Genomic DNA, 72,089 nt, shown 5'->3' on the forward strand with positions numbered 1-72,089 from the left:
GATAAACTACTCGATTTAACCACACACAAAACACGCAACCCAAGAAAGTCAAACGAACAAACAACCCGCAAACCCAACCAAAGGGAATATCGACGACGACTGACGATGCTCACTTGAGCACGACTATGGTCAAACGAGGGTCTTACGACCACCTAATCCAACTCTAAGGATCAAAGAGGTAAACTCAAACCTGCAAATTCCAGGTGGAGATGAACCTCGCACCCATGCGGTACTATACCTAAAATCTCCTGCAACCAAGAGTCATACATGCATACATATATAAACTTAATGAAAGTGTTAGCCCGAGATAATAACACGAATAGGAGAATTAATAACTTGCATACAAATTGGTGTGAAAACCACATTAACAGGTATGCACTAAAATCAAAACATCTGACTATAATCATTATATTATAATAAACTAACCAAGGTCAAACCGAGATTAGAAATTGATTAGGGTAGGGGTACTACATACCAATATTTTTTAAAAATCTAACATACGCTGAGAGATCAAATTATGAAAATATTTAATATTCATTCATAATAATAAATATTTTTAAATAATAATAAATATTAGTCTCGCCTCAACTCGCCCCTTCCTAACCCCAACTTGGCAATAAGTAAGACCAAGGTAAGTCAAGTTGGGCGTTGGGCTGGGTCACGAGGATACCACTGGCGCAAGCTCGTCCCCGCCTCCCACCCTTTCTCACGACCCCTTAGAGATGAACTCTTCCGGCCCCGCTTACCGGCCAAGGCGCTTTATTGGTTCGCGAGTTTGTCCCCTTAGAATAGTAGGGGGGCAGATAGAGCGGGTTGCCCCACTATCACTTAACGCATTAACCTCGCCCTCCAAATCTCTCTATAGGGGTGGGCAACAACAACAACAAAGTTTTTACTAGTAGTAAGTTTGAAGTGATATAGTTGAATAGATCATTTAGACATTATAGAAGATAGAAGTTTTCAAACAAAATTTGAATTATGTATTAATAAATAGATACATAAAACTATAAATAGTATTCAATTGTATTGTGTTTAGATAATTTTGAATAAATAAATAAAAAATACAACATTGACTTTGATCAAATTATTTGTCACAATATAAGTCATTAATAAAAATAAAAATTAGGAAAACTAGAAGATATTGGAACAAAATTTCAATTGTTTTTTTAATATTAATAAAGAACAAAACAAGGTTGTTGTTACTATAAACAACAGCCCAAAGGATGTAAAGTTGACACCAAAAACAGTAGCAACAAAAAGATATATTACATCTATTGGTGTTTCCAAATCAGCATATCCACAGAATCCTAAAGAGTTAGCCAATTTCTTATGCTGAGATTTTGGGTTGCGTTTGGCCAATGAACGGGAGAGTGTATACACTTATCTCCCCTGCACTTCAAGCTCTGCCAGACCTAGGGGGGTATTCCGTTATCACAATAAAATTTGATAATTCTCTCAATCAACAATAGGCAGATATGTTCTTTTAGTATGTAATCAAGATGTGTAAGATTCTCTCAAATTGGCGACATTCTTGATTGTCTCACTTCTTGGATCAAATAATATGAAGATACTAAAGTAATAAAACATTAAAACATAACTGGAAAATAAAATTTGATCAACTGATTTTGCTTTGATTCACTGTCTGAATGGACCCTCAGAACAAACAACTTCTTAGACCAATGTATGTTTTGGGCAGCGGAGTCAAATATAAACTTATGTAATGATTCCCTCATAATACCATAAATCCATATTCAAGGGGCATACTTATGTCACTACCTTGCAAAGACATTCCCACTACTACCATTCTTGTAGCTCTACTTTGAAATCCATAAGCAAACATGTATTTCCCATTCTCCACTCAAAATATTTTTAATTAATTCTTTAAACAAAAGAAATAAATGAATTATGCATTCCTCAAATGATAGACAAAATAATCCTTGATCCTCTTGCCTAAATCTGATTTTGTGTTGACATTTGGCTCCTTCAGCTTTTTGAAAATCTGATTCACAAAATATTATTCTTTTGCAGTTGACAGTTGTCCCTTTTCTTCTACTTGATCTTATCTACAAAATATCTTATTTCAACATTTTTATTACCCTATTGATTACGATAGAGGAATATATGATTTTTCTCTATCCTGACATACTGTTTATGTTTGCAACAAATCACTTTGTCCTTTCTTCACTTTCTATGCCCTTTCTCGTGAAATATTTCACTCATGTAGTAAAATATAATTTATTGTTGCATCTACTCTTTTTGCGTACTAAAATTTTATTTATTTAATGTATATTTTTTCTTCTCATACTTTGATTTTGTAAATCAAATCCGTTCCATTTCATAAATATGCTCATCATGAGGAGAAATTTCTTCATTCCATTTGCAACTCTACTCTTTGCATAAAGCTCATACATCCCCATCATCATCATCGTACACAGTCCAAATCTGCTCTTCTTTAAAACAATTGGGTGCCCTATCATTGTCCATAATATTAAAACTTGTAAGGCCCATACCTTCTACTTTTGATACTTGACCTTGAGTGCTCTTCTCACATTTTAATTAGAGAAAAACATCAATTTGGAACTATGCCAAACTCATCCTCTATTTGCAGTTGCATCCATATTTCACAAATAATCAAAATAAAAGTTTTTCCTTTTGCATATACTACACTTGGTAGCTATAAACTGATAAAGCAAATAAAACCCAATCATCAATTTCCTATAACAACAGTGTATTATTATCTGGAAAATGTATGTTTCTATCCCTCAATGGTAGAGTAATGGCCTCCCTTTGCCTTTCACAAACCTGCACTTTAAATAGATCAAATCCATGTTTGGTGAGCCTCAACTCCTCCCCTTGCCTCTGTAAAATCATACTAAATCTGATCTTGGATGAATTTGGATTTTTCCTGCATAAGCTCAACATATGGCATGGATTTTCTTCTACCCAAATATTTTTTATTGTCGTGTGTGCTTGCACTGTTAGCTTTTAGGGCAGCTTTCCCTTAGTTGCACAGCTGTGCAAAACACTTTCCCATTCACATGAAATGAAACTTAATGAAGTCATTCCATTTCCATAGTAATTATAAAACTTTGTGATATTTAAAACATTAAAAAAAATTAAATAGATTATTTGAAACTTAGGAAAAATGGCAAAAATTTTAATTTCTCATGCCAGACAATTGGAGTAATTTCACTTGAACATACTAGACACCCTGAGACTTGAAAACTTGCAAGAAACTATGATTAATTATTTAAAACATGGGTTTATTGCCAGTTGTTTAGTAGCTCCCAAAATTGAGGTGCCTCCTTTGTAAATTGGCACTGTCGGCAACACTGCTCACACATGTCAAAAATCATCTGAACCTTTCTATCTTTCCATTTTGCAAAAATATCAAACACTACTTTGGGAGGCTACCATTGGGGGTATTGGTTCATCTAGATACAAAGATTATGTGTGCTAAGGGGTTTGTCTCGAATCCATCAAATATGCAAAACTTTAATGGTCAAAGTTGAGCTCTTTGAAATTTTTTGAAATGTTGATATCCAACCTCTATAAAGTCAGTTTTCTTTTGACCTTGAAAAAATATCAAACAAAGAGAAGGGGGGCTACAAATTGGCAAAGTTGTAGATAAATATATAGGGAATCGTGGGGAACATTCACTTTTTCATGCAGGTCATTAAGTGGTGAAATTAAAAATCAAATGTCAAAACACTTTTGCAGATTTTGCACAGTCCAGTTTGCAAATCTGAATAAATTGCAAATGGATTTGACTTGGAAAACATTTCAAATGGATTCATGGGGCTCAATAGAATAGCATGGAAGTTTATTAAGATGCAAACAATCATGGAAAAATATTGGTTTGACATGATATTTAGCTGGTGTTAAAATGCAACTCCTCAAAGATGGCTACTCAGGAAAGTTTAATAGTTGCAATCAGCAAACCTACCTCTGGACCCCAAAACAAAGAATTCAAAAAAATAATGAAAATTTATCCTAGGAGATTGTAAATGGACATATGCCATCTCTAATAAGAGGTTATTAGTATCCCAAAGTGGTTTTACATGGACATCAAGGGGTGTCAAAATATTGGCCCTCAAAGTGAGCTACTTGGACTGATTTTGTAGGGGTACTTTTGAGTGTCACAAGCAAAATTTCAACATGGGCCTTCAAAATTTAATTATCTTCTAACAACTTTAATCTGTTTCCTTTGGCCTTTCGCTTTGCAAGTTGTCTACCGATTTTTCATTTTTTTGTAACACTAGTATGTGAATGTTGGCATTATTTTGAGGCCTTCTAGAGATTTTACTTGAGACACTACCACAAATGTCAATCCTATTTTTTTTGTTGGTCCTATATCAATTGTGGCTTTTGATGGAGTCAACCCCTGAGATTTATGTATAGTCAATGCCCATGTCAATCTCAATGGTAACTAAAATGTCATGTCCCTTTGTATTGGTGTTATTTGAATTATATTTGGATGATGATCTTCAAATGGTATTCCTATACAATTGTCAAATTCAACCATGGCATATGATGGTGGTTTAGGTGAAGAACTTCTTAGTTCATAGATAATCTTTCAAACATATCCCAGAGCTCCATTTACAAGCCCTACTTGTATCCAAATATTTGAAGTCAACATCACCCTTGAATTCTTGATGATCAACATCTCTAGGTCAAATTCATCATTTGAAAAATCTTTTGCTTGATGTACACTTCTTACTTTTGTTGCGAGACTACGTGCAATATGATGTTTCAATGTATATAGCATTTTTTTGCTATGATTATGAGCATCATCATTTGTGGAGAACAAATGGATAGTATTGTCAAAATCAACATTAGTTGTAGCATTTATGTTAATAGGAGTTCTTGTCATAAGTAATCTTTAGTCATCAATTTGTGGGTTTGCATCTCTTAGATTTGTCAAAAGTTGACCAAACCTTTGTTGTTGATTGTTTTATCCATCTTGTTTGAATGTTTTATCTAATGTAACCATAGTTTAAAATTCTTGCCACAATAACTTTGTCTGTCTATTGTTGTCATATGTTGGTCTATCATTGATTGGGGGGCAATTGGCCCAAATCTCCAACCAAAATCATAGATATACCTAAAAGAGGACCGACAAAAATTACTTTAAAATTATGTAATAAAATTATAAAAACTTCATAGCTATGAATTATAATAAATATAATATAAAATAGTTGTCTTGATTAGTCATAATGAAATATCAATCTACAAAGCTTATGTGTGCATTTTGTGGGAGTGCTTGTCGGAGCCAAAAATCTATATTTTTCAACATGTTTTGATCAATGAAGCTCATTTCATCAATCAAAATGTATTTGATATGTGTTATATCTTCTTGAAAGCTTGAGAGTTTTGTTCCTTCTAGCTGAGAAAGTCTCGTATTGTGATTCTCAATTTTGAATGAACTATAGAGGCTCCTATATTGAATGTCACAACTCTTGTTGGTGCAAGTAATAGAAGGGGAGAATGACCTAGCATTGCCTCATTTTTTAGGGCTTGACTAATGGCACCAATCAGATACAACTTTCCTATTCCTATTGTTCCTTGTACTCTTCACCTTGATATTCATGAGACCAATCTATATGTCTATCAATATCTCTTATTCCCAACATATCCATTTCAAAAACTTGTATATTTTGATCTTGATGTAACATAGATAAAATTTATCATTCATACTCTATGGTATTTCTTTGAACGGGTTCATTGTCTTCAATTTCAGAATCATTGGTATTTTTGTCATTCGTTCCACTTGCCAATCATTATAGTTGAATGACTCTCACTTTGTTGTTATGGAGTCATGATCGTGACCAATATCTCTTTCTATGTCACGAAATGGTTTGAACAACAATAACTTTAAAAAACATAAGTCAATCTATTTATCTGAGTCGCGTGGAGGAATGGATACAAACCTAGGGATAACTCTGACAATAGATGCACTTTGCCTTGGCTCCCATTTGTTGTCTCTTTTTTGTTTAGGATTATAAATCTATGATCTAGCTACATCAGTCATTGAGACATGTTCCATAGGAGGCTTTGTTTTATATCCATCAATGAGAGATATTGTTTGTTCTTCATCGTTCTCTTCAATATGTACAGCTATAGGTTTAAACACCTCACGTGAAACATTTAGATTAACAAATCGTCTACCGCTTTCTACTAATGAAAGTTCTAACAACATGTGATGTTTCTTGAGCTCCAATGTATCTTTCTAAGATTGTCTCGGTTAGAAGCCTTTTATATGCTCGTGTAGTTAAATCGTCAGGATTTCCCATGTTTGAAAGACACATCAACACCTAGCTATATGTTTCCAAGCTTTTTTCTGCTTTTGTGGCATACTTTGCAATATATTTGATTACAACATGCTTAGAAAGAATAGGTTGCCAATTTATATTTTCTTTCCATAATTGCAATATATGGCGATTTTGTGAATTCACACTCATCATTTCTTGTTGGTTCAAATTTTTTGTCTCCTGTCTCTATGTCTTCATATAATTTGGATCCTTCTAGATTCAACGACCAAGGGGTTTTATACCTACAATGAATATGAACTCGTATATTTCATTAATTGGCATAATTTTTATATATTTAAATGTGTTTTTTTTTTTACTAATTAAATAGTTACTTGCAAAACATCATGCCTCTTTTTTTCCTTGGGCATGCACCCTCCCTACACACCATGTGTCATTCTACAGAGTTTGATATCTCCTCATAGTCACGCTTAATATATATCTCTGCAAGTTGTGATGTATTTTGTAAACATGGATTTTGATGATAACTTTGGAATGCCTACAATTGAAAAAACAACCGAATGTATTAGTCATATCATCAAGTATAGGTAGTTTATGTGATATATTAGATATATATGAAAATATTTATGTAAATGCCTGCATATTTTGTTGATTTGGATCTTGTTTAATTTAATTTAGTTTGAAGTATTTAATTTAAGTCAATTAAGTTGTTTTATTTGATTTTTTTAATTCTTATACAATTTTTAAATTTCAATTAGCTTAAATTTAACTATGCTTAAATTACTTAATTTAATTTAAGTTACATAATTTTAATTAATTTTAATTATTTAATTTAATTTCTTAATTTATGTGATGAATGTAAAGAAACTTAACTTTAGTTTCTTCTTTTTCTAAAGAAAGAAACTATTGAATTTTATTTTATTTTAGTTATTTAATTTTATTTTTATTTTTATTGGTCGATAATATATGTATTTTATTACTATTCATATAATATGATTACAAGTAGTAAATTGTATCCACCCTGTCCCTCCAAAAAATAAACCACCCACCATATCTATATATCTGAAACAGACACAAAAAAAAACCCCACATGACACATTCCAAAAAGCAAAAAACACCAGACCGAGCACGTATTCACTTGATAACCATCACAGTACATCCATACATTAAAATACTTTTTCCTAGCCTTAAGTCAATATGACTATCATAACAGAGAAACACAAAACAAGACTATGCATCAACTATTTTAAGCAGACAGACTCATCTCGAAACTTGGATAGAGCCATCACCGCATCCAGTGTTCGCTTCCTCGACCTCATCTCGCACCTCGCCTCTGCCCTAGCCACCTCATGTGCTGCTCTCAGCATCTCTTCCACTCTCATCAACTCTACAAAGGTCTTCAACGCCTCCCAACCACGTTTTGCCAAAGCCCTAAATCTTGCCTTCAACTCATCCTCTTGCCATCAAACAAACGGCATGTAATTCACCGACACATCCACTCCTTCAAAGACGTCAATGCCAACTCCAGGGATATCCCATTCAAAAATGAAATCCATTCCCATCAGATACTCTTCAGCAATTAAATCCCGTAGAACCCTCTTCACCTTGTCCACTGAGTCCTCAAACTCTAAACCCCACATTGCAATTAGGGACTAAACCTCCATATTTGTCATGTACCTATGGCCAACATGTGCAATCTCCTTGCCAACTGAGATAAATAAAATTGTCAACCCAACACCATCATGTCGGCAATTACCATTTTCATCAATGCATTGTCCTAGCTTTAACCTCAATCCTATCTGCTCGATATGCCATTAACTCCACCACCCTAGTATGCCAATTAACTTCGCCAACTCCCATCACTTCGTACTTGCATAAATCTAGGAGTTGCTATAAAAATCACTCTGTCACCAAGACATCTGTTAACAGACTACGAAAAATCTTCAAGTTGATAATCATGCGTCTCTCGAAAAGATGTGGCCCATTTTGACAGCACATCGACCACATTGTTCCCCGTTCTTCGCACATGAGAGACTTTGAAGTCTCTAAAAAACTCTAAATCATTTTTAATTTTCTGAACATATTTATTTAAAACCCATGCCTGTGTTTCTCCTTTGATAATTGCATTAATGATAATCAGTGAATCACCTTCTAGATGGAATTTTTTGAAGCCAAATTTTAAGCCCCGTTAAACCGCCAAAAGTACTACCTAAACCTCTGCTTCATTATTTGTGCCTTTCTCCACTCGCTTAGCTCCCCATGCTATAATGTTTCCATGCCAATCCCTAAACACCACCCCTACACCTAAGTCTCTTGGGTTACCTTTAAAAAACCGTCAAAATTAGCCTTGATCCACCCTTCCTCCGGTGTTCCCATTGATTTTTAAAATGTGGATTTGCTATCAGCAAAGACGGATCATCCCGTCTAGGCCCATGAACGGGCCAATTATTTTGTTTTTTTTATTTACTTTATTGAATTTAATTTAATTTAAGTTATGTTGTTTTATTTAATTTTAAAAAAAACATATAATTAGCTTAAATTTTACGTATATTTTATTATTAGTTTATTTATTTAACAAAATTCACTTTGTTTAATGAAAAATATATGCTTTTCTTTTGAAAAGGGATGGTTTGTTAAAAGATATTGTTTTTATATTTATTTTTTAGTATCTTAAAGTTAGTTTTTAGTTTTATTATTAAATATATAGAAATTTAACTTTTTCTTTTTTCTAAAAAAAAATAATGAAAACCATTTAATTTCATTTCATTTAAGATATTCGATTTAATTTTATTTCATTTTAATTATTTAATTTAAGTTAAGTTGTTTTATTTGATTTTTTAATTTTTATACAATTCTTAAATTTTAATTAGCTCAAATTTTACTATGATTAAATTATTTAATTTAAGTTAAGTTTTTTAATTTAAATTAGTTAATTTGATCTATTAATTTAAATGATGCGTATAAACAATATTAACATTAGTTTCTTCTTTTTCTAAAGAAAGAAAACTATTTAATTGAATCTCGCTTTAGTTATTTAATTTAATTTAAGTTGTTTTATTTAATTAATTTAAATTAAGTTGTTTTATTTTATTTTAAAATTCTTATAGAATTCTTTAATTTTAATTAGCTTAAATTTTACTATGTCTAAATTATTTAATTTGATTTGAGTTATTTTATTTGATTAAAATTTAATTTAATTTAATTTGTTTAATTTAATTTAATTTGTTTAATTTAATTTAATTTAGATTAAGTTGTTTTATTTGATTTTTTAATTCTTATACATTTTTTAAATTTTAATTTGCTTAAATTTTACTGTTTAAATTACTTAATTTAATTTAAGTTACTTAAATTCAATTAATTTAAATTATTTAATTTAATTTATTAATTTAAGTGATTCATGTAAAGAAAATTAACTTTAGTTTCTTCTTTTTCTAAAGAAAAAAAACTATTTAATTTCATTTCATTTTAGTTATTTTATTTAGTTTATTTAAATTATTTAATTTAAATAATTTAATTTAAATTATTTAATTTAATTTAAGTTATTTGATTTGATTTATTTAGTTTAAGTTAAGTTGTTTTATTTGATTTTTTTTAATTTTAATTGGCTTAAATTTTACATTGTTTAAATTATTTAATTTAATTTAAGTTATTTTATTTTATTTTATTTAAGTTAATTTGTTTTATTTTATTTATTGTATTTAATTTTTTAATTCTTACACGATTCTTAAATTTTATTATGTTATAGTTTTCATTTTAATTTTTAGTCATTTAATGCAATTTAATTTATGAATTTAATTGACTACATTAAGTTTAAGTTATTTAATTTAATTGTAGTTATTTAATTTAAGTACACAACACTCATATGCACATCAAATTAAATGGTTTTAGTTTTTATTAACATATATTTGTACATCCATTATGTGAGTGTAATACGCCTCTCAGCGTAATTATTTTGCAATAAAAATTGATTTAAAATTATATAAAAATAAAATAAAAAAATTAAAATCACAATATGTAGATTACCATATTTTATGAATTAAATTGAAATCCTCAATTAAATGTATATATGAAATAAGATATACCAAAAATTAAATAATATGTATTGTCTTTTAATTGTAGTAAGGGATAGGGTTAAGATTATCTCAAGGTTAAGATTAGGGGTTGGTTAGAATTAAGGTTTTCATTCTAATATAAAGCTTAGGTTAGGGTTAGGGTTAATATTAGGGCTCAATTAGGATAAGAGTTAGTGTTAGGATTCAAGTAAAGGAATACTATTATAAGATAAAGCTCAGGGTTAGGTTAGGGTTAGAATTGAATTAGGGTTGGGTTAGTGTTAGCATTAGGTTCAATAGGGATTTGAGTTTGTGTTTCTAAGATTTAAATTAGGGTTGGAAATAGTGTTAGGGTCAGAGTTAGTATTGTGGTTGGAGATAATTTGTGTTATATTAGGGTTAGGATGTATTTAAGTTTATAGTTTTAGCTACAAATCTAATTATGATCATAATCTCGATCATAACCTTAACCCCAACCCTTGACCCTAATTCTAACACTAAGCCTAATACTAACCTTGATTGAATTTTTAATCATAACCCTAAACTTAATCCTAACCAAACCCTAACTTTAACCTTAATCTTAACTTCAACCCTAATCCTAACCTTAACACTAACCCTAACCCTAATTCTATATCTAACCATAACTATAACCCTAATAAATAGAACATATCAATGATCAAGATCAAAGCTATTCATTGTAATCTATTTCATAAGTTAATTGTTTCTTCATTTTCTAAAAAAACTAAAAAGGATCCTAGAGGACTTAAGTGGAGGATCTCAAATATTGATTTATGTTTACTATGGTGTATCATAAATTATTATCAATATATCTTTGATTTGGATCCTTCAATGTATTATTTAACATATATCTTACTATCGGCGTAACCATTTCACCTCTTTTTGGTGCAAGTGCAATAATAAATTGTACAACATAATAATTTAAATTGAACAATCATCAATACATAGAAGTTGTAAGATGAATCTCCTCAACTGCTAAGAGGATTTATATGCATTAGCTTTGAATGTTGATTAATTTAAGAAATACATGTTTATACTATCTCTAAAACTATTTTCCAATGTTATGTTTGGGTATCCCTACTCCCCAAAGAGGTCGTATAATTCTAAAAACTAAAAAGAAAATCAATAGAATGAAATTGTCTAGGTTCCCAAAATGTAAATATATTTGATGAATATTAGTACTTACAAATGATTTGGCAATATTTAAGGTGGTTCATGCAACTCAACTTTCTCATAATCAAAACATATTGCTCATCAATATTCAAGTGTTTCAAATCTTTAAGGACGATTACGTCTTCTTAACAGACAAATACCCCCTAGATTTGTAGTTGCTCTCTTTTACACAAACTGTTGTGAAATATGGATCAAAGAATAATGACAGCGATTCTGGAAGACTGATTGTCGTGAGTTATTGATCGTCTCCATCATTGAATCTAGTTTAAATACAAGAGGACAGGTTGCCTACGTAGGGACATCATACGTGGCAGTTGCCACGTATGGACATGTCCCTATGGAGGCAACCTTTCATAACAATTAGTTTGTTTATGTTTAATTTCCAAACTGTATGCTTTGTTAATATATCACTCTCCAGATAATAACCGATTTACCATCAGTTAGATTCACAAGGGCTATATCTTAACACTCCCTCTTAGCAGGAGTGGATCTAAGTAATTTTCTTGGGAGCATATTCTGTCATGACTTCCGACACAATTCGGGACAACATTTAATATAGTCTTGTCATGACAATAAACTCAATATCATGATATCAGGCTCAGTCTGGGACAATCACTTAAGAAGTCAATCATGAGATGATCACATACTTTAGGATCAAGATATCCGGCACGGTCCGGGACAACAACTTAATGTAGTCAATCTTGACACTTGGTCAACTATTGTCAAGATCATCACCTTGAAATAGTAACCTTAAACATAAGAAGATCGTCATCTTCTTGAACACAATTAGATTATTGCAATATACATTTTATTTATTTATTCATGAACAAATTGCACATGGTAGGAATTTCATCCTAATAATCTCAATTATAATCTAGTCATACCAAGTTTACTTCTGAAGTATTCTATCTTCAATCTTGCAAGTGGCTTGGTGAAGATATCAGCATTTTGTTCTTCAGTACTGATGTACACTAGTTTTATGACGTTTCGATCTACCATATCTCTTATGTAGTGATAAGGGATCTCAATATGTTTGGATCGATTGTGAAAAACTGGATTTACTGAGAGCTTGATACAGCTTTGATTATCACAGTGAATTATTGTTGAATTCAAAGTTTTTCCAAATAATCCAAATAATAACTTTCTTAGCCATACCACTTCACGAGCTCCCATGGAGGCTGCCATATATTCTGCTTCGGTGGAGCTTTGTGTAACTACTAATTGTTTTTTGCTGAACCCAGATATCATAGCAGAACCAAGACTGAAGCAACACCCTATAGTACTTTTCCGGTCAGTGGTACTTCCGGCCCAATCAAAATCAGAATATCCTTCAAGTTGAATCTCAACATTTTCATACTTTAAGCCAAGTCCGATTGTGCCTCGTAAATATCTTAGAATGTGTTTAGCAGCCATTAGATGTATCTTCTTAGGTTCACACATGAAGTGGCTTAATACATTTGTAGCATAGCAGATATCAGGACGAGTATTTACCAAATACATGAGTGAACCGACAATTTGTCTGTAGAGTGTGGGATCTGTAGGTTCTGAATTTTCTGCCTCAATTTTCAGCTTGTGCAAATTAGTTTCCATTGGTGTAGCTAATGGCTTACACTCCATCATCCCAAATCTAGTTAGAATATTTGTGGTGTACTTTCCTTGATTTAGGAAGATGTAGTTTTTCTTCTGCCATCCTTATAATCCCAGAAAATAATGTAGAAGCCCTAGATCCTTCATATCGAATTCTGCTACCAGATCTTGCTTATATTTCTCAATGAGATTATCCTCTCCTGTTATCAAAAGATCATCCACGTAAAGGACCAATATAATCATATTGCCATTTGAAGCCTTGAAGTAGATGTTGGGATCTGCTAGGTTCTTGGAGTACCCTAGTTTGGAGAGATAGTTGTCTATTCTTGCATACCAGGCCCCAGGTGCTTGTTTTAACCCATAAAGAGCTTTCTTTAGTTTACAAACATAGCAATTTTTATCACGTATGGTGAATCCTTTTGGTTGTCCTATATATACTTCTTCTTCAATTGAACCATTTAGGAAGGCAGTCTTTACGTCCATTTGGTGAATTTTCCATCCTTTGGATGCTGCAATTGCAATGATTGTTCTTACTGACATGTACCGGGCAACTGGGGCAAATGTCTCTTCATAATCAATTCCTGCTTTTTGAGAGAATCCCCTGGCCACAAAGCGAGCTTTATGTTTTTCGATGCTGCCATCAGATGCATATTTGATCTTGAATAACCACTTGGATGAGACAACTGATTTGTCTTTTGGTCTAGGCACTATATCCCAAACATCATTCTTTAGTATAGATTGATATTCTTCAACCATAGCATCTTTCCAAGCCTATTTTGATAAGGCTTCTCTGACATTTGTTGGTTCAACATTTGTGAGTTCAGTTAGAAGTGCAGCATAACATTTTAGAGTTCTTGTTCTCTTATTTTCTTTGGAAATTTCATTTGGTTCTACATTATTCTCTTCAATCATTTTCCTTGCCCATAGAGGTCTTTTCTTGTTATTGAGTGTTTCAATATTTTCATCAACAAGAGGTTCAGAAGCTCTTATGATGTCCTCCCTCTCAGTGTCTGAAGGTTTGGAATTTCTATGATATTCTCCCTCTCAATCTCAGTTATGTGATCTTCTTCTTCTTTAGTAATGTTATCATCCTCAGGTTCTTTGAGTGTAGTGTTTTCTTCAAACTTTACATCTCTACTTATCTCAACAGATTTTTTCCCTGGAATGTAAATGTGATATCCTTTAGTATTTTCACTATAGCCAATGAAGATACCTCTTTTTCCGGATGGTTCTAGTTTTGTCCTCTTTTCTTTAGGAACATGTATATATACAGGACAGCCAAATATCCTTAAATGACTTAAGTCCGGTTTGTTCCCTGTAAAAGCTTCTTCGGGAGTTATGTTTTCTAGAACTGAGTGCGGACATCTGTTTTGAATGTAGACTGTTGTATTTAAAGCTTCTACCCAGAATGAAGTGTGTAAGTTTTGGTCATGCATCATGGCTTTTGTTGCTTCAATTATGATTTTGTTCTTTCTTTCTGCTACTCCATTCTGTTGTGGATTATATGGTACAGTATACTCCCTCTTAATCCCAACAGAATTACAAAAGTCTTTGAAGTTATCAGATGTATATTCTCCCCCATTGTCGGATCTTAACACCTTAATTTTCTTCCCTAACTGGTTTTCTACTAGTGCCTTGAATTCTTTGAACTTAGATAGTACTTCATTTGAGTCTTTGCACTTTAGAAAATATATCCATGTTTTTCGAGAGTAGTCGTCAACAAAGATTACGTAATATAAGGATCCAGTTAGGGATGGTGTTAACATGGGACCGCATAGGTCTAAGTGAATTAGTTCTAAAATAACTTTTGATTTGTGCTCACTTGAGGGAAAAGAAACTTTCACATTCTTTCCCAAGGCACATCCTTTGCAAATGCCTGTGTGTTCAGATTTTAGTTGGGGCAGTCCTGAAGTAATCTTCTTTATGTTGGATAGAGCACTATATCTTAGGTGTCCTAATCTTTTGTGCCATAATTCATTATTATTTGAAACTTCAAGATTTAGTGCTTCCTTTTGATCACTGCATAGTTTGTATAGGCTACCATCTCTTGAACCTACTGTTATGGCATTTTTGATATTTGTATTTTTAGGCCAGAGTAGAACTTTATCTTCATTGAAGGTAACCCGATATCCTTGATCAGCTAGGCCTGAGATTGAGACTAGATTTTTTTTTATTCCAGATACAAACAGAACATCCTTTAATTGTAGAGATACTCCATTTCTTAGTTTGATAGTACAGGTCCCAATTCCTTTCACAGGATATGTGGAGTTATCTCCAATAGTAACCTCTTCACTTGAGTGCCCGTTAAGTGTTTCAAACTGATTTCTGAATCCAGTTATATGCCTTGATGCTCCACTGTCTACGATCCAAGTGTTTTTATTTGTATTTATTTCGCTTGATAGGGCTAAGAAGAAAAGTGAGTTTTCTCCTTTGACTTCGGCTAGAGTAGCTTGTGTTTTCTTCCTTTCTAGACAATTCCTGTGAGTGTGCCCATATTTGCCGCATTTGTCACACTGAATTTTAGACATATCTCTTTTTTGATGGTTTTTATTTCCTCTCTTCCGTTTGGAGAACTTTTTGTTTTTGTTGAAGGTATTTGTATTAAGTGCTTGGATTTCTCCTTCTTTATTTGTCCCTAATCCTCTTGAGATTAGTTGAGATTCCTCTTGAATGCACTCATTCTTAAGTTGTTCAAATTTGGGTAAGGGGGGTGTTCTGCTAATACATTGAATGTAGGATTCCCATGAAATTGGTAATCCTCTTAGGGCTATGAGAGAGATTTCTTGATCATCTACCTCATTTCCAATAGTTTGTAATTGGTCTTTTACTTCAGATATCCTTGAAAATTATGTAGATATTGTATCATCTTTATTCATCTTTATGTTTAAAAGTTGTTGTTTCAAGGTTAACATTTTGCTCGCATTGTTAACTTCATATGCATTTTTAATGGTTTTAAATACTTCATATGCTTTAGGCAGTCTGGCTATAGATGGAAGAATATGATCTTTGACTGAGTCAATAATTATTTTCTTTGCTTTATTATTACGCCTTTTCGAGGTAGATTTCTCTGGTTCATCATTTGGCATGTCTAGATTTTCTTCTATGTAAGACTCTAATTCTAGTTCTTCAAGAATGGCAATGATTCGTATCTTCCAGGAAATGAAATTGGAGGCTCCTTCGAGTCTATCTTCCACTCTCATATTACTTGACATTTTGAATATTTTCTTAGTCGGATATATCCTCTGCGTATATAGCCTCTGCGTTGATTTGTTATTTACTTCCGATAAATGCTTATGAGTAATATGGCTATCTAATTTATTCTCTTAATATGTTGGCTCTGATACCATGTTGTGAAATATGGATCGAAGAATAATGACAGCGATTATGGAAGACTGATTGTCGTGAGTTATTGATCGTCTCCATCATTGAATCCGGTTTAAATACAAGAGGAAAGGTTGCCTACGTAGGGACATGTCCATACGTGGCAGTTGCCACGTATGGACATGTCCCTACGGAGGCAACCGTTCATAACAATTAGTTTTTTTATGTTTAATTTCCAAACTGTATGCTCTGTTAATATATCACTCTCCAGATAATAACCGATTTACCATCAGTTAGATTCACAAGGGCTATATCTTAACACAAAAGCCTATGAAGAACCAAATGAAAATTTCTTGGATTTCATTTGGAGGTAGGCATATAGGTAAGTTTGAATTTATTTTAAGTTGTCCTTATTCTCAAGGCTCAAACACTTGTCTTTTCTTATTGTGATGCCAAAGTTTAGTTTTCAACTACAAAGAAATTCTCCAACAACATAAGCATAGATCATTTAAGACCCTGAAATCCCAGAAATCCAAGGGTTGCACCTAATCAAGGGAGGAATCATCCTACCTCTAGGAATTGTAAAACTCTAATAGTATTAATAACTTTGTGTATCCAACAAGAGGGTTCATGTTGGTGTAAATAAGGTCTTGTACCTAGTAAAGTCGTATACCTAACTAGTTCCTAGTAGGGAATTTATTAACATATTGTTAAGTTTACTTAGGTCCTAGGTATTGTCCTAGAAGTCTTAGTTGTTTAGATAAGATCGTATATATATGTATGTATTTGTGCATACATACATACATACATACATACATACATATACATACACATACACATACACATACATACGCATGCACACACACATACATATACATGCACATACATACATACATACACACACACACACACACGTATGTACATACATACATACATACATACATACACACATACATTAATATGCTTCTATATATATATATATATATATATATATATATGGTTTGAAGGGAATTTTCTCCTATTTATGTTTATACAATTGTATAGAATTAGTAACATTTGTATGGATTTATCGTTGTCCTTTGTGCAAGCGTATTAGTGGTACTAAGAAATATTTTGCAGTATCAAAATCTTCTACAACCTTGGCCCTGCATGATCATCCTTGTCTACATCCTCCCTCATCAACCTCTATGTATACGATATAATTGCCAGGTTTAATATTTTTTTGATCGACATTTAAAATAAATAAAAATTTATTTAATTTTTCATTAGTTTAAAAAAAAATGCATCTAGTTCTTGGCGTGAGGTTGCATTCCATAGAGGGGCTAGAGTGTAGGACCTAAAAGCTCACAATCGAGGGGAGTGGAGTGACTTAGCCTACCACCCACTCACCACCCTGCTACCACTTTAAACGATGACATTTTTTTAAGAAAGTGGACACTAATTTCTACAACCTGTGAACATGGATAGCCTGTGCTGGACCAAATGTTTTGTCCTAAGCCCTACATAGAACCTTGTTTTTCAAACTCACATAACTTTTGCAAACAAAATATTGTTGAAAATATGGCTCTATAAATTTTTCACTAGTATGAATGGTTTACAAAGATTTTGTTGTTTTGTATCTATTTTTCAAGAGCACTACAGTTTGTACATGTACTTTGTAGATTTTTTTCCAAAATTTTAGTTTGAAGACAATTTGGTCGTTTTGGATAACTTCTTGTAAATTTGCACAAAAAGTGTCATTTTTTCTTGAACAAAGGGGCTAATTGCTTGTATTGTGAGGTGTAATTTTGTGTTCCTCTATTTTATTCTCTAATTTTATCATGGATTTGCCAAAAATTGTACTTCTAACTCCATAACTACATGAGTGGAAATCGCAAATGGAGATTGTGTTGTTAAAATTGAAGTTGCAAAGAATCACACATGGCACATATCCAAAACCCACAAATACTATAGAAAGAAGAAAATGGTTTGGTAGCAGGGATGAAGCTCTTAGTAATCTCATTTTGTCTACTTCTCCTAATCAAGCTCTTAGTGCTCAGATCATTTTTTCTACTTTTGATCTTACATATCATCTTGCATCTGTTATACATCCTAATGAAGTTTGGACTTCCTTAGAGAATTTATTTTGCAAACTAGATAAATTACAAAATTTTAAGTTGGAAAATGAACTTACGAGTCTAAATCCTTAAGATTTTGATAATATCTAGGACTTCCACAAAGCTCAAACACCAGCCTTCACTTTTTAGGATGCCCAAGTTTGGTTTTTAGCTACAATGAAATTCTCCAACAACATAGGCATCTATTAACTAAAACCTTCAACTCCCAGAAACCAGGGGTTGCACCTAATCAAGAGAGGAATCACCCTACCTCTAGGAGCAATAAAGCTTCAATAGTATTAACATCTCTATGTACCCAATAAGAGGGTTCATGTTGGTGTAAATAAGGTCTTGTACCTACTAAACTCTTCTACCTAGCTAGTTCCTAGTAGGAGACTTATGCACATATTGTTAAGTTTACTTAGGTTCTAGGTGTTCTATAAATCTTGGTTGTTTAGATAAGATCTTATATATCTTTATTACTTTTATTTATTTCTAGTTACCTAGGTGAGATAGTTGTCTTGTTGTATATGATTAAGGCACATTTCAACATCCTATTTAGTCCTACCTCTCACCTTGTCTTTATAAACAAGACCTCTCATGTACATCTTCATCCATTCTTACATCAATAATAGGCAAGTATTTATGTCATTTTCTCTCCTATGGAAGTTATTTTGACCTTGCAAGTTCTTGGGGGTGTTTAGAAGTCACCATCAACTCCTACATGGTATCAAAACTCTAGATATGAAGACTCCTTCTCATTCTTGAAGATGATTTGGGAAAATGCTTTTTTGGGTTGTAGTTTGAAGCAAAAGAGACCTTACAATTAAGTCTAGAAGACCCAAAAAACCCTAATTTCATATACAATACTTCATATTTAGCATCAAACCATTTTTGGCCATTTTTTAGGGTTTGAAGGGAATCTATCAAGATTGTGTTAATACATTTGTACAAATTTATTGTTGTCCTCTGTACAAGTGTATCAACAGTACTAAGAAATATTTGGCGGTATCAAAGTATTTTGCAACATTGACCCTACATCATTGTCCTTGTCTACATCATCCCTCATCAACCAACCTCTACACATACAGTACAACTGCAACATTTAATATTATTTTAATCGACATTTAAAATAAATTTATTTATTTAATTTTTCATTGGGTAAAAAAATTTAACGCCTAATAGTCAACATGAAGTCACATATCAAAGAGGGTCTAAAGCCTAGGGCTTAAAGGCCTACAGTCAAGGGGAGTAGTGCAGCTAAACCCACCACCCCACTACCACTTTAAGTAGTTGCACTTTCTTTTAAAAAATGAGCACTAATTTCTGCAATCCATGGTCACATGGATAACCTTTGGCAAGCCAAAAAAATTGTTCTAAGCCCTAAATAGAACCCTTTTTCAAACTCACATAACTTTTGCAAACAAAGGTATTTTTTGCAAACAAAATATTGGCTCTCTTTTGGACAAACTCATGGGACAGTTATCCCCTCTTTTGTCCATGTATCTGTATTTGCAAGCCCTCTGTGATTCTTTTTTAGCAGTTGGGTGGGATAAGGTTATGCATTATAAGATGGTTTGGGATTTAGGTTTGGTTGCTGGTTATAGATGGAAGGATTCTTCTGTTTGGCCGCCAGGTAGTTCAAAGAGGGATGGGATGGAGCTCACTCAGATTCTGGCTTCTAGGGAGTGCAGCTCCTTGGTGGCATCGGATGCTCTCGCCTGGGGGTGATTTATCTAGTAAATATTTTGTTTCTGCAAGATACTTGGAGCTTAATAGACAGTTGTTTGGAGGTATTGAGGTGCCCTGGTGGAAGCAAGTTTGGAGTAAATTTTCCTAGCCTAAGTGCATTTTTTTCTTATGGCTGGTGGTTCACAACCGCTATCTTACCTAGGATAATTTGTGCAAGAGGGGTTTTCAGGGCCCTTCGATGTGCGTCATGTGTGGCAATAATGAGGAGTTTGTCTCTCATCTTTTCTTTTAATGCTCCTTTGCTAAGGAAATCTAGCACTTTTGATGGAGTGTTTGGGGTCAGACTTGCTGGCATGTTTCTTCTTTGTCTAAGTTTTGGGCTCATTGGGGTAAACCTCCTGCTACGACTTCTTTTCTTCATGTGGCTTGGGCCCTTGGTCCTTCTTTTCTCATTTGGCAAGTGTGGTTGGAAAGGAATCGGAGGATTTTTCAGGATGTCAGGATGGATGCTATACACCTGTGGTGGAAAATTATTCATTCTCTTTGGAAGACTATTGTGGCTAAGTGTGATTTGACTGGAGCTATGGATCCAAGGGAGGTTGTTATTTGCAATCGTCTAAGTTTACCTCTTCAAGGAGATGCTTCGATGATTGTTGGCCATCATAGATGGAGGAGAAGTGGACATCCTACGCAACAAATCAATCATGAGGGTCATTGGTTCCCCCCTCCTCCTGGAGTTATTAAACTTAACACGGATGGTTCATCTCAGGGAAATCTTGGGCATGCTGGCATTCGTGGAGTTGGCCGAGATAGCTTTGGTGATGTTCAGTTTATTTTTTCTATTTATAAGGGCTTCATACTAACAATTTGATGGAGGTTCTTGCTCTTGGCTAGCATAGGATTATTTGTGAGTCTAATTCTCAAATTTTGGTGACTTTGTTAACCAAGCAAGAGCTTGAGGATGTTAGCTAGTGCTTGGCTTTGGTTATCCAACAGATTATCCAGTTGTGTTCTTCTTTGGATTTTGTTACCTTCACTCACATTCCTAGGGAGTGGAATGGAGTTGTTGATTGTTTCGCCAAATGGACATCGATTCAAAAGCAGGATTGCGATATTTTGGATAAGGGGCAATTGCCTCTTGATATGGCTCATATGCTTGACCAATTAGTTGACAGTGACAGGGCCTTGTAGTGCTCTTTCTGTTGGGCTCTTTGTTTGTTCGTATCTCTTTGTTGTTGGAATAAATTTTTACCCCTCTTACTTAAATTTTTCAGTCGTACAAATGGGTTGCAGAGATTTTGTTGTTTGGTATTTATTTTTTCAAATTGAGATCAGGGTTTCTTTATCCACCTCCACACCCATAACTTTTTGCTCCTTATTCCATTTTTCCTAATTCTTGTAGCATCGGGAAGGTATTCAAGAGCACTACAATTTGTACATGCACTTCTTTGTAAAAAAAATCCAAAATTTAATTTGCACGAAGTGTTATTTTTTCTTGAACAAAGGGGTTAATTGCTTGTATTGTGAGGCACATTTTTTTGTCCCTCTATTGTATTCTCTAATTTTATCATGGATTTACCAAAAGTTGTACTTCTCACTCCATATAACTATCATGAGTTGAAATCGCAAATGGAGATTTTGTTGTTAAAATTGAAATTGCAAAGGATTGCACATGGCACAAATCCATAACCCACAAAAACACTAGAGAAAAAAGAAAATGGTATGATAGGAGGGGGATGAAGCTCTCAATACTCTCATATATATATATGTTTCTCTTGATCTTAGATATCATGTTGCTATCTCTTACACATACTAATACTCTCATATATATGTTTTTCTTGATCTTAGATATCATGTTGCATCTCTTACACATACTAATGAAGTTTGGACTGCTTTAGAGAATCTCTTTGGTAAATCAAATAAGGAAATTTAAGTTGGAAAATGAATTTATGAGCCATATTCCTTTTTAAAAATATCCATGAATTTTTCACAAAGCTTATTTCTCTTAGACTGCAGTTGTCTAATTGTGGGGTCACTAAAGAGGATGAACAATTGATTATTTCTATTCTTGCTAATCGTGGCACTGATTATTTAGTTTTTGTTTCTACATTTTATGCTATTGTGTACGCTCTAGGCAATGCACACAAAATGCCTTCTTGTGATGGATTTCCAGCTCAGCTCACAAAGAAACAAGCCAAGTTGGCAAACATGGGCACATTAGAGTCTCGAATGTCTCAGACTCTCTTGCAAAAGGTCCAAATCCAAAGGCTTCAAGTGGCAAAAGTAAGAAGACAAATAAGAACCCCAAGTCTAATGAGCAACTAAGGATTCAACTTCAGAACACATCCCCGAGTCCAAAGATAAATCATCTGAAAAGAAACAGTTCAAATGTGCTGATCGTAAAAGACAAGGACGTGATGAACATAGGTGTTATAAAAAGAAGATTGATGAACTACCACATCTTTTGAAGAATATCTAGTTGTTGCCATCAATGTCTTCTTCTTCAGCAACACAATCCATAGCATCTTCATCCACATAATTAAGGACCACATGAGTTGCAAATGGAATTGACAAAATGAAAGGTAAAGCTCTCTTGGCCTCTACAAGTCTTGAATCTTGAATTTGGGAGATGGCTTCTTGATTCAAGAGCATCTCATCATAGGGCATCTTCTTAGAATTTCTCTTCTTTTGAGCATTGTAATTCACTTATTTTATTGCCAGGTTTGGCATATGAAGTTATGTGGGAAAGGTTCTATTGACATGGGAGAATGTACTTTGTGCTCCCTCCTTATCATCTAATCTCATTTTTGTCGATCAAAATGATCATAGTGGACAATGCAAAACAATTGAGGCCACTCCTGATTCTATTTGCATGATCATTCATCTCAATTGTATTCCGTTTCTCATTTTGCTCCTGATGATAATGTTTATTTGACTAATGCGCACACACTTTCATCAAGTGTGAATCATGTTTGTGAGAAGCTTGGTCATCTGAATCTTGATACTGGTGTTGAGCTTCCTACTACACCTGTTTCTTCAACATTCGGTGCTTCTATTCAAAAAGTTGATCATAGTTTTTCAAATATCGCTTTGTCGGATGAATATTTGATAGGGATTTCGAACTGTTTGTGGAGTCTCGTGCTACAAGTTTGTTCAACACAACTATTATACCATCTTCATCCTTCCTCGTTCACTTGATTGGTCATATTTCTTGGTTGATTTTGATCATGATTATGTTGTGGCTAATTTAAACTTGTTACAGCTTATTGAATCATTTCTTATAATCTTAGAATTAGTAGGCTTGCTTGTTAAAAAGACAATTTTCATAAGCATGAGAAATTATATGCAGTCTTGCTCTCAACTAATTCTGAAATTAGGTACCTGAGTAAAGCTACTAATTGAAATAGCTACTGAACTACTAAAACAATCGACGGAAACATATTTTCAAGCCACGTTTTCGTTCTGCAACCAATGAAAATCTTAAATTTTTTAATGTTGAACTACACAACATGCAAAAGGTGTTCTTCAAAATGTGCTCGTGCGATTCATCTACATTTATGGCTTCTGACAATAATGTGTACTTAGTAGGCTTTGCAACCATATAAAGTTCACAATCTTCATCTGGTCATAATTATATTTTCTATTACTACCTGCATGTAACACTTATTTTCATAAACCTCACAAGCATTAAATTATGAATAACGTAAAAACATTATGCATCATCATCCTTAAACCATCATAACTTGCCAAATAAGCTGAAACTTATATTTTCTATTGATTGTACAAACGATAAGCCACACCACATAATGTGGAGTTCTAACTGAAACACTACGATTTTAAGTCTAAATGAATATAACGGAGAGCTCTTTTTGGTATTAATCTCTGTCAAATACGACAAAACTTTGTTTCCGTTTGATGCCAATAACTTGATGGCAACAAGGATGTAATAACTCATGGTGTAAACGGTCATGACGGAAAGATTTCCTTGATTTTGCTTTTCTGTTCTTCTGTTAGTTTACTTGGGAAGAAAACCTCATACGTCACATATAGGTCCCCCTTTTTGTTGCTCATATGTAGAGGCATGCCCTCTCCTCGAAAGCGTCTGACTTCTTTAGGTTTTGTGATTCCCTGCAGAAAGAGTCCATTATCTTAAATGAAACATGATCAAGAGTCTTTTATCATTAAAAAATGACATATTACTAGAACTACAGAATTCTGACTGGCATCCCATTAAGACTGATCAAAAAAAGATCACTACAATTGCAGAGTTCTGATATGAACTGTCAAGGTAAGAAAATCAACCTGGTCTAAAATCCTTGATTTTAGCTCAAGTGGATTCAATGTGAGGGACTCACACTTTTGATAGCATAAATACTAATCAAGTTAGACAAAAAAAGAGTTCAGAATCAAAGGATGATATGAAAGCAAAGATTGTATTCTTACATTAGTGCCTACAGCAACCAAATGTCCATCAAGGTGGGTAATACTTTTCTCAAATCCAACAAGAGCCTCCCGCTGCATTACATACACCAATCAATTCATGAATGCAATATGAAATGTACTAAAATCAAGAAAAATGCTTACTTGTTGAAATTTGAGTACAACTGTTAACCAATATTTTGGGTTCATTTTAAGAGTTTCTACTAACCAGAGTAATGGTAACTGTAGTGTGCAAATCATTGCCTTGCCTTGTAAACCTTTCATGTGGAGCTGTAAAAATCTTGAACTGCACAAATATTGTCTCAATATTAGGTTCCATACAATTCTAATACATTGACAAGCAAATATCTGAAAAATACCAAACCTTTAGGTCACCAGGTTCTCCATCTACAACAGGTTCTCCATCTTCATAAAATACTATCTCCTGAAAAATCCAACATTAGCATTACTTGATCATTCAATGGAGATATAAATGATGCGTGTGGACAAGAAGCCAGTCTTCCAAATATACTACATAACACCATATGTATCAGTATGATACACAATGTAAAAGGAACTGTACAACCGTACCTAATAGGAACATCATAAGGGCCAATAAATTTAGGTGACAATAGAAGTACAGAATATGTAATAGGAGCACTGGCAACTCCCATACCAAAAATCAGCTCTACTCTTGAACACTTAGGAACGCAGGTAAAATTCATCATTAATCAAAACCTATACCTGTCCATCCTGCATGCCTTTCTCTATATCAACAGTGATATAATCACCTTCTCGCTCATACTTGACATTCGGACACTGCTCACACACCTGCAGAACAAATTACACCACGGTGTCAGAAGTAAAGGCATCCCTTCAACCGTGTACTTATAAATTTAAGACTGGCAATTGTTGTGTCATGTCCATGTGTAGTTATATTGTCTATAACTGTCTAGAACTCGATAATAATTTACAAATACACCTGCTTATTCCATCACAAACAATGTGACGTAGAGAGAGTCAAAACATTCCCAACTACATACACTAAAAACCAGTTTTCCAACCCTGTCCACTTCTTTTCTGAAAATTTGGGTACATCCCCTCACTGTGGGAAATGTCTCCTAGGAACATCCTCTAAGGGGAAACCCGGAGACCCAGGGAAATGCCATGGCATCCCCGATACCCATGTTATGTCCCCAAGCACTTTCAAAAAATGAAAAAATAAAAGTTTTTAAAATAAATAATAATAAAAAAGTAAACACTTTTGGGGGACCCGTGACATTAAAAATATATTATTTACTTCTGTTTTCTGTATCCTACTATCATTTTAGTGCTTTCATCTGCATTTTCAGTTATTTGGTTTTGCAAGCAAGAAAAGATTATAACAATCTGAAAGCTGAAGAGAGATGAATTAAAACGAGTAAGGATGGAGAAAGAAGGAAGAAGAAACAAAGGAAGAATAAGGTATGTTACATGTCCATGTTGGTTTCTTTTTCAATTTTAGGTCAAATATAAAATACTTGAAAATGCTTGTCCCATTGCTTTCTTTCAAAACCTTCAATATTGTTAATACAAACTTGCATATGTCACGTTGAATGTTTTGAAACCTCTTACAAAAGTACAAATTTTTAGTTGTTCAAACCTTCAAATTTTTGTTTTTAAACTTGTTCAAACTTAGCTATTGTTTTATCTTAATTTTGGCATTCAAAAACTGCTATTTTTTACTGTTTTTTGCAAACAAAATCTGTATTTTTTAAGCTGGGATGTATTAAAACTTTAAAAAAATTGCTGTTTTATCTTGTTTTTGGCATTCGTGCTGTTATACTTATTTTTTGTTGATTTTGTTGCATCTGTTTTCAGGTCAAGATGGATTTATTCAGTGGAAATGAAAACCTTGGTTTGGGTGATAAATCAAGGCGGATGTAAGAAAGTTAGCTGAGGGCAGCCCGATCCCAACCACAAGCACAAGCGATTCAATTGTGTGTGCATTGCAATGCCATTGCCCTTCCAAGTTATTGACACAATATTCCAAACGGCCATTTAACAAGAAAACTCCTTTGCACTAGTTCGCAAGGTCACTTCACTCTAATAGGTTGGCAGCTAATTCAATTGGGAATTGGCATTGAAAATGCAATGTTCTTCCCATAGGAGTGGAAGGGAAGCATTATGAGCATTAATGCACACTTTTTATTTACCCCTTTGTAAAGGGGTTGGACCTTGTGGCAAGCTCATGCTTTAGAGGAGAGCTCAAATGATCAGATTATTTTGGGGGAACATGATTGCATCAATAGCTTCTTCTACACCACAAAGTTCAAGTAGACCACCTACATTTCAGCATTTAAGGTGTAACAGAATAAGTGGGAAAAGGAAAGTTGCAATTTCATCATCACTAAATCCAATTACAAATATGATAAATTTGCAAGGAGGTAGAGCTATAGATGAGAACATTGTCAATTTCTATTCTAGTAATGGTTTTCCTTTTTATGTTGCTCAAACACCTTTTTACAAAGCGCGTATTGACAAGGTAGCCAAAGTTGGTCCTAGTTATATGGGTCCTAGTGAGACTAGATTGAGAACCATTCTGTTGGAAAAAGAGTATTCCAAGGTTAACCTATTGATGGAGGAGATGAAAGCTAAATGAGCAATATACGGTTGCAACATAATCATGGAGAGGAACATGGACAGTACATGCAGTTTCATACATTGTTGAACCTTACTTCCCAAGGGTAATTGACTGCTCGAGAAAATGCAATGATGCCAAGTTTCAATTTCGATTCCTACAAGGAGCCAAGAGAAGCACAACCCTCAAAATGTAGTGCAAATGATTACATACGCAACATATGTTTGCAAAGTAGTAAACTAAATTGACCACAAATAGACACATATGTTGAACCTCTTGTTGTGTGCATGCTATTAACAATACACTCAAACACATTGAAAGGATACAATGGGTCAAACAAATAATGGTGGATACAAGGGAAGTGCAAATGAGGTGCAGATCTTCATTTACAACCATTGTTTAGGACCTTAGCGAGGAGGTGACTCCTCAAACTAACTGAACCCCGATTTGCTTCTTGCTTCATCCTACTACAAAGAACGCTTGAGTTGCAAGAGCCATTGCAACTTATGATTAGGACACAAGAATGAAATAGGTGGAAGGAATCAAAGACAAAGTAGGTGAAGAGTGTGAAGGAGACTGTGGTTAGTGATAACTTTCAATCAAATGTGATATACATCAAATCTTTTATTTAGTCAATTTTCACTGTCATCAACTTTGGAAATTGTAATTGTCCTAGTCTTAGGGGAGATCTATGATCGAATTAATAGCATGCTTGACTAGATAATGATGCCATTTATGAGAGATAATAAACTGAGCATATTATTGGGAAATGAAGTGTCTCAACCTTTCCTAGAATTATCAAGTTATTATTTAGCATTTTCTTGCAAGTTATTTGCATATTATTATATTTTATTTTATTTAGCATTTGTGTTCCGACATAAGTGGTGTGGGGGATTTTGAGTTGGCATTCTGCACCACATGTCAATGCTTTGTAAATTGTTATAAGAGGCATTTAGTTTGGTTATCTTTAACAAATTTGAGTGTCATGCCCCTACCACACTAGGCGTAACAGCCTTAATAAAAAAAAATTACAGCCTTTATTACAGTAAACCTGGGCAAATATTTTAGCAATTCAAGGGACCGACCTTATAATTGAGTCTAGGCAAAATAAATAAATAATAATAACTGTTCATTGTTAAGGGTCAACTAGATAATTTCAAGGGAGGCCGACTGGAATTAAATATTAAGAGGGCCAACTAGGATCATGGTGCAAACTTGCCAGTCGTCTTCTCTCACAAGTTTCTAGTTCCTCTATTGTTGAGAGGACTTAGGCCACGTATAGGTCAAACAAAAATTGTATAGTGTTATAGAGTCTCATTGATCACAAGATGCCTGAGATTGGCATAAGCCAACGCACAATGGGATGTAAAGCTTGGGGGGGCACATCAAGTTGATGAGTAGGAGGTGTAGGCAAGATTTGATGGCATTGGGAGGACATTGCAAAATATGAAGATACAATTCCTCCCAACAGTTCCAATGATAAGGAGGATTTTCCTAGATATCTAGTTGATAATGATGCTTCTGATTTTTAAGCTTATTGCTCAAACAAAAACAGCAAGGGTTATCTTTTTTGGGAATCTCATTTTGATGCTTGTTACTCGTAGACTCTAGTTTGTATTTTTAACTTTCAACTCATTTATAATTGGATTCCAATTTTCAGCTACTACGATCATTGATGTTCAAATGATGATTAAATTTTGACTTATGACTCAACCATCAGCATTGTTCAATTGTTGTAATGTGTTCTCAATTTTGTATTCATTATTTTTTTTTGTACATTTTGTATATAGAGAAAGAAGGGTTGCAGAGACTCTACGAAAAACAAAATAAATAAGATGCCCAAACTCATGACATGGGAGAAAATGGTTAGTTATCAAAACAGCATTGACTTGTCCTAGTCTATAAGGAGTGGTTAGAAGTTAGAACTAAAGATAATAGAAAAGATAGACAAAAATCTTGTCAAAAATCTGGTCATGCTCCTGACCAGTTAAAGAGATGTCATCTTCTGAAATGCTTGAAAAGTAATAAAGGAGACAAGACAATTAAACCAAGCCATCAGAGATAATTGACAAGCAGACATCTACCTGCTGTGTGATCTGTTGAAACATTCCTGGGCCAATCTGCTTGTGATAGACCTCATTTCTACAATTGCATTGCCTTTTACCAGGAGCAGGCTTCAAAACATTTTTTTCCCTCCATACCTGGAAAATTTTAAAGGTCAAATCACCAAGTACTTGTGTCTTTTAAATTTCAAAGTATAAAACTAATAAACATTTAAAAATTCAAAAGCTTTTGTTTCCTCTTTGTTTGCATTTTATTTATAATTGAGAACTTTTCTTGCATGTAAACATAGAAAATATGCTTCAAATTAGAGGAAAAAACACAAAGTAGTCTGAGTTTTTCGAGTTTTCTGTCATAAAAAACGGTTAATAGGATGAACTCAAAGCTTAGTTATCTTGCAATGTCTATCCTAGCCCACAAGCTCTCATTGATTGTAAGGAAAGCATATTATAATTCAGTATATAATTCAAATCAAGGCCAAAACTAGCAAAAGAAAAACAATGAGCACCATCAAAGATGCTTGTGTAAATAAATAATTGAACAAAACACACCGATCACTACTTCTAATGAACATGATTTAAACTAGCAAGGTGCAGAACAAGGTAGTTGATAGCAAACAGGGTCTAAAAGTTCTGCTTAACGATACAGATTAAAGAGTAAGATTCTTAAGATCAACTTAAACAAAAAAATTATAAAAAAAGTTATTTAAGAAAAGCATCATAGCCTTTGCACTGAAGAATCTTGATTGAAAAGGAATCACAGAAAATGGCTGCTGAAATGTATGTAATGTACTTAATAACAAGAAAAACCTGGATACAGTTTCAAATTAGACTTTACTGACAAGAATTGATTCAGAAATCGAACTTCGATAAAATACACAATCTCGGGTCAGATTCTACATGGCAATAATAAGTCAAGCTTTAAAAGCCTTGTCAAGATCAACAGTGACACTTGCATTTTAAAATTAACAAGACGGTGACAATAAAGGTTCTGGTTGGTTTAGATCAAAATAGCACAACCATGTACAGTAACGCAACAGCATTGAGCATTAACTCCAAATCTATGAAAGTTCATCAAAATATAGGTATTTATGATTTAAGTCCACCAAAATTGATCATATGATTTAAAAGTCCTGTGAAATCAACAGCAACCTTGTTAATCTTTGGGCCATATGTCAAGAACAGACAAAAGTGAACTATGCAGCATTTGCCAAAACTTTACTGAATAACCTATGTGGAAATCTTTGTCCTGAGTTTAGAGAGAGATACCTCAATCATCATCAAGGAAATGAAATTCATAGAGCATTAAATAACAATTTGCAATTTAAAACCGATTCACACAGCACAAAACTAGTATGCGGTGATTATTCTAACAAAATATCAACCTAAAGCATCTTTCAGTACAAGTTATTCAATAAGAATGTGATTATGTTACTGGATCCACCTGGTGACCAACCAGAATCAAAGTTAATTTGAACCAGATCTGTAATACAGTCCAGTTTCCTTGCAGATTCTAGCAGGTCACAACCATGGAGTGTTGGTTTAGTCTAAGACACAGTTGCACGGATACGGATATGGATACGGTATCCAATACGGAAACGGCTATTTTTCTAGACCCCTCATTTGGATACGACATTCATAAAGAACACATACACATATATTTAACACAATTTTCTAAGTTATTAAAAATCTATAATTATATGCACAATAATTGTCAAATTTAAATCTAAATTAAAACTAAATATTAGTTAAAAATATTAATAAAGATAAAAATTAAATTTAAATTTAAAATTTATAATGTAAAGTTACTATTAAATCAATTAAATAAAATTCAAAAATCAAATCTAAATATAAATAAAAATAATTTAGTTTTAATGATAGATTAATAAGGAAAAAAACTAAATATAAATTAAAATTTTAAAATGTAAAGTTACCATTAGTGATTAATTAAAATTTAAATCTAAATGTAAATGGAAACGTTTGTGGATTCTTCCCGGCTACGAATGGCTTACGGCAGGGCGACCCTCTATCTCCTTCCTTGTTTGTATTGATGGCTGAAGTACTCGGGAAGCTAATACAGAAAAGGCATGCGAGGGGTGCTTGGAAAGGAATTCGAGTGCATGATCAGCTGGGTGCTATCACTCATTCACAATTCGCAGACGATACCATGGTTTTCAGAGAAGCAACCATGACTGAAGCGAAATCTATTTTGGATACCCTAGAACTCTACTCAGAATGCTCAGGACAGATTATGAACAAAGAGAAATCACAGCTCTTCATGTTCAATACCAACAGGCAGACCCAATCAAGGATATCCGGGCTCATGGGAATTAAATTAGCTGAGCTTCCATTAAAGTATCTTGGCGTGAGAATCAATAAGGGCAGCCGCCAGTCCCAGATTTGGGAAGATGTAATGCAATTTTGTGAAGCAAAATCACAGTTATGGAAAAATCGATGGCTGTCACAGTCAGGTCGATCAACTATGGTTAAATCGGTTTTATCTGCTATTCCCATATACAGCATGTCTTGTTTCAAACTACCTTTGGCTGCTGGGAAAAAACTGGATAATCTGTTGAGGAAATTTGTATGGGATGGGGCCAAAGATGCCAATAGAGTTCCACTTATTAACTAGGATACGATGTGTCTTCAAAAGGAATCGAGTGGCGCTGGGCTCCGCAAGATGGAATTGCAAAACATTGCGCTTGGTGCTAAGCTAACCTGGAAGATGTATCGTGAACCCCAAAAGTTATGGTGCTCAATATTCGGGAAGAAATATTTGGATTCTGACAAACCTAACAGAATTCTGACTATTGCAAACTCAGTCAAGGGCTCAGCCATCTGGATTTTTTTATGGGGCTGCAGACACATAATAACAGAACATGTCTCATGGCAGATAGGAAATGGACAATCTGCAAAATTTTGGTATGATTCATGGGATGGGGAGGTGGCTATTTGTGACCTTATTAAGGATCCTGCCTGGATTCAAATGGTTGAATCCCAATTGGGGTCAGTTGTTTGCAATTATTTGAGGAAGATCTGCCTAACACCTCATGCAGAAGATGGAAGCGGGTGAATTTGGGGAACCCGGTGTTATGTAATCTTCTCCAAAACATCTTAAGTGCCAGACATATTCCTATTTCCAGTTCGAATGATTGCATCTTCTGGTGCAGTTCAAAATCTGGAGAATACAAAGTCAACTTGGGGTACCATGCTCAACGGGGGAGAAGCTCAGCTAAGGCTTGGCCTCATAAGCTATGTTGGAACAAAAGACTCCTCCCAAAGGCTGGAGCATTTCTCTGGTTTGCTCTTCATAAATGCATCTTAACGGGGGATAGATTGAAACACATTGGAATTTCAGGCCCTGATTGGTGCATCATGTGTAAAGGTGCTGAAGAAACTGCTAACCATTTGCTGTTAACTGTCCGATTGCAGAAGCATGTTGGAACTGGTATTTTGGGAAAATTAACCTTGCTACGGTTCGTAATGAATCTCTATTGGAGTTTCTGTCAGCATGGCCTACTTATCACAATTCAAAATGGAGTGACTTGTGGCTTGTAGGTCCCTAATTGATCACATAGCACATCTGGAAGGAGAGGAATAGGAGGGTCTTTAAAGATTCTCAAATTTCTGTGGATAAGCTTATTGGGAATATTAAACTTGCCATCGAGGAAGTTATCAACGGAAAACATAAAGCCCAATTTAGACATTATAATTTATGGGATCAATCCATGGAGAGATACTGGCAACTGAAGGATTACAAAAACGGTTCTATAGGTCAAAGCAAGAAGGTCGACAGAAAACATGTCAGATGGAAAGCTCTCGCCCCTGACTGGCTCAAATTAAACTTTGATGGGGCATGCCGTGGCAACCCGAGTATTTCCGGATATGGAGCAGTTGTACGCAATGATATTGGGGAACTGATTGTCGGGACTTTTGGTACAATCAGGCAGGCAACTAACAATGAGGCTGAAATTCTAGCTCTCATTGTGGGTCTCAACATGTGTATCGCCAAGAAGCTTTCAAATATAACAATCGAAGGCGACTCATTACTTGTTATAAACGGGATTATGAAATCAAAATTTGAAAATAGAAGACTCTGTCAATGGATTCCATGCATCTCACAGCTCCTCAATATGATTGGGACATATGATGTCACGCATGTCTATCGAGAAGGGAATTCGGTTGGCTGACTCACTTGCTAACTTAGGAATTGATTCCCCTCTCGAGTCGATGGTCTTTGACAAATTATCTGCCCCTCAATCAGTCAGATCACTATTGAATCAGAATTCAGACCTTAATACTAACGGTACTAGCAGAAGGAATTGTCCTTTGGAAGGTGTGGTGGCTACAGTTGAAGAGTTCGAGTAGGCTAAGTTCTCCTCCTCGGCATACTCTCCTAGCTTTTTCTATGCTGATGGCGTCGGTTTGGCGGTCCATATAGGTCCGAGTACATGACAACGCCTCTCCACAGATTCCCAGTGCTACTTCGGTATAGGAGAAAGCAGGTGGAACCATCCAGAACCTGTGGTTTCCTTTTCATCTCATTGCTCCAGTGGATGTTAACCAGAATTGGTCGGGCTCTCTTTGGTAGTAGTTTGGTATACTTTGGCCGCGTCTCCTAAGTTAACTGCGAAGTAAGCCTAGAGGCGCAAATCCGCAACCTGTTTAGAACTGATGAGGAAGTATACGAGGCTTTGATGGGCTTGGTGGAGATCAATAATGAAAGGCACTAGTGCGACCGAACGATGCATGAAATTGTCCTCCTTCCTCTGGTTGATATCCTTGAGTCCTGCGAGATGCTGATCGTGCTCCTGGATGGATTTGTTAAGCCTGAGGTTGGGGATGCTATAGCGGATGGCATACTTAGTCTCCCTGAGGATGAGCGGGTGAGTATTCTGAAAAGATAATTTAAGGTGGAAAACTATCTTCCCTCGAACTCTTAGGAGGAAGAGACTTCGGTTGGCTTGGATGGTGAATCTCAGAACGAGGTTGCAAACCGTTACTTCCAGAGGATGCAAGAAAGGGATGCGGAACATGAAAGATTGCTTATCTTCAGGGAGAACGCTTGGGTGGCATTCTGCAGTGCTGTTCGCAACGGTGATTTGGCTCCATTCCGCAGACTTACTAACTAACCCGAGTGGTGGCTCTCAGACTCCCCAACTAGTAATGTCACCAATATTGGTGAATATTCTGCTATTGTGATGCATGCCATTCAGGGCAATTACTAGATAGATAGTGGTGTTCAGGATCATGCCTGAAGGACAAGTGGATCCTTGTTTTGTTATCTGCAGGCATTTACAGCTATGTAATCGATATGTTTGAATATCAATATAGGGCGCTATCCCCATCTTAATAGCACTTACCAAAAAATATATATATATATTAAGAATACTAATAAAGAAAGAAAAACTAAATATAAATTTAAAATTTAAAATGCAAACATTGTAAATTGTCATCGATGAAATAAAGTTTAAATAGTAAATCAACGAAATATAACTTTAAGTAGTAAATCAATTAAATAATGTTTAAATATAAATCAATTAAATACAATAAAGTTTCAAACTTCCTATTAAAATTTCCCTACAGCCCAAGCGAAGGAAGAAGGGCACACAGTGTAGACAAGGAAACACACACAAAAACTCCACATTCAGCAATTTTTTCTTTAGATACCTAATCCCACTAAATCCAGCACGACTAAAAAAAGGGCAAGTTTCTCGAAATGCACATAAATGTTTTTGTCGTGCCACATCCATACCGTTTCCGTATCCATACCAAGTACAACGGTACATATCCCAAGGGTGGGGGTGCCATTTTTGGTAACTCTGGTCTAAGATGAACCCAAGCAAATTCAAGGAGGAACTAGATGGATCCTAGTGAACCTACAAAAAAAGTGTATCACGTTTTTGACAATTTTTTAATTTCTTTGTTTTTATTCACCTTTGATTTTGCCTTTTAAAAAATTATGAAAATGGTGTTGGCCATGAAGGTTCATGTGATTTTGAAGGCCTTCATTTGTGCTTAAAGCAAGATATCGAGTCAGAGCATATTGACTTGTATGCGTCCACTTCCCAACATGTTGCACTTGAATAGTTCAAAAGCAAGCACACTTTTTGAGGCACTAGTTGTAGTCCTTCAAATGTTCATCATCTAACGTCAATGGTGACGATGATGATGATATCGATGGTTTAGAAAATCCATATGATGCAGAAAACTGGTTTTTCAACTTGATACTATTATTTTAATATTGAACTTGGATTTTGAACAATGAGTAGTTTCTAATATTTACCATTTATGGTGGTTTTGTTGATTATGTGATGCTATGTGGTGTTCTAATCTTAATTCCTTCTATTAAGGCTGCAAATATTATATACAAACAAGCACAAAATGAACTCAACCATACAAAAACAATTGTTGGATCCATGAACTGAATCCGCAAATCCAAACCAAGATCTGAACAGAAACCAGCAACTTAGTAAAGATACTTAGAAATGTGTATGTTGTTTCTAATATTCCTGCTTTTAGGCTGCAAATATACATATTTATGATTTTTACCTTTTTTTGTACAAATGAACCAAAAACAAACCCAACCCCCAAAAGAAAGCTTTTGTCAAACCTGTTGATGATTTATAGCTTCAGTCGGATAAAATTAAATGTTAAATTGGCCTTAAGGCCTTCAACATTTAATAATATATATCATTATGTTATTTATTATTATTATTGTTAAATTGATTAGATAATAATAATTATTACTATATTTAATTAATAACATTATTATATAGTTACGTTTTGGTTTTTACGGGGTTTTATAGAAAAGCATCGTGGGAGCTGCTATTCTCAAACTGCTTTGCTTTCTACTCTTAGCGCCTGCTTCCGGTAATGTGGAGGGGCACGAATGGCCCCATGGTCCCACATAAGGTCTAAATTGATTAGATAATAATAATTATTACTATATTTAATTAATAACATTATTATATAGTTAGGTTTTGGTTTTTACGGGGTTTTATAGAAAAGCATCATGGGAACTGCTATTCTCAAACTGCTTTGCTTTCTACTCTTAGCGCCTGCTTCCGGTAATGTGGAGGGGCACGAATGGCCCCATGGTCCCACATAGGGTCATGACCCTATGTTGTCCCACGGAGTCATTCAAATACCCGTGGGTATCCACATGGATAAACACAAGCAAAAAGGGAACAAAAGCGAAGGATAGTGAGGACAGCGCAGGACAGTACAGGGTACAAAGTACTGCGACTGTGACAACAACACTAAACCTGCAGACCAGTAAGACATTATCATAGGAGTGTAAATCAACATGGTATCAGAGCCAGGTTTCCTTCTATAAAGCCTAACCACCTGAAGGAAGATCCGACTGATATCTCCTTGAAAGTTTGTATTTTAAAATGACGAATGGAATCAGATTCGAAGACAGACTTGAAGGTGCCTCAAACTATGATTCATGGAAACTACGAATGATGTTGGTACTAAGGAAGAATGAGTTAAAAACAATAATAGAGAATCCTTCTAAACCTGATGGAAAAGACGAACAGAGTCAGTGGGAAAAGAACAATATTAAAGCGATGGAGTTATTAGTAGATGGAGTAAAGAGTCATCTACTACCTATCATTACAAGGTTAAATTCTCTATATGACATGTTCAAAGCCTTGAAAAACATGTTTGAGATTAACAACACGAGCAGAATCCTCACACTTAAAAATCAACTTTCTAATATCAAAATGAGTAAAGAAGAGACTATCACTTCATATTTTATGAGGATAACAGAATTAAGGAACCAGCTCTCATCAATTGGTCACATTTATGATAATAAGGAACTAACTATGATAACTCTAAATGGGCTCCCTATCTCATGGGAAAACTTTAGACAAGGAGTTAGTGCTCGATCCAAAGTTCCCAAATTTGATAGACTAAAAGCTGATTGCATTCAAGAAGAGTGTAACCTAATATCAAGAGGAATCATGAAACCCGTTGATGAAGATGTTCAAGTTCTAGTCTCTAGTTTGAAAAGGAAAAAGGACAAAAAGACATATGGTAATCGATCATTCAAGAAGCCTAGAGACTTCCCTAAAGTACAATGTTTCATATGTGACGAATATGGCCACATTGCAAGAACTTGTCCTCTCAAACTTAAACTACAACCTTCCCTTGCTGAAGTCAGAAATTCAGACGTATGTTCAGAAAAATATGTTCTCTAGAAGAAACTCAAGATACCTTGTGATTGAGAGGGAGCTTACTAATAAAGATTGAGCACTTCTGAGATAAAATTGTAAATATTGATTATTATTATTAATACTAATAATTATTTTATGGGCCCTGTGTAAATCATAAGGAAGTGACGACTTCCAAATGATTTCCACTTGTATTTTTTGAGGTTATTGGAAGGTGACGATCTTACAATAACTCAAGATTGTGGATAGAATCGCCGACTGAGGCAATCCACACAAGAGCTTGTGGATAGAATCGCCAACTAAGGCAATCCACACAAGAGCTTGTGGATAGAATCGCCGACAGAGGCAATCCACACAAGAGCTTGTGGATAGAATCACCGACTGAGGCAATCCACGTGAGAGCTCATGGATAGAATCGCCGACTGAGGCAATCCACACAAGAGCTTGTCGATAGAATCGCCGACTAAGGCAATCCACACAAGAGCTTATGGATAGAATCGCCGACAGAGGCAATCCACTCAAGAGTTTGTGAATAGAATCGCCGACAGAGGCAATTCACATCTTGAAACTATGGTCCCAAGATAAGCATCATACGATTTATGAATATTGCTCCCAATATCTTTTATCCTCCCTAGCTAAGAGGGAGTGTTGATGATTTATAGCCTCAGTCAGATAAAATTAAATGTTAAATTGGCCTTAAGGCCTTCAACATTTAATAATATATATCATTATGTTATTTATTATTATTATTGTTAAATTGATTAGATAATAATAATTATTACTATATTTAATTAATAACATTATTATATAGTTAGGTTTTGGTTTTTACGGGGTCTAATAGAAAAACATCGTGGGAGCTGTTATTCTTAAACTGCTTTGCTTTCTACTCTTAGCGCCTGCTTTCGGTAATGTGGAGGGGCACGAATGGCCCCATGGTCCCACATAGGGTAGTGACCCTATGTGGTCCCACGGAGTCATTCAAATACTCGTGGGTATCCACATGGATAAACACAAGCAGAAAGGGAACAAAAGCGGAGGACAGTGAGGACAGCGCAGGACAGTGCAGGGTACAAAGTACTGCGACTGCGACAACAACACTAAACCTGCAGACCAATAAGACATCATCACAGGAGTGTAAATCAACAAAACCCACAACCGAAATCTGCAAACCAAAACCAAAACCAGCAATGTAGGAATTGGATAAAGAGCTCATATTTTTGAAGCCTAAAAAGCTTTAGATGCTGACATTCCACACTAGCAGCCTTTCCAAGAGAGGAAGGCCATGGTTTAGAATCAAGCAACTCCATCAATTTTGAGGAATGGAACCGCAGGATCTTTCAAGATTCCAAACTGGTGGAAGTCCATTTGTGGCAAAAGATTATTAGTAGGCTTCAAGAGACTATTTCTAAAAAATGTGACCTTTTTGTGCTGGTGGATCCTAGCGATTCACTGCTAGTAGGAAGCCTCGACATTCCAAACAAAGGATTCATCGAGAAGGGAGATGGTTCCCTCCTCCTAAGTGAGTTTTGAAGATTAACACAGATGATTCTTCTTGTGGAAACCCAGGGCATGCAGGAATTGGTGGCATTGATAGGGCAATGATGGTGGTGCTGTTTTCTTTTTCTCTATTTATAAAGGGCAGCATTCTAATAATCTGATGGAAACTCTTGCTATTATGTATGATGTTGAGAAAGGGTGTTCTCTAGGTTGGAAGAAGATCATTTGTGAGTCTGATTCACAGGTTGTGGTGGACATGCTAAATGAGCAAAGGTTAGATCGTATTAATTGGCAATTAGCCTTAGTGGCTAAGCAAATCCTGAGCCTTTGCAACAATCTGGAATATGTTTCATTCTGTCATGATCCTAGGGAATGGAACAAAGTTGCTAATTGCCTAGCTAAGTGGGCTTCTGATGGGATGTTTGGGACTGGGAAGTGCTACCCCAAGACTATTTTGGGACATTGGAGAAGATATCATGGAGGACAAGAATAAGTAATGGTTCTTTCTGTGTTGTTCCTTTCGGGGACTACTTCTTGTCGTTTGATTGTTGTCTTAGTTGGGCCTAAGGCCTTTTGTATTGTTCTTCTTGATTTATTTTAAATATATTTTTACCCCTTTTTTCAAAAAAGATTTTTGAGGCAAAATATGAAGCCCCTCGTGACACCTGTCCAAAGAAATGGGTACACAGTGAAAAGCAAAAGTCTCACTGGATTCTCCCCACTCCTCACCCCCAACCTGGCTTGCAACTTTGGGACCAAAGTCTTTGCTTGGCAAGCACAAACATGTTATAAAAGCATTAACAAAAAAGGAATGAATAAGGAAGCAAAAAGGTGCCCTTGACATCAAAGAGATTCTAGCTGCCCTTCCTACAATCCAATTCCCAATTAATCAAAATGGGTATGTTTATTGAATTTATTTCCACTATTAGTTTCATTCTTGAGGCCTTTGACAACAAACAAGAATTTCTTCATCGACAAGATAAATTTCTAGCCGAGTTTGCCTCCTCTTTCACTCCAATTTCTTTTTGCCAAATGCAAACTAATAAAGTTAGTGTGGATGCCCCAATTAATTATAGCAACAAAGGCTTTCGATTTCACTTAGTTGGCCTATTAGTACAATAATTGGTTCCTAAACAACTTTTTGAATTGGGTCCATCAGCAGTTGTAATATGGACATCACTGGCCAATTTGTTGTAGCACACAAGCAATAGTGGTATTACACAATGGGATGTGCCTAACAATCTTCCATAGCCACCTTCAAGCAGGTCATACTATTTCTTCTACTGTTTTTATGTATATTCCTTTCTAGCTATCAGTAAGGGCCCCAATATAATCCTTGTTTTATCTATCCAAAAAAACCCAAACTCTAGGTTTTAGGAGCTTCGTATCATTAATATAATAAATAACAATCTCAAACAAGTGCACATCTCCAAGTGTAAGGGACACATTTACTGCATCCCTCATATTTAAGGAATACGTAACACAAGAAAAATTTTCAAAATAAGCTAGGGATAACCTAAGAACACTAGAGAGGTTTTTGTTTTCGATTGGGGGCATCTATAACAAGTCCACACATCCCCCGTATTTTAAAGAAGTAAAATGTCCACAATAAATTGGGAAAACATAAGAACACCATAGGGACATATGTTGTCAATTGAGGACATTTAGAACAAGTCCAAACATCCCCCAGCTCAACAATGAGCATTTACATATCCCATGAGGACATTTGCAAAACAGAAAAAAAAAAAGTCTATAACCTTATTCTTGTTTTGGTTTTGAGGAAGAACAATAAACTCTTTTTTTATTTTATTGTAAAACTATGATTTCTCAATTTATTACAAATAGAGAACCATTTTATGTAAATGAATGAATAACATTTTTATTAATATAATTTGTGCACCACATGTCCATTAGTCTTCGCGTGCTGAAACCCTAGCCACAGTTTATAGACAACCCACAATTTTTATCAAAAAATCGTTCAAAGACTTTGCTGGTAAAAACCCTTGACATCTAACAAAAAAAATCCACGAATTTTATTCTCTAAAGAATCTGCCAGAAATACAAATTTTATTTTTAAAAAATCAATCAAAAAACTTCTAGAGATTTCCTCAAAATTTCTAGGTAAAAACCACAAATTTTTTACTCAAAAAATTTGCCAAAAAAAAGACCTATGCTCTGATACCATGAAATGATAATTCGTTATTTGGTCTTTTTACAAAGGAGACGAAGGCTCCTTAAATAGAGATTACAAGAGGATCTTTCGATAATAAAAACAATCAAGAATAGAAAACATTCTAAATAAGAACGTGATATCACATAAAAAATTCCATTAAAATGTCCACTTATTTAATCTCAATTTTCCAATCATTATCAAGTGGATCCATATAATATAATACTATTATTCTCCATTATCTTCATTTTTCATTATTCCATTTATTCCTCACTATATCATAATATTCATATTATATCATATATTAGATATAATCCATTTAATAAAATTATTATTCATTAACTAACTACGAAAACAAAAGATCCTAAACTAACTAACTAAATGACCATCATAGAAACATTACAAAATTACTTTAATAAATTTTGGGGATCTCTCTATTTGAATTTGTGTCTCCAAAACTCGGCATAGAACTTCTACAATTCATATTATGAATTACTAATAAGACATTACTAAATTTTGCAGTCAAAAGAAAAGCTTTAATATCCTCTATCAACAAGGGATATACACATAAAGTAGAACATTATGAATATGAATATCATAAATTACTAATAAGATATTACTAAGATTTGCAATTGAAAGAAAAGGGTTTTTTACCCATGCTCGTTTTCAAAACATCCTAGGGACAAGGGAATGCCTTAGGGAGATCCCTACCCCATCCCCTTTCTGCAAAAAAATAAAGGAAACATCCCCTTCTACTAAGGACGTTTGGGCTTCTCGTCGAGGTTGGCCGACCATCCCCAATGTAAAGCCCACTTTTTTTAAAAATGCACCCTAAACATTTTTTTTAATTTGCAATGTGGACCCCCATACAAAACTCGCCCCAATAGAGGAAAAAGGCTTTATTTTTTTCATTAAAAGTTTTGTTTGTGAAAACTAGAAGAGGAGTAGCCAAGTCTGAAGGAAGAACATTTTTTTAGCAAGGGATTGAAGGAGCAGCTGCAAAAGAGATTGAATCTAGGGCATCATTTGTAGTGGGACTGCAATTTATTCAATGAGGTAAGTCATTTATCCTCTTAGTTTATTTTTTTCAAAAAATTTAAAGTTTGAAGCATGAAATGTCTAATTTTTTTTTTGTTTTTCACTTTAAAGTTGCATTAAATCTCAAAAAAAAAACATGAGCAGCATTGAGAATGATAGTAGTAGTGGGAATGAAGTGGAAGAAATTGAAACAAATATAGTGCAAGTTTTTTGAGGGTAGAAGTGAACAGCAAACAAATCCATTTCCGTGCCCTTCAAAAGTCTTGGAAAAAAATGCGAAGGGCCCTTTTAATACAAAAAAAATCAAGGGGAGTAGGGTTTGGTTTTGTCACATTTGCTAGTAGTTTAGAGGAGACAGACACACAAGAGTATGGTCTCATTTTTTTGGGTGTTACAAGCCATAGAGTTAAAGTTTGTCCAAAAATAGAAGAGAATGAGAAGATAGAGACTCATAGATTGCACATGGAGATAGAAATGAGGTTTCAAGGTGTGGCAATGTTGGCACATTCTTTTGCAAGTGTACAATCATCTATGCTTATGCCATCCACGGTTGGTAGTAGTAAAATTGCAATAAGAGGAAAGAGGAAGATTAGGTGGTGAGATACCAAGGACAGTTCAAGTTATGTTTAATGTGCAAGCACAAGATGCAACGGAGTCTTCCATTGCCAAATTGTTTTATGCTCATGCCATCCCATTTCATGTGGCTCGTTCCTCTAATTTCAAACAAATGATTGGAGAGGTAGCCTCTATGGGTCCGTCATTCATACCCCCAGAGATCATAAGCTACGCACTACCCTCCTAGACAACGAGTACTCCAAAGTTAATTTGCTAATGGAGGATATGAGGCAACTTGCACCAAGACACATTCTATTGTGATGGATGGGTGGACTGATAGTAAACATCAGCCACTCATCAATATTATAGTCACATGCTTTGTTGGCTCTTATTTTCTCAAAGCCATGGATTGTTCAAGATAGCGTAAGGATACAGACTTCTAGTTTAGCATTTTGAGAGATGCCATAGAGAAGATTGGGCCCTCAAATGTTGGAGAGGTGGTCATCAATTCAACATGAATGTGCAAATCGATTAGTTTGATGGTGGAGGGTGCTTACAAGTACACATAGAAGTACATATTTTGGACCTCATGTTGTGTTCATGCATTGAAAGACATAAGGAAAATAGATTGGGTGAAGCAAGTGGTGGCAAAGGCTAGAGACATTGAAATGTTCATTTGCAACCACCACACCTCACTTGTTCTCTTCGGGACATTTTCAAAAGAGTTCCTCAAACCTATTGAGACAAGATATGCAAATTACTTCATTTTGTTAGAGAGGAAGCTTGAGGTGCATGAGCCTCTACAAATGATGGTAAATTCAAAGTGTAATAGATGGCCCGATTAAAACTCTAGTAAAAGAAAAGCCATCAAACAAAATATCCTTGATGATAATTGGCGATCCACTATGAGGTAAGACATTGCTGATTTTATTATTAAATTGCTAATATTATTAAATATTAAATATCAAATTAATGATTTTCATATTAAATTTCTGATTTTAATATTTCAATTTTATTGTTCAATGTTTTAATTTTTGGAGTTTCTAACATGTCAATTAATTCTTCTAAACTTTTTGTTTGCATTTTGCAAATATGTTTGCTCTTTCATGTCACCTATTGTAGATGTCATTAAATATATACAGACTCTCCTAGTCTTGGAGAGATATATGAGACATTTGACACCATGCTTGGAAAGATAAAGCAAACAATTTTGGCTAAGGATCCTACTCTGGGATTATATGGGCAACATATTAATCCTGATGCGGAGGAGGAACACAATGAACACCTTGTTTCATATGGCAGCCTTGGTATGCACCAAGGGATGTAAGGTTGCCTCCATGTGACAATAAAAAGGCTTTAGATGAGCTAATGCAGGCCTTTGATAAGATGTATTTAGAGGAGTCTTCAATATTTCGCACACAAATCCTTTGACATTGAAAATCTTCGTGGTCTAACATTCAGTAGACCACATGCGAGGTTGGATAGAGCTACATTAGCTCAAACTAGCCCTATTGGATGGTGGACATGGCATGGGAAGGATACAGCACAATTGAAGATACTTGCCACTCACCTCTTTTCACAAGTTGCCAATTCCTCTACTACAAAGAGGAATTGATCCTTATATGGCTTTATCCACTCCATCAAGAGGAATAAACTTACCTCTAAACGAGCAGAGAAGCAAGTGGTCGTGAGTAGTGCTCTTTGACTTCAAAATCATCAAACTTCGAAGTATCAACGAACTCCAGCTTTATGGTGGGATGTTGATCCCAAAGATGTTGCCCAAGTTAATGAGGAGACACACCAATCACGTCGCCCAAGCTGATAAGGAGGAAACACCAAAGAGATTGGTTAGGTTCCATTGGATCAGGTGGACCATCATAGTGGCAATGACTCAAAGGAGGACTCTGATTTTGATGTGGTGTTGAGAGATGCAGATTAGGAGCAGTAATCTACTTTGTTTTCTTGTATTTTCATATCCTAATTGAGAGAAAAACTATATGGCAGCAATGTAGCCTTTGGCCATATTATTATAAGTTTATAAATTGTATGTTATTTGTTACTATCACATGAATATGTTATTTTTTAATAACAAATGCATATTGACAATTCTAACAGCAATTTGAATTAAGGTTTGAATTTTAACTTTCGATAATTTGTTTGACTTTGACTCTCATGTGAACTCTCAATTTAACACAAATGTTATAAATTAAGGTTTCATAGTGTATTATGCATGTTTTCATATGAATATGTAAAATTTTCCTATATAGTTTTAATTTTTCCTATTTTTTATATAGCCATCCCTTGGCCATCCCCAAAAATGGCTCAAAAAATCAAGACTCAAAAACGTGTCCCCCCATCCCAAAAACTCAAGGTAACATAGCTATTTTGGAATTAATATCTCTTTTTTTTCTGTTCCAGCAATAGCAATGGTACATCTCCTCTAGCTTGAGGTTTGAAGTGTTCACTGTTTTGGAAGTAAATTCTTTTTTTCTCTTCTGGAGATAATAATAGTATTTCTCCTCTTGCTTGAGATTGAAGTTTTTGTAATTTATAACACTCCTACTCAAGCATCGATGCTCATACAAATGTAATAGATGTCTTATTATTATATTTATGAAAGTAGACCCCAAATCCACAATTTACCAGTCAATAAAGAAAAAAGATTTGCTTGGTCTATTAAGGTGCATTCGTAACTTCATTTTTTGTCTTATTCTTATACAAAACCCATATTCTCATTATTCCCTAAACCATTAGTTATTTGTTTTGAAGCTCTTTGCATTTCTTGGATCTATTCAAACAGCTCAATTTGGGCACCTTGCCTCTCAATTAAGATGTTTTCACTTTGGGGTTTTAAATCCCTTTCTCTCAACAATGATCTAAAATCAGCCCTCTAGATAAAGGCAAACATACTAATTGCGGCTCCTCTTGGGCCCCTCCATTCAGCCCTAGATAGATTATCCCATGGAGGGCTTTGACCAGCACTTCCAATACCAATTGTCAACAAAAAAGGGCACCATCAAGACCAAAAAACTAGTTCTAAGAATCTAAAGGTATCATAACCATTGCATGAGTTAATCAAATCCTCAAAATCTGAAGTTCAAAATTAAATCGTCACCCTACCTTTAATGTGCCTCCCATGTATAGATCCTCCAAAGTTGCTTGCAACTGAACTATGACATCATCTCCTTTCACGGTTTTATCCTCCTCTTCTTCATTAGGATTCCCCCCACCAAAGAAGCTACTACAGAAGAAACAACAAAACACAACAATTAGAAAGATATTTAAGAAAACCATTCATTATGCTTAATTTCAACATATTTCTAACCAAAATGCACCAAAAGAGAGATAAAATAGTCTTAAATTATATATATTTATTCCCTTCAAGAATCCACCGACTCTACCATAATTCTTTAAAATGTTATCTAATAAATATTAATCCTTTACATTGAGGAGTAAGAAGGCCAAATTGGTCCTCGAAGCTACAAAAGACATGGTTATACAAAACTTAAAAATCATGGCTTACCCACATGGTCAAACATATTGACGAGTCTTTATCAAATTTTAACTATAATATAGATTCTACCATCTATCAAAAAGTAGACTAAACAATTAATACTAACCAAGAAAAAAGTTAAAAACAAATCCAATATCAAATTGCCCTAAACCTTTATCGCATAAGCCCATAACATAAAAATCATAATAACTTGGCAGAAACTAGTTTACTATTTGGTATTTAGCAAGGTTGCATGGGTACGGGGGTACTCGGAAACGTTGGAGACTAGTACCGGTACCGGTACGCCTATTTTTTCAAAATAGGAGATGGGGGTACTTAGAGACGCCAATTTTTTTTAAATATAATTTAATAATTTATAGAAAATCTGAAAATATAATGACATTGAACTTTCAAAACAAGAATTAACTGAGTCAAATCCAAATGTCATACAAATGTCTGAAAATGGGGCTCACATCGGTGGCTTTTGCTTCTGCCCATGCATCGTGTCAAACTTTTTGACTTTTGCGCGTGTTATTTAGGGTGGAGACGGGAGGGTTCGTTGACGTGGAGTCTCCTTTGTGTAGAGACGTCTCCTGACGGGTCTCCGGTACGGGAGACGCGTACCAGTCTCCGGTACGCATTCTAGGGGGTTGGGTACAGGTACCCATGCAACACAGGTATTTAGTAAACTCTATACCTAACACTCACAAAAGAGATTTTTAATTTTATTTTTTAAATGATCAACAAAACAAAAAAATAGTCAAAAAAAATTGAAGAAAAGACGTGATACAGAGAGAAGTACAAGCACAGTTTTATAGAAACTTCCATATATTTTCAATTTTCATTATATAAATCTTGACGCACTTAAATGGAATGCTGAACATACAAGTCAGATCCTACAGTTTCCCCATCTCTTAAACTAAGGATTGCATGCCCAAGATGCATAAAAAGAGCAACATGTCACAAACTAAAATGGCGTACTTATAAAGTATAAACGGTATTAATGTGTGTCAAATCCTTGACATCATGTTGGTTTGTTGATTCATTACAAGTACAATGACATGAAAACTTGTAATAAGCATATCTGCATCAAGATGAATATGAAGAAAACATTCCTTCAAATATTAGCTGTTTTTCACTTTTTCCCTCTACCCTTACCACTTGAGTTTTATCTTCCCTTTCATTCTAAAATAGTGTTTCTTGATCACTGCATCTTGTTTTGAGCTTTTTTCTCAAATTTATAACCTTTTTACAATTCTTAGGATTTCTATGTCTTTTCTCTGCATATGTATTGTCTAGGATCCTCTATATTTTATGATAACCTCTTCAAGTTGCTCTGAAAGGTTCTTTCCAACAGCTCTGGATTCCATTTGAACTTTGCATCAGGTTTGGCCCTTTGGATATTGCAACCATCAATGAAGTGCAATTTGGTCTATTGGATATAAGTTTATGTTTCATTTTAAGAAAGTTTTTCCCAATATGGTAATGGTTTCAGTCTGTTGTTAAGGAGCAATTTTAAGTACTATTAGGTTCAGATCTAGAACTAGGAGCTGTCAAATGCATCTAAGGCTCTGCATACCACTATTCAATCCTTCACCCGTTTCTGCCAGAAAAATTCATTTTCCTGTTCTAGATTCTTCATAGTGAATTCAGCCCTTCAATTGATGCTAGGATTGATGTGTGTTTCACAGCCCTCATTTTTTTGAATAAGTCCTAGTAAATAGCCTGATCAATTAAATATCTAGCAGAAACTTGAGTACTAGAATCTATCTTACATCCTCATCCCGGTACTCTATATGCTGCAGAGCAACAGATACCACAAACAAAACAATACTCCAAACAGGTTTTTTGATATATGGACAAGAATGTGCTTCGTCAACAATCAAACTCAGCAATTTCAGGTTAGATTTTCTTTATTACACCAATTTCATTTTGTAAAATTTGTGTATCATGTTTGAAAAACTGTTACCTTTTTAATTAGTTAAAAAATGTCATAATACCAAGGCCTAAGCTGCCATGATGTTTTAAAATATCTATAATTGCAATAAAAATTCATATTTTCTTTGTTATTGTCTGCAGACAAGTGCAGTAGAAGAAGATAGAACATTTAGTATCATTGTATAATTTCTTGATGAAATTGTATTATTATTTGGACCAAACAATAGATTTCATCAAGCTGTAGTTATAAATATCTTTATGTCGCATAAAAAAAAGAAATCATGCATGTATTCATATATAAATCGGTGTACGAAAAAACATATGTAGGTACAACTCATGTTAGTAATATTAGTAAATGAGAAATCCCTTCTTATGACCATAAGGTGTGCCTTGCTCGTTATTGGTTTTTTGATACCGATATACCACAAGTCTCACACCTAGCCTTGATTCAACCACAACCAAATAGAGAAATATTAATATGTACAAAAAGATAAGATGTGTGAGAAGAGCGTCTGGATATAAATGTGTACAAATTTTCAGCATTCAAAGTTATATCCAGAAGCTGCTCTCACACAATACACTGTGAAAAAAATATGTCTCAGTCTGTTAGAAAAGATGTGTTTGACTGGTTTTATCCTTGAACTTTTAACTGCTAAAATTCAACTCGACCTACTTTTGACTGGAAGATCTGAGTCAAATTCAAGTCATCGCAGAGCCCTCCTAAAAGAGGAGAGTCGTGGAGAAAAGAAGTAAGGAAGAACTAGGCGATTATCTATGCCTATCAAATATTGATGATCATGGAAAGCATTGACAAGATAAAACATGATTACTATCAGAAGTTTGGATGATGTTACGCTCATTGATCAACACTAGCGCATCAAGACCAACACGAGAGGAATTAACTATTACATTAAACCTGGGCCTTGATGCCAGGCTATACTCTTGACTATAACGAGCATATCAATGCTTCAAAACAAGGAACTTGTTAGTATATTGATGCTTCAAAACAAGAAACTTATTGTCTTATATTGACTCTGCAAATTACAAGGAATCGAAACCACAGTGTATCTTATATATCCTTAACTAAATGCAGATGTATTACTATATAAATATAATTTTTACCTGAAGATATCTTGAAAGTTCATGCCACCTCCTCTTCCACCACCACCGCCAGCATGTTGTTTCAGACCTTCTTCTCCATATTTATCATAGATATCTCTTTTTTCATTATCACTGAGCACTTCATAAGCTGTCAAAAGATAAAGACAGAAGAAAAGTAATTCGTCGTCCCATTAATATCTTGATATAAACAGATATTGATATTTTTTTAAGAAGGGACTCAGAAGCACATGAAGAGAACGACCATTTAAGCATTTTTAAGTAATCTGTCATCCCATTAATATCTTGGACCTCACTAATCATATTTGTCAAACTTTTTGCACAAGAACAGAAACAGGGACATTGAATGTTGAATGAATGTATGAATCCTCTTAGACAATAGACTTTCAAGAAAAATAAGATCATCAAAAAATTCAAGAAGCTAGATGATCTCCTATACAATAAGACGTTAGAAACTTGAAAATACCTAAAGGGAACTAGGTAAAACAATCATCGGTCAATTCATATAAACACCCATAAACAGCTCCATGATTTTGTCTGTATTGAGAACTTATCGATTCAATCTCAACTAAGTTTTGATTCATACTGACGGCAATTGGCATGATGACGACTTGGTTTCAATCTCTACCTGGATTGCTCGTCTGTTGGTGTGTGTATGTAGGGTATTTCCTTCACACAATACGGAAAAAATAAAAAATTAAATATAAAAAAATTTCACCAGCTGTATTTTTCCCCGCCCAAATCATATGTGAAACATTGTAATGAAGTCGAAGTGCAAGCCCACTGGGAACTTCTGCATGATAAATAACCACATGGGCCTTATGCTATGCAATACAACCACGTAGGTCTTGACGCCATGCAAAACGCCCCCTAAAGCATATTTATTGAAGTATACAACATAAAAAAAAATCAATCCAATAGACTGAAAATTAACAAGCATTCACCTCTATAGAACTGTCAAATCAACAAAGGGAATAGCAATCAACTCCTACACGTACACTTGTCTTTTTTATGCACTTTCCAAATAAACAAGAGGGTTTGTAAAGGAGATTGCAAATTGCTCCTACTTACTGTATTTATCTTCTTTATGTAAGTTCTTATTTAACAAAGGGAGTAAAATAAGTTCCTATATACTGTATTTATCCTCTTTTTGTGCTTTCCATATTGCTCATATTGATGTATCCAACATGTTTCTGGCATTGCAATAAAAAACCCTGATTCAAAACATAAAAACGTAAAAATGCACCTGCTAATTGATTCCCCGATCATAAAAATATGTCTAGTAATGGAAAGACTCCATGATTCAAAAAAATAAAGCAACTACAGAACTAATAATTTAAAATTATCTGCAAATATGAAGACCATGTAAAGTACAATTTTCACGTCAATTGACAGATATGTTATTTGCAGTGATTTTGGTTACCGCTTAAAATCCAAAAACATAACCACCAACCTAACGAACCAGATGCCAGATCTAAATCAGATCGCATACTTTACAACAGAGTCGATGCATCTAAAGCCCATTAAAAAGGAACATATTTCGAAGGTGTGCATACCATTACTAATTTCTGCAAACCGTTTTGTTGCTTCTTCATTCCCTGGATTCTTATCCGGGTGATATTTCAATGCAAGTTTCCTGTATGCTTTCTTAATCTGATCCTCTGGAGCACCCCTCGGAACTTGCAAAACATCATACAAATTCTTCCTGCAGTACAAACAGATTTTAGCCTCTGTTAAGTTTTAAATATAAAACAAAAAACAAAAACAAAAAACAGAGATTCCATCCACTTAATTGAACACCCAAAAAATAGGGCCAAAATGCACATACCCGGCAAAAGATCTGTCAATATAAAATACAGCGAACAGAAATAACACCACCAGAGCCCTTGCGAGTCTCATGGTGATCAAATTTCTGTCAACTGGCAGATTGCGAATTGACGATTTGTCGCGGACAATTGCGTTAAACTGCACCGATCCGACGAATCGGCTACTGCTCTGTGTGATTAAAAGAGCAAATTGTTGAGGTAAATAATTTGTTCTGTTCTCTCACAGCCACTGGCTCTTTCTCCGTGACCGTCAATCAACGCACCCGTTATTACACGTTTTGGGGGCGCATTCCAGTTATAAAGCGCCAGGATTTAGACTTTTCATATCGACGTGTAAATTTAAATCCTGGCCAATCAAAATGCATGAAAAAATTGTTTGCCATTTAGAGTGCTCCACGTGTCCAAATAAGGGCGTCAAGTACATCAGAGCACTAATGTTCTCTTCGTTCGTCAACAGTCAGATTGGAAAACGCGATTTCTTTTTGACTAGAATTTGGGGTTGAATGGTATTTTTCTTCCATGTTTGGAATTATATTGAAATAGAGTGAATATTATTTTATTTGTGGTTGGAATTATTTTGAAAAAATAAATTATATATGATAAAAAATTAAATTACATTAAATATTTTTTATTTTATTTTTTTTTAAATAATCAAGATTTTTTCAAAACATGTCCAAGGGGTTGAGCCTAACTGGTTAAAACACTGGGTTCTCACTGTGGAGACCCAAGTTCAATTCCCAATAGGGACATTTGAAGTGGAATTCTAAGTTGTGACTCTTGGCCCCACTGGTTCATAGCTCCAGTCAAAAGCTATTCAGGCTTCAGCGAATTACCAATCAAAAAAAAAAAAATTCAAAACATTGAGTACATAGTTTAATCACAAATAATTTGCATTCAAATTCATGACCTATGGGAAACTAATTCCTTCTAATCAAGATGTGTTTGAAAATTCAAAACATTTCATAAATAAGCAATGTGCAAAACGAGAAATATTAATGTACAAATGAGTCTTCTTTATAAAGGTGAGGATGAAAAATGTAGGAGTCATATTTTGACCACCCCTTCAAATATGAAACAAGTGTAGGAATATTTGAACAAGTATTCGGACACTTGGTGAATCTACATGAGATGAGATAAAAATCTTAAAAACTTATAAATGAACTAAGTGTAGTGTGGATACAACTCTATTAAGTAAGCTAAAAGCTAACTAATTTGATAGTAATTTTCACACTAACAACTCCCTTCAAGCAATACTTAAGGAGTAAGTTAAACACTAAAAAAGATGAGTTCCAACAACATGGTTTGATAAGGGCTCATGTATAAATGAAGATCTCTCGTAAATAGGGTAAAGAAGAAAACTCAGTGAAAACAAAACTCCTCTCCAAAAGAGAGGGGAAAAAAAAAGACAAGACCTCCTAAAAAGATGTCATATGAAAATAGGAACTCCTCATGAAGAACTTTTAAAACATGTCAAAGTTGTAAACTTTTTTTAAGATGAATTTGTGTTTGTCGAAACCAATGAACCTCTAGAGATTATAGATCGAGATAAGGGATACAAAACATTGCATGGCCAAGAGCATAGAGTACACTACTTGACCATAAATACACAGATGTTGCAAAAAGATAAAAATACTTCGTGAAACTAAAGATACCAAATAGTGTGATAATTTTGGAGCACAATCAATAATTCAGGAGTGAGTTGTAATACACTACTAAAATGTGCATGGTGCTCTATATAAGTAAGTTAGTCAAAAAAATATGATTCGCTAAAATAAACTCCCCATGCAACATATAAGGGCCTTCATGTTAGTAAATTAACATAATATACAAAATATCGATAATAGGTTAAAGTGTATTGGGTGAAAATTAGGAATTAGGGTTCCAATTAAGATGATAAAAGCACTAACAAACCAAATTAACCCAATACATTGAAAGAGGAGTGAACCTAATAGATCTAGTCACAATCCAAATAAGGAAAGGGTTGAATTTTTTATTAGATTCACTGATTGGTTCGTAGTTGTGTATGGTGAAAATGGATAACAATGATAACAATATTGAAAGGCTAAATGAATTCAACCACAAAACCCTAGCCTAACAACAACAAAGATCCACCATAACATATGAAGATTACCTAAGACAATGCAAATAACTCAAAATCACAAAGATTATACCATCACATGTCCAATAGGGTTTTGATCTCCATTCTTCCTATCTCCATTGATCTTGCTTGATATACTTGCTCTCAGATTTTTGTATGCACAAGAGCTCAACAAAGAACGGAATGTGGTTGCAAGTGGAATTGTAGTGTAGCCAAGTACTCCAAAATCAGTCATTAGGATGTGTCATTAGGATATGTCATTAGGGTTTGACAATGAAGAAAGCATCTCCTTAAATAGAAGACACAATAAGAAATGGAGGGTTAAGATTGAGAGGTGTAAAAAGAGAGGTCGGCTAGGATTAGAGGGTAGGTAAAAGAAATAATAAAATAATGAAAGGGGTAGGTAGTGTGTGAATTAAGAATGAATGACATGTGTCATGTGTAGAAAAAGATAATGAATTAATTAAATAAATAAAGATTTATTTAATTAATAGAAGAAGTAGGACAATTAAATAAATAAAATATTTATTTAATTTAGGAAAGGGATAATTTAAATAAATAAATGTATTTATTTAAATGAGAAATAAGGCTAGAAGAGGATAAATGAATTAATTAAATAAATAAAAATTTATTTAATTAATAGAAGAATTAGGCTTAGATAATTAAATAATTAGACATGACAATTTTGGGTGTCTACATTTTGCCCCTCTTTGAGACAATGCGGCTTGTCGCGTTGTTTCAAAAAAAATAAGATGAACTGATACAGAGTTGCCCCAAAATGGGAATGATATGCCCCCTCGAGAGATTGGATGAAAATGTCTGAAAAGATTGCAGACAATCTCTCGATAAGAAAGACGGGATAGAATGGACTGATCGGATAAAGTGACAAAGTCACGGGATAAGGAAGACTGACTCGGGAAATGAGAGCTAGGGCAGTCTATAAGATAGACCACTGGGGAAAATACATCCTCATTGTCATCTACACCATCACAAGAGCATAGTGCAAAGCGAAAATAAAGCAGCAACAGTCAGCAATGATGGTTTTTGTTCATAGATTCGACCGTGTTCGCCGATTCTAGAGGCCAACGGAGGCAGGAGAGCTAGTGAGTACCACAAAACCTCCTCGTACTTTGATGCATTTATTGTTGTCATTAATGCATACTAGGTAATGTAATAAATGCGCATTTATGTCAGGAAAGCGCGTTTGCATTTGAAAAGTATGAATTTGCATCTTCTAGGTCAAATCGGCAGTTCTGTGATGAACATACGCTGTCGATTGGATAAGCTGCTGAGAGGATACACTCAAGCAGGTCCTCTAGGGAAGACTAAGATAGATCAAAGCACTTTGTGATGAACAGTGAGTACCAAGATAAAGTACTTTGTGATGAACAGGGAGTACTAAAATATGAGCAGCACTTTGTGATGAACAGAGAGTGCAAATGTGAGTAACACTTTGTGATGAACAGTGAGTGCCACACACGTAGTACTTTGTGATGAACAGGGAGTACTACTAGGATAGATAGCAACACTTTGTGATGAACAGTGAGTGTCACTAGGATAAATAGCTATGTGCATTTAAATAGCGAGTAGCATTTTGTGATAAACAGTGAATGCCACGATAACTGACATGATTGATTTGCTTGACTGCAGGAGTACTTGCCGATGCTGGAGTCACGGGAGAGATTCCCATTGACTCAGAGGTTGCGACCTGAGTTGACAGCCGAGGACTGAGCTGCGATTGAGGTTATGGGATTGAGATACATTCTGTATGTGCCTGAGTTTCGGGTGAACATGGGATTGTTGACTGCACTGGCTGAGAGATGGCACTCAGAGACTTGTAGTTTGCATTTGTCGATGGGTGAGATGACAGTCACCTTGGAGGATGTATATAGGATTCTATGGATACCGATCGATGGGGAGTTAGTACCCTATGATCGAGACGGAGATAGGGATGCACTGAGATGAGTGTTCTAGGATCCAGGACTAGGGATGAGGGTGGGACATGTGGCATGGGATACCATGACATGGACAGGATTAGCACTACCAATAGTGTTGGCAGGAGTTATCAGTGGGTTCCTCTGTCTGGATAGGACGACACAAGGGGTGACTGCAGGGGACACAGGGGCCAGGAGAGTTGATCTTGGGGTGGGTCCTTCTAGGGCTCAAACTCCGTCGAGGTCAGGCGGCTCCGAGGGAGGGAGTTCATCATAGCCTTAGAGGGCTCCCTATGTATCAGTATTGTACTATTTTTGTATTGTAGACACCTGCGGGTGATTTTGTAGCCATATGATTCTTTTAACATCATTGTATCATGACACTTTTGATTATATATGAGAGATGATCCATTTTTGGGGCAGCTATATGCATGTGTACCTTATGTGATGAAATGTTCTTATGTGATACATGTTTTATGATATGGATGCTTATATGATGCAATGCAATATTTTTTTGTTCTTTTATGTTGTATATGTGATGCATGATGCAAATGTGAATGTATGTAATGCAAATGATTATTTACATAATGAAAATGTGAGATGTGCTAACATGTGTTGTATGCAGGATGTGATGCAATTGTGATATCTATATGTATGTATGAAATGCTTATATGTGGTGATGTAGGTGTAACTATATGAAATGCAAATGTTTTTGGTGTGTCATTATACTCAGTCATGTGATAGTGGGCTACGCGGACTCGAGAAGGACAATGGAAGTCAATCAAGAAAGGGGGATGGAAGACAGAAGATATGAACGTGAAAGAGCTTCTTGTGCGTTATCATCATTGAGCTTTATTATGGCAGAATAGGTTATGACAATCGAGGCATTTGTTCGGCTCAGAAAGTCATTGTACCTGTTTGCATGGAGATAAGACAGTCACAAACAAGGAATGCCCCAGTTCATACTAGACTCACAGTGTCCTCATATCCTTGGACAAGTCATAGCATTACTAAAAGACAATCGACAGACAGCAAATGCAAATAGGTGACGATACCCCATCCTCGCCTTTCTAGTCAAAGACATCCTGGAGATAGAATCTCTAGTCAAAGACATCCTGGAAAAGCTAAAAGACATGTCACCAAAAAGATAAAATCAAAAGAAAACCAAGACTCGACACCAACATCCACTGTAGTCCTCAAGTTTAGTGTCTCTTGTCACTTGTTTAAGTCTTATTCGATTGTGGTCACAATGTTCACTTTCACAAAAAGGATAGATAGCACTGAACCATATGTTGTCTGAGTCTGTTGAAAGATTTGATTTGTTGAAGCCCATTGTTGCTTCTGTGTCTCATTTGAAACTGACTGAATCAATGAAACTGATACTTTATTGCGGAGAAGACGAACTTTATTGTGGACTGGCGATGCAGATGTTGCTTTATTGCGGAGTGTGCGCGGATAGACTGAAGAAAGATGAAAGAAACTGTACTCCTCGAAACATGTGATGTTCTTAGTTCCACACCCATCACTAGACGTAGGATTTTGCCTTAGCCACAGATAGGATCGGATTTATTATGGATGGAAAGGGATGTGAAAAAGGGGGGGTTATTATGAATGGCTAACCAATCTTAGGTAGATCAATAACAAGCCATGATGGGAATAGGTAAGTTTATTGTGAACGAATAGGTTGTGAGTGTGTGCAAAGTGAAAGGATGAAGAGAATCCTGAAGGAGGGAGGAGCAATGTCTCTACACATGGCGCTGGTGACCCAGTTTTCACCATGGTACTTGCCCAGGGCGCCATCGAAGTGGTTTTCACCGTTGGACGAAATTATTTCTCTTTACTTTTCTCGATTTTTCAATTTTTTTGTTGTCACAAGGCGCCTGTTTGCCAGGTTTTCACCAAGTAACGATTTTTTTGTTTTATAATTTTTTTTGTATTTTTGAAAATTTTTGATTTTTTTGTATTTTTGAATTAGGATGTTCCGAAGAGCTTATGTGTAGAACCTGCGAAGGTGCATGCTGTTGATAGGATCCTCCAAGGGTTCACCTTCTGTAGTTGAGAGCTGATATGCCCCAGATCCATATGCTGCTGTGATGATGTAAGGACCAAGCCAGTTGGGTTCAAATTTGCCCTTCTTATCTCTGTCTTGCTGATTCTTGGGGTTCTCTCTGAGGACTAAGTCACCTACCTCAAATGTGCGAGGCTTGACTTTGTGATTGTAGCTGCATTGTTCCTTGACTGAATGATGTGTAGCTTGAGTGACTGTCTTCCTTGATAAAGGAACTGAGATAGAATTACTAGTGTGTGGACTACACAGGCCCATATGCGCGTCACCTGAAGAAGTTTGGGCATCTCTGATAACAAAGTCCTTTGAGGAAGCTCCATTAAAGGTCCATGATGTATCGCCAGAAGGAAAAGGATGTGTGGAACAAGTGGATGAGTTATGAAGGCTTATGATTGCGAAAAGAAGTGAAAGTAGGATAGCATGATGGAGACTTAGGATCAACAAGTATGCTTTTTGACTAGAAATTGTAGAACTTTTGCCCCCAGTTATTTTGATATTAGGGGAGATCAACTCTTTCTCTTTTTACTTCATAGGATTTTTATCCTTGACTTTGATTTTTGCAGAGTCCAGTAGCTTTTGATTTTGATTTGGACTAAAGGACTTTTCTTTAGTTTTTACTTTTAGATTTTTCTTTTCAAAGCTTGATTTGTGATCCCCAATGAGTAAGGGCTTTTGTAATTCTCGTTGATCCAAGTTTGGGAGCGAAGTGGAAATGGAATGAGTGGATGAAATGGTAAGGCTATGTGAGTTCTCAAGAGGGTTGGCGATATGCTCAATAGATTCTTCACTGGAACCACTCTTAGGACTATTGATATCAAGAGCTGCTTGCACCGCTGGAGGAGATTTGCATTCGGACTTAGTAGCCACAACACTAGGTGGTTCACACACAATTCCTTGGTCTTGCATATTGCTTGTAGATTGTTCTTGTCGATTGAATGTCTTAGGAGACTGTGGGAGTTGATCAACATGAAAGATATACTCACCACATCCCATGTCTTTAATCTTGAACTTGTCTTCTTTTAGCTCTGCCTGTTTTGATGTAGAAGCTTTTAAGGATTCTGGATCCACATATGTTGAAGATGGAATAGCTTCTCGATTAGCTGGAATTGTTATTTCTGATCTAGGTCGCAGATTGTTGCAATATATGAATGGATTTGGATCCGCTTTAACGGTCACTTCAACTCCTTTGTGTGGAAACTTGATACATCGATGATATGTAGATGGGACTGCCATCATTTCATGAATCCAAGGACGTCCTAAGAGTATGTTGTATGTGAGATCCAGATCAAGTACTTGACAAACCACATCCTTTGTAACTGGCCCAACTCTGAGAGGTAAAATGATTGTGCCCTTGGATGAACGCTCTTCATCATCATATGCCTTGATGGTAATTTTGTTTGTAGAATTCACAACTTTGTCAGAATATCCCAATTGTCTTATGGCACTCAAGGTACAAATGTTAAGACCTGCTCCTCCATCTATCAGGACTTGCTTTATTCGGTGTTTATGTATGAAGGCTTCAACGTGTAAAGGTGCATTATGAGGCTGACTTATGGAGGCATCATCGGCTTCTGTGAATGTGAGGGAATGTGGAACGGATAGGTATCCCACCATGGCTTGAAACTGGTCCACGTTCAGATCAGTAGGGACAACAGTGTCTCTCAAGATTTTGTCGAGGATGGCTTTATGTGCAGGAGATATACGTAAGAGCTCAAGAATGGAGATGAGCGCGGGTGTCTTCCCTAGTTGTTCTACAAGATCGTACTCAGGCTTGGTAGATAAAGGATTGGTATTCTTAGTGGAGGCACCTGGCAATGTAATCTTACCTCGACGGGTTGTAACATGACATTCGGAGGTAGCTTCGGATGAAGATCCCACACCCTTTAGGACAATTTTAGGTCGCTGAGGAGGATTCTCAGGATTTTTATTTTTGATAGTAATGGTAGAGATATGATTGTCCATTGAGATGTGATTGACGGTAGAATCATAATTGTAAGGTGCTCTAGTGTAATTGGCTTGATCATCTGTGACTTTGCCTTTTCCTTTGTCATGTTTTGGGAATGGTTCCTTAAACACCTCATGCTCTTGGTTAGATGAATGTCCCTCAATCTCTATATCTCCTCTGTCAATGAGATCTTGCACAATGTTTTTCAATCGATGGCAATTACTTGTCTTGTGACCCTTGCTCTTATGAAACTCACAAAACTCATCATCATTCCACCAATTCGGTTTTACCTTTGGTTCATATGGAGGAAAATCTGGGACCGTGATCACTTTGTTTGCTACAAGCTTTTTGAATACTGATTCAAGTGGTTCTCCCAATGGAGTGTACTTCCTTCGTGGTTTAGAAGTTGTTTGATTGTTCACTTGATTGTTGGTAGAACTTGATCCAGAAAAGACGAACTTTGGTCTCACTGTGTTGGCATCAACAACACCATCATTAACTGTATTCTTGTTCTTGTTCCAAAATTTTGGTTTGTCCTTTCCTTTGAAGTCCTCTTTGTTTTCTTTGAATAGTTTGATAACTCCTTATTCAATTAAGACTCTTTCTGTTGCTAGGCCCTTTTCAATGACATCCTTGAATGTAGACAAACAAGCTTTCCTGAGATCATAGCCAATAGCCTTGTTAACGTTTTGTGTGAACATTTCCACCATTTGTTTTTGCGGGATCTCACAAGAGCATCTGCTAGCTAAGTTTCTCCATCTCTGTAAAAATGTTGCGAAAGATTCTCCTTCTTTTTGTTTAGTATTGCACAAGGTAGTAACTGAGACATCTGTTTCAATGTTGTAAGAGAAATGCTGAATGAATGCCTCTGCTAAGTCGCCCCATGACTTAATACCGGGAGGTAATTGAGAAAACCATTCCATAGCTTGGTCACCTAAGCTCTGTGGGAACAACCTCATCAAGTATGTTTCTTCTGCCGCTACCTCAATGCAAGCTGTGAAGAATTGTCTTATATGTGCCTTGGGGTCTCCTCTCCCTCTATATTTGTCGAACTTTGGTGTTACAAAGTGTGGAGGAAATGGAGGCATTGGAATGCTCTTATCGAAGGGATAAGGGCATATATCTCTCATAGTGTATGTAGGTTTGGATGTACTCATGTCCTCCACTTTCTTTTGTAGATCTCTAATTTGTTGCTCCAAATTATTTTTGGGAGGAGATTGATTTCTTGTAGCATACCCCATGTTTGAAACACCCATTTGAGGAGGAGCTTGTTGCATGTATGGATGATACTGATCGTAGACATGTCCATATGGAGGTCTATATTGTTGCGACATGTATGGAGCACTTGGCATAACTTCTTGTTGAGGGACCCCATATCTATTTTGTGTGTATAAACCATATTCAACAGGTCTTTCATTTTCCATTGTGTTGCCCCCAATTTTGACATGAGGTCTCCTTGTGTCAAAATTTTGAGGATGTCCTTGAGTATCCACTTGTCTTGATTGATCCATACCTTGAGCATGTGTTTGAGCATAAGGCCTCCATGATGGTCTTTGAATGTAAGTATCATATGTTTGAGCTTGTGTATGTGGGATTGCTAGTTTTTGAAGCAAAACTGATGGTGACTCAGGCATCATATTCAGTCCTCTATTTCCTCCACTATTTGGTCTCCTTTGATCCATGTTGGATTGAGTTTGTTGTGAGGGTCGACTTTCCATAAGTTGAGATAAGTCAAAATCATGTGGTATTTTAGCTCCACTTTGTGCCATCATGTTTAAAAAGTATTGACGATCTCTCCTCATTATCTCTTCAACCAATCTATTGAATTGAGGATCCATTATGGATTCTTGTATGTCTGCTGATAGTATTGAAGAGTTGTCAACATTGTCATTGTGTGTAGTATTGTTGTTTATAGCGTTTGCGCTTTCCACATTTGGATTGTTTCTATAAACATTCATGTCTAGTAATGTAGTGTGCTCAGGATTGTAGAATAGATCATTGTCATACTCATAAGAACTCATGTTTGCGGATTCTTGAGCTTCTTTAGCTATTCTCCTAGATTTTTGAAGGCAGGTTTCAACCATGAACTAGGTGTTTGACCAATATGTGAGAGACTAGATGAAAAATGAAAAGAGTATGGAAGACCAAGAGTTGTATGGAGTGTAAATGAATCTTAGGTGTACTTGCAATGTCCAAAGTGTAAGACCAAGTATGTAAGTAGTAGAGTAGGTGTGACTTCCAAAGAGAGGATAGTTTCTCTTGATGAGGTAAGTTGACCTTGACTCTAAGTAAGACCAAATGAGACCCAAAGGTAAGAAACCTTGATGAGGGACCACTTAGCAAAGTGTAGTTGTATGTAGTGTGTTGACAAAGTATGATGAGGACAAGCAAGTGACCTTTTTGACTCAAGTTTAGACAAGTATGAATGTAAAATGAGATGTGAAGCAATGATGGACTATGTGAGACCTTAGAACAGGCTGAATGCTAGATGAAATCTGAAGAGACAACCTAGGAAGCTCAAGTATTCCGAAACTGATTTCTTTTGTTTGTTGGACTGTGAAATTTTTCCAATTTGTGAAGTTTTTGGTTGTGACCAAATCTGAATGTTTGACTATTTTTCGTGACAAGAGGACACAATGTTGATGAGGACTCAGTGTTTGCAAGTGTTTAGACTCCAAAATGACTCCAAGAAAAGTGTGTTGTTTGATGTAAAATTGTTTTGCATACACTTGAAGACACAAAAGACACAATGTTTTGCTGTTTGGTCTTGATTGTTTGAATGTTTAACATAAGTCAAGCACAATTCTTATGGCTGGCCAAGACAATAGTTGTTGATCCCACATAGGGTTTTACCCCCGAGGCTACGCTATTCAGAGCGGATACTTAGATGCTTGACCTCACTGGCTCCACCCTCGGCACTCACTTCTCGGGTCAGCCAAGCATCAGTCCCCATGAAAACTCCCCATGGCGAACTTTGTATCTCTACTAAGAACCGTATGTGTGTGGGCCGCTACCAGAGGTCCGACCTCCTGCCCCAACAACTAGAAGGATTTGGGCATCTAAAACAAAGAGGTGCTAGTAAGGGCATTCGCTCGTGTGGCCATACATGCGGCACTTTCAGCTCTATAAATACAGAAGGCTCCCAGCCGGTAGGGGTTACGCCCTACAAATGATCAAATAAATTTGATCAAACGGGTTTATGGGGAGACATAGTGTCGGTATGAACTAATCAGCACATGTTATTCATAGTTTTCACCATGAATACATTTGATTATAGTGGTTTGGAAGAGGTGGGTTTTCCTCGCTACCACTTGGGTCGTTCTCTTCTCACTAGTAGTCCTAATGACCACACGGGAAGACAGGCCCTCTAAAGATTAAACAAAAAGAGCCTATTGCTCAAGACACAAAAGACAATGATTCAATTTTAGTGCACCAATTGAAGTGTTTACTAGTCTATGAAAACAAGGCACACAATAAAAATCCAAAAAACCTTGCCAAGGACCTGCAACAAAGATTTATTAGTAGTTTGGATTGTTTCAAATGATCACCCCTTCCTGCAAGTACACAAGTTAGGTAAATTTTAGATCCAAAAGACTTTATGAAATAGGGGCCTTCAATAATGCGTTTTGTTGACCAATTCAAAGACCTGATTCATCATAAAAAAAGACCACCTGTAAAATTTCAAGATATTTCCAGAAATGTAAGAAAATCCAAAAAATTTGTTAATTTGCTCCAAAAATTAATTTTTTATGAAAAATCATAAAAAATTTATATAAAATGCAAAATCGATCCAAAAAATCTGAAATTTTTACTGGAGAGTCTTTATGGTCTTCCAAACCTGCACAAAAAATTTCCTGCAACAAATCCAAGCAGTTTGTGAGATATGAGTAAAATAATGCAAAACCCTAATTTTCAAAGATCTGATTTTTGAAGAATGATTTTGCATCAAATTTAGAATCACAAAGAACAGATCCTGTGTATAATTATGAGAGATTTCCAAAAATGTAAGAAAATCCAAAAAATTCGCTAATTTGCTCTCAAAATTAATTTTTTATGAAAAATCATAAAAAATTCATATAAAATGCAAAATCGATCCAAAAAATCTAAAATTTTTATTGAATCTTTCTGATATTGTTCCCAACTTGCACAAAAAATTTTATGGAAAAATTTGAAGCCGTTTGTGAGATCTGATCAAAATAAATAAAAACCCTAATTTTTAAAGATCTGATTTTTAGGGAAATATTTTGCATCAAAATTAAATTCACAAAGAACAGATCCTGTGTATAATTATGAGAGATTTCCAAAAATGTAAGAAAATCCAAAAAATTCTCTCATTTGCTCTCAAAATAAATTTTTTATGAAAAATCATAAAAAATTCCTAAAAATTGAAAATTTGCTCCAAAAATTCTGAATTTTGGATTGAGAGCTCCTGATACTTTCTTCAACCTGCAAAAAAAATTTGGTGCAAAATTTCCAGGCCGTTTATGAGATATGATCGAATCTCTCCAAGATCTTGATTTTGTGTCCAAAACCCTAACTGCACAAGGTTATTCTCCAAATTGTTTTACAAAATAGCAATATAGGGTTAGAAAAATCTGCAAAAAAAACATAGATCTAAGAAAAATCCATGTCCCACCGGGCGTGCCAAAATGTGTATGGTGAAAATGGATAACAATGATAACAATATTGAAAGGCTAAATGAATTCAACCACAAAACCCTAGCCTAACAACAACAAAGATCCACCATAACATATGAAGATTACCTAAGACAATGCAAATAACTCAAAATCACAAAGATTATACCATCACATGTCCAATAGGGTTTTGATCTCCATTCTTCCTATCTCCATTGATCTTGCTTGATATACTTGCTCTCAGATTTTTGTATGCACAAGAGCTCAACAAAGAACGGAATGTGGTTGCAAGTGGAATTGTAGTGTAGCCAAGTACTCCAAAATCAGTCATTAGGATGTGTCATTAGGATATGTCATTAGGGTTTGACAATGAAGAAAGCATCTCCTTAAATAGAAGACACAATAAGAAATGGAGGGTTAAGATTGAGAGGTGTAAAAAGAGAGGTCGGCTAGGATTAGAGGGTAGGTAAAAGAAATAATAAAATAATGAAAGGGGTAGGTAGTGTATGAATTAAGAGATGAATGACATGTGTCATATGTAGAAAAAGATAATGAATTAATTAAATAAATAAAGATTTATTTAATTAATAGAAGAAGTGGGACAATTAAATAAATAAAATATTTATTTAATTTAGGAAAGGGATAATTTAAATAAATAAATGTATTTATTTAAATGAGAAATAAGGCTAGAAGAGAATAAATGAATTAATTAAATAAATAAAAATTTATTTAATTAATAGAAGAATTAGGCTTAGATAATTAAATAAATAAAATATTTATTTAATTAGACATGACAATTTTGGGTGTCTACAGTAGTAACTCTCTTTATTAGTTGAATTTGAAAGGTAATTGTGAAATTAGGGTAAAACCATGAATAATTGAAGCAAATTATCAAAAACATATTGCTACAGATATCCCACGTGGTCACAAACTAAAATGTAGGCAAAAGAATATGTTAAGAACATGTTCCTATAAGTTCGGCTTGATTTTTCAGGACCAGGTGATATAGATTCACCCTAGCCCTCTTAATTTTGCTTCGTTGAATGTTGAACCTGTTCGTTGTTGTCGACTCTATCAGAATTCCAAAGTACGGCTCCTAAACCTATTTCCTACACACAAAAAGAAAGGGAAAGATGTTGGGAATAAGGGTTTTCCTTAAGTCAAACCCCGATTTAAAAATTAACCTTGAAATTGAAATAAGAATTGAAATGGAAATTGTTACAAAATGCTTTCCTTTTGAGGGAAAAGACAGATTTGAAACAAAAATTATTGTAATTGAAATATACCTTGATGAAGTTGTGTTTGATCCTAGTGCAGAGGTTTTAGGATTTCTTGTAAAATATCTTCAAAGAAGGTTGATCGTAGATGCCATCTTGAATGCATTTAAGTTGACTTCACTTTTGCTCCAATGCTCAATGAATGACTGATTGCTTGCTCGCTTGAATTTTCTAGAGTGTAATTGAGATCATTAGACAAGTTTCGTTTCAAATGAGAGAGGCATACCTCCTTTTATACTTAACTGCCTGAAAATTAATTGAATTTTCAAAGTAGGTTGACACAAATCAATTTTCTTGCTCAAATGAAGTGCATGTTGTGGGGAGCCAAAATGGGCCCTAAATGAGAGGGCTAGGGTTTTGGGTGCCCTAGTCCTATCAATCAAGACTCAAATTTTGAGGAAAGGCAGAGAAAGTGATGAAAAAATAGGATTCCAAGTGGTGTGAACATAATCATAACAAGCATTGGGCATCGGAAGCTGAAACACTAAGGTGAGGTCTAGGTGAGGACGGAATTGTATGCAAATATAAGTTACGATGCTACATTTAGCCCCCACTTTAGCGAGAGTATGAAACTAAGCATACAAATGGTAAATCACTAAGTTGCATTTCAAAACTTTCACCAAGATATCAAAGAGACAAGACACACCAAGCCCCCAAGGACTTTAGGATATTAGTGCTACAATATCAAGATAAAAGGGATAACACATGAAAGAAAAAGAGAGAGGGCAAAGCATGATTGCACTTCCCTAGCAAGCAAAGCTTACTATGAGTCGTAAAAAAGAAAAAGAAATGCAAAGCAAAAGGCTCGATTTGTAAAGTAACTTGAGTATTGAAAACATGTCATTGTGTGTGCAAAAAGTGTAACATTGAGTGGAGTCTATGCCCCCACATTAAAGCGATTGCAGATGTCTTATCAGGGTCAATTTCTTTAAGGTAGTATGCATCTAAAATACAAGAATGTTACTGTAATGAGATGCCCCCAAGAAAGGACAACTCAAAGGATAATGGTCATAAAACACATAGGAAAAAATGCACATAAGGGATCCACTAACTCTGGCATCAATATACTCTTATGATAAATAAAATATATCAATAATATTTGTATTGAATTGACCTCATCCTCCAAAAGGTAGTGTAACTACAAACATAATGGAAGAATAGCACAATTTTCTTTTTGAGTCAACATGGAAGAGACCAAAAAGAGATCTCAGCACTTTGCATCATCCTCAAGTAAACAACACAAGGCATAACATATAGAAGAAATGAGATACAAATAGAATAATGTCATGGCAGATTTGGCCTGTTTATTACCTTGCACCAACGGAATAACAATGGTCATCCAAAAAGAACCTAACACAACACAAAATCATATCGAACAACACATCACTAGGGAAGCAAATTATGAACAAGCAAACACACAAAAGAGAATCCACAACATGAATGAAGCTAGTCAAGCAAATCGTATGCCTCCCAATCTTCTTGAACATCATTTAGGGATGGTGGACAAAATGAAAGAGGAGCCACTTTGAGCACAGTAGATGGAGCTACTACAAGTTCCAACAAGGACCATGCTCTAATGATGAGTCGCTTTGTTTGTCACTTGGAGGTAGGGTTAATGCTTTTGAAAAATGTGAAGACAACCCATGATCAATCTCAACAAGTTTATACATATCATCAAAATCATTTCAAGCAAAAAATATTCGTTGACATTCTCTCACATGATGATTCCTTTTAGTTTTAGTTAATATTTACAAAGGTTTAGGATGAATGGACATAGGCTTCTTTTCTTCTCTTATAGGAGGAACTGAAGAAACCCCAATAGGTTGAGAGAGACTAGATGTCAAGCGCTTTCCTTTGTAAGAAGTGGTTTGAGATATCTCCTATACATGGCTAATATCAATATGAACAGGGGTTTATTGACAACGCTTGCAGAGAAGTGACATGGCGACCACAACAAATTTCACTTGCTTAAATTGGTGAGATCAGTGTGACTCTCAAGGATGTGTATAGGATTTTTTGAATTTCGATTACTGGAGAGCTTGTGTAGTATAATGACCACGAGATGGGTGGCACAACAACACTTCACGAGGTTTTTGGTGATGACAAGATTGATGGATCATTGGTGCGATGGGATGATACGATCATGTAGGATTCTTCCTTTGTATTTTCAATTTCGAAAGATTGTCTTCTCTGTATCTATTATTGGGAGTTTTGGGAAAAATATTTCATTTACATAGTTTTATATAGTTTGGAAAGTAAATATTTATGGGAAAAATTTATGCTATATGGATTTTGATATAGTTTATGTTGAAATTTTATTGTTTCTAGGTGTTGCCTGTCATGAGTGCATGACATTGTGATTTTGGTCTGAGACTTGTATCTGTGCAAATCCTTCCCCGAGTGTGTTTTGCTTATTGGAAGAGTTTGTCTCATTTGGGTAGGTGAGCTTATTGAATGTGTTATCGAGTCATCTTAGGCTCTTTGTGACTTTCTGTGTTAAGATCTGGCTCAATGGTCGTGATGCAAATTTTGATATGTCCTTCTTTGTGATTCATTTTGTTTTACATTGCTTATATCTATCTCTTGGTCTTGCCTAGGCGTCTCCATTGAGATCTTATTCAAGCCTTTTTGTTATGTCTTTGATTTTGTTTCCTTATCGCAAATTTTCTGAGTCTGTGGCCTTATTTTTGCAAATGCACAAAAACTACGAATGCGCGACAAAAATTAACGAATGCGCGATTTCCCTTATCATATGCATTAATCTATGTCACATATGCGCTATTAGAATTATCAAATGTGCTACTTCAAGTATAAATGCATTACTAGTATGTGTGTATGTCTGATAGAACTGTGTATATGCATTGCAGGATACAATATATGCGTTGCAAAAACTTGTAAATGCGCGATTTTGGCTATTTCATGTATTTTGAGTCATTTTTCTAGATTTTTTGAGTTTCAGTTTGGGTTTTCCCAATTTCTCAAATTGTTTCAAGAGTTTGTCTAGAGGTTGTGTTGTGCTCTTGAGTACTCTTGGATGTCCAGAGTAATGTTTTGATGCGTTATTTGATCTTTTGAGTTGTTGCAAGATGAGTAGCACCTTGCTATGCTAATGGGTTTTTTTTCTCTATGATGTTGTGTGATCTATATGACCTATGTGGTATATGTTATTGGCTCATTGTGCACTTATGATGTTCTATCTTAGTTAGCCGGAGTCCTTTTTTCTGAGCCTTCTTGCTTGATTGCTTAGATTGGTAAGGCCTAGGAGAATGATTAGGGGAAGTGGGCTTCCATGAGTTCGTTGAAGTCATGAGGAATAGACTGCAAGGATTCTTGAGCAATAGAGTCGAGGTCTAGACCGTTTGGATAGCTCATTGGAATTTTTCCTTTGTAATTGATAAGTGATAACATAATAATTAATAGTAGGTGGGTTGGGTAGAGTAACTTGTCTAAGCAAGATAAGAATTGAGTTTTTGTGGTGCCCATCTCATGGATCAGAAATCAAAGTGAGGTGGAAGATCTGGTAACCGGGTAAACTGAATTCCCTTGATTTCCTCAAAGGTTGAGATGGTTCCACATGTGTATCCTATGTGGTAGCATGTGATGACACTCTTTCCCTACATGGTGGTTCTAGTTCCTTATGTCTTGTTGTTGAGTCGCCTTTGGAGGTTTCTTGGTTGTTTGGAATGTTTTCCTTAGTTTGTGTTAGAGTTGTTTCCTCTTTGGTTGTTAGCTATCAAATTAGATCTAGAGTGTGTGTGGGATCTTGTGTCATCTCCTAGCACGGGGGGTTAGTTCCTTTGGTTCCACATGGTCGAGTGGTTGGTGTCTTTCTTCCATTGGGATGCTCTTCTTGGGTGCCTTGCATGGATGTGGATCTCTTATCTCTTCAGCTCGTGGATGGATATTCGTAGCAAATTATTGTACATGATTCATTTGGCATGTATATGTAAATGTAATTGAGAACTATGCTCATTGTTGTGCGAGACATTGTATTCATGTATCTAGCAGTTGTTATTAGGGGAAAATGATGTATTATGTGTATCTTGAGAATGATTAATAATGAGGACAATGGATATTGAATCCATGGATGTGTACTTGGTGCTGTGTCTGTGGTGATGTAATTAGTTCATATTGTTATGGTTTAATAGTGTGGTAATTGGTATTGAAATGGTTAATTGATGTGAAAAGAAATGAATGGTTGGTATTAGGAACATTTGGTATCGGTGTTTTAAAATGAACCTCATGGGATGGTTTGAGTATTCATAGATGGATGTAATCATTCTAGGTTTAAGTAATGAACCACATGAGGTTGTGTGGAAGGAATTAATGATAATAAGTTAGATTGCATTTGGATTATGGAAGTAAATATGTTATTATGTTTAGGAATTATTAAGTGTTTAGCTTAAGTAATGGTGTTGAGATACCCTAGGGAAGATAGATGTTATTGATGTAACTATGTTTATGCTGCATTAGTTTATGTGATGTTAAAAAAAAAACTCTATTTTGCATGTTAATTAGTGTATTTATCTAGGGTATTTTGGTGTGCATTACAATGGGGCCGCATTTTTAGAGCATGGTTATAGAGGGTACCTGCTATGCATGGAGAGTGTGTATGCTAGTGCACTTATAACATGACTTGCATCAGGTTGTCTATGATGGTGCAACTAGTTTATCGGTCCCTGTCACCTTGCTTCAGATTTGGTGTTGGGCACATATTGTTGTTACTCGACCAGTATATGATTGGGTCAGGGGTGAGGGTCAACCCTATCTACATGCATATCATGGAGTTGTTTCCTAGCCTAGAATAGGGAAAGTAGAGTTTTAGAGATATGCATTAGACACCATGATCTTAGTGACATGGAGGCCTTATATTGTATGTGAGTCATGGACCAATGATGCAAGAGAGCTTCCCGTCTATATCAAGCTCTATATTTGATTGGATGTACCCCTTATGTGATTGAGCGACAACTAATTGCCCAAGTATTTAATTAGTTTGGGCAAATTAAGGGTATGCCATAGGGTACAACCATGTATTCTCACACATACAAGGATAGATCAAACTGGGGCTCTTCTATTTATTTTGAGATTGCACATACATAGTTTATGGCATTACCACATCATGTGTGGGATTTACAACCTTGCTTATTAGATTAGGGGATGACAATAGATTTTGCACACCATTTTGCAGAACATCCATTTTCGAGGCTTACAGATCTTGTTGAGCCACCACTGAGTTTTGAGGATGATGATGATGATCAAGGTCACCCACGGAGGTGAAGGAGATGACAGATAGTTGAGGCACGAGGTGAAGAGGGAGGAGATGATGGTGATGGAGATGGAGATGGTGGTAGGAGAGGGGGCGGTAGAGATAGTAGAGGTAGAGGCAGGGTATGAATGTGTTGAGGTCCTATTGCAGGGAGGATGGGAGGTTGGGTGTTAGTGAGAGGAGGTAAAGTTGGAGTAGGCAGGGATGGAGGTAAGGGTGGAGGCATAAGTAGAGTCCCTATCAAGGCTATGGAGGAGATTGGAGGAGTTGGTGGAGATAGTGGAGATAAGGAGGATGAGGAGGAGGAGCCATAATTGGTGCGTAGGAGGAGAGTGGCTGAGCCAGGTGGAGGAGAGGGATCTACCCCAGCACGGGTATAACATGAGGCACAACAACTAGTAGAAGCACAAGAGGCAGTAGGGGCATCAAAGGCATAGGAGGTAGTTGGGGCATCAAAGGCATAATATCCATATGATATCATCTACTCGAGAGCATAGATTTCCCAACTTCAGGATAAGGATAGGGCACTTAATTTAGAGAGAGACACAACCAAGGAGCAAGTCAGGGTTATGACTATAGAGTGTGATTCAACTATTAATCGATACAATTGGGTTGAGAGTCTCCTACATTAGGCTAAGCAGGTTGCTACCCAGGGAGCCCAAGATGATAGCATGATGGCCATGGTTTGTGCTAGCAAGGAGATTTCCTACTAGCATCAACTATATGAAGTGGTTGTTCCTCTCGAGTAGAGAGTTGAGAGTCATGTTCCTACTTCTTAAAGAGGACCTAGGTGAGTGCAGACTGATAGTGTAGGTGTTATGGGTCCTCCTCAAGGCTATCTAGGAGCAGGCCTGTCTAGGGTCGGAGGAGCAGCTGGAGCTGGTTAGCAGAGACATGCACCTTTCAGAGGTAGTGCCATTTGATTTGATGCTTGACTTTATATTTTGTTATACCATATATATGACTAGAGATTTTTTATTTTGACATCATTGTATACTTTGGACAATTTTTAATCTTTTATGATGATATGCAGATGAACATTAGATGTTATATATATTTGTGAGTTTATTTGATTGTTTTATTCATGTGGTTTCTATGATGCTCACGATGATGATGTTTATATACACTAATTGGATGATGTCATGACTTTATGATGTTATGATTCGATGATTTCTTATATGCATATTTATGATGATGTCATGTTTATGATATTTATTATGATGACGCTTATGATGCTTACATGTACTATGATTAACCTATATGATTGTGTTAAAGGTTACATGCTTGTAATGGTTTCTATTCATGTCTACATGATACTCATGATGTGTAATTATGTCTATCGGATGCTTGATTAAAATAGCTATTTGATGATAGTGATGGCAAAATTGCAATGATTCTATATACATATGAGATATGTTATGTGGACTTTTTATTCACGATGCTCGTCAAGGAACTAGCTTACTAATTTTTCCTCGCTCGAGTTTGGTTTTTAGTGCTTTCATGTTTGCCACATATTGGCATGACTCTCATATTTCAAGCCTTTATTTTCCCTTTGCTCAGAGGTCACGATCAACTGACACGTAGTAGGGTTCTTGTTGGCTTTTGCATCATTGGGCGCATGGTTATCAAGTTAGAGTTTGTTGTAACGTGTGGTAGCTCTTTGTTGGGTTTCTAATTTGTAGTTTTGTCAGTTTCCAAGTCTCCCTCCCATTGCCATGTGTCCCTCGTAACGACGACCGAGAGGTCT

General features: G+C 35.5%; 1 protein-coding gene across 2 annotated transcripts; it reads right to left on the reverse strand.

Moving 5' to 3' along the window:
• Nucleotides 1-23,947: 23,947 nt before the first annotated feature.
• LOC131071358 (dnaJ protein ERDJ3B) lies at nt 23,948-51,413 on the reverse strand. Of its 2 annotated transcripts, none has more exons than XM_058007164.2 (10): nt 51,126-51,413; nt 50,854-51,002; nt 49,301-49,427; nt 45,868-45,985; nt 29,332-29,448; nt 25,372-25,458; nt 25,013-25,072; nt 24,857-24,934; nt 24,652-24,723; nt 23,948-24,336 (listed from the first exon to the last, which is right to left on the reverse strand). In XM_058007164.2, the coding sequence occupies exons 1-10, from the start codon at nt 51,194-51,196 to the stop codon at nt 24,175-24,177; spliced, it is 1,041 nt and encodes a 346-aa protein (XP_057863147.2). In that variant the 5' UTR covers nt 51,197-51,413; the 3' UTR covers nt 23,948-24,174. The 2 variants fall into 2 exon arrangements, with proteins under 2 accessions (XP_057863147.2, XP_057863146.2); XM_058007163.2 differs by having other exon boundaries at nt 45,868-45,988.
• Nucleotides 51,414-72,089: the final 20,676 nt, after the last annotated feature.

This window comes from Cryptomeria japonica, chromosome 2, assembly GCF_030272615.1.
Source record: "Cryptomeria japonica chromosome 2, Sugi_1.0, whole genome shotgun sequence".
NCBI classification, from domain to species: Eukaryota; Viridiplantae; Streptophyta; class Pinopsida; order Cupressales; family Cupressaceae; genus Cryptomeria; species Cryptomeria japonica.

What these genes read in the sequence shown, in the direction of transcription:
- LOC131071358 (XM_058007163.2), bottom strand. Translation starts at nt 51,196, where the DNA reads ATGAGACTCGCAAGGGCTCTGGTGGTGTTATTTCTGTTCGCTGTATTT. An exon ending in ACATGGGAGGCACATTAAAG is followed by an intron (nt 29,449 to 45,867) that starts GTAGGGTGACGA and finishes AAAATTTTCCAG; the next exon opens with GTATGGAGGGAAAAAAATGT. An exon ending in TGGTTGCTGTAGGCACTAAT is followed by an intron (nt 24,337 to 24,651) that starts GTAAGAATACAA and finishes CTCTTTCTGCAG; the next exon opens with GGAATCACAAAACCTAAAGA.